Raw genomic sequence first — 60,948 nt, forward strand, 5'->3', positions numbered from 1 at the left:
AATCATTGGGATTTTCAGATCTCTGGTCAGACCGATCTAATCGAGTACATAAATCTCTGACGACACATTTGTTACATTGTGCAAAAATCCTCAAAGACATACCACAACTAGAATATATTTATTAGTGCATATGTTTTATTTAAAACCAGTGATGTCTTTTTCAGGCCATATTGTTGATTACCCCTTTAACAAAAGAACACTGCATTGATTCGCTTTGTCTGGTAAACGACGGGGAAGAATCAACCTAATTAATAATTCAGTAGTCTTGTTTCAGTACTAAGGAATTTGGTTTGGTATCAGCGGCAGATTGGCCATCTAACAATTCTGGCAAATGCCAAATAGGCTGGACCATTTTGGGGGGCTAGTCGAAATTGACACATATCATAATATACAGTACCAGTCAAAAGTTTGGACACACCTACTTATTCAAGGGTTTTTCATTATTTTTACTATTTTCTACATTGTAGAATAATAGTGAAGACATCAAAACTATGAAATAACACATATGGAATCATGTAGAAAGCAGAAAAGTGTTAAACAAATCAAAATATATGTTATATTTAAGATTCTTCAAAGTAGCCACCCTTTGCCTTAATGACAGCTTTGTGCACTCTTGGCATTCTCTCAACCAGCTTCATGAGGTAGTCACCTGGAATGCATTTCAATTGACAGGTGTGCCTTGTTAAAAGTTAATTTGTGGAATTTCTTTCCTTCTTAATGCGTTTGAGCCAATCAGTTGTGTTGTGACAATGTAGTGGCGGTATACATAAGATAGCCCTATTTGGTAAAAGACCATTTTATGGCAAGCTTTGCACACTCTTCGCATTCTCTCAACGAGCTTCACCTGGAATTATTTTCAACAGTCTTGTAGGAGTTCCCAGATATGTGTATTTATATTTATTATGGATCCCCATTACTTTTCCTGGGTTCCGGCAAAATTAAGGCAGTTATACAATTACAAAACATTCATTACAGAATTCACAACACACTAAGTGTATGCCCTCAGGCCCATGCTCCACTACCACATATCTGCAACAAAAAATCCATGTGTACGTGTGTATGTTATCATGTGTTTGTATGCATGTGTCTGTGCCTATGTTTGTGTTACTTCACAGTCCCGCTGTTCTGTGTTTTTTACATCTGATTCTACTGCTTGCATCAGTTACCTGATGTAGAATAGAGTTCCATGTAGTCATGGCTCATTGTAGTGCACTATGTGCACCTCCCATAGTCTGTTCTGGACTTGGGGACTGTGAAGAGACCTCTGTTTGAATGTCTTGTGGGGTATGCATGGGTGTCCGAGCTGTGTGCTAGTATTTTAAACAGACAACTTGGTACCTTCAGCTTGCCAACAACTCTTACAAAAACAAGTAATGAAGAAGTCAATCTCTCTTCCACGTTGAGCAATGAGAGATTGACATGCATGTCATTAATGTTAGCTCTCTGTGTACTTTTAAGGGCCAGCAGTGCTGCCATGTTCTGAGCCAACCGCAATTTTCCCAAGTCCCTCTTTGCACCTGACCACACGACTGAACAGTAGTCCAGGTGTGACAAAACCAGGACCTGTAGGACCTGCCTTGTTGATAGTGTTGTTAAGAAGGCAGACATTGCTTTATTATGGACATACTTCTCCCAATCTTAGCTACTGTTGTATCAATATGTTTTGACCATGACAGTTTACAATCCAGGGTTACTCTAAACAGTTTAGTCACCTCAACTTGCTCAATGTCTACATTATTCATTACGATATGTAGTTAAGATTTAGGGTTTAGTGAATGATGTGTCCCAAATACAATGCTTTTACTTTTGGAAATATTTAGGACTAACTTATTCCTTGCTACCCATTCCGGAACTAACTGCAGCTCTTTGTTAAGTGTTTTTGTCATTTCAGCTGCTGTAGTAGCTGACGTGTATAGTGTTGAGTCATCAGCATACATAGGCACACTGGCCTTACTCAAAGCCAGTGGCATGTCATTAAAGATTGAAAAAAGCAAGGGGCCTAAACAGCTACCCTGGGGAATTCCTGCTTCTACCTGGATTATGTTTGAGTGGCTTCCATTAAAGAACACCCTCTGTGTTCTGTTAGACAAGTAACTCTTTATCCACATTATAGCAGGGGGGTGTAATGCCATAACACATACGTTTTTACAGCTGCAGACTATGACCGATAATGTCAAAAGCGGCACTGAAGTCTAACAAGACAGCCCCCGCAATCATTTTATCATCAATTTCTCTCAGCCAATCATCAGTCATTTGTGTAAGTGCCATGCTTGTTGAGTGTCCTTCCCTATATGTGTGCTGAAAGCCTGTGTTGAGCACTTGTTGGCTTCTTTTCCTTCACTCTAAGGTCCATCTCATCCCAAACCATCTCAATTGGGTTGAGCTCTGGTGATTGTGGTGGCCAGGTCATCTGATGAAGCACTCCATCACTCTCCTTCTTGGTCAAATAGCCCGTACGCATCCTGGAGGTGTGTTGGGTCATTGTCCTGTTGAAAAACAAATGATAGTCACACTAAGCGCAAACCAGAATGCTGGTTAAGTGTGCCTTGAATTCTAAATAAATCACAGTGTCACCAGCAAAGCACCATCACACCTCCTCCTCCATGCTTCACGGTGGGAACCACACATGCAGAGATCATCCGTTCACCTACTCTGTGATATCTCACAAAAACATGGCGGTTGGAACAGAAAATCTCAAATTTGGACTCATTAGACCAAAGGACAGATTTCCACCGGTCTAATGTGCATTGTTCGTGTTTCTTGGCCCAAGCAAGTCTCTTATTATTATTAGTGTCCTTTAGTAGTGGTTTCTTTGCTGCAATTCGACCATGAAGGCCTGATTCACACAGTCTCCTCTGAACAGTTGATGTTAGATGTGTCTGTTACTTGAACTCTGTGAAGCATTTATTTGGGCTGCAATTTCTGGGGCTGGTAACTCTAATGAACTTATCCTCTGCAGCAGAGGTAACTCTGGGTCTTCCTTTCTTGTGGGTGTCCTCATGGGAGCCAGTTTCATCATAGCGCTTGATGGTTTTTGCAACAGCACTTGAAGAAACTTTCAAAGTTCTTGAAATGTTCTGCATTGACTGACCTTCATGCCTTAAAGTAATGATGGAATGTCATTCCTCTTTCCTTATTTGAGCTGTTCTTGCCATAATATAGTCTTGGTCTTTTACCAAACACCTGTTAATTGAAATGCATACCTTTTAATTGAAATGCGTTTCAGGTGACTACCTCATGAAGCTGGTTGAGAGAATGCCAAGAGTGTGCAAAGCTGTCATTAAGGCAAAGGGTGGCTACTTTGAAGAATCTCAAATATAAAATATATTTTGATTTGTTTTACACTTTTTTGCTTACTACATGATTCAATGTGTTATTTCATAGTTTTGATGTGTTCGCTTTTATTCTACAATGTAGAAAACAGTACAAATGAAGAAAAACCCTTGAATGAGTAGGTGTGTCCAAACTTTTGCCTGGTACTGTATATATATTATTATTTTTAATGAAAACATGACATGGCCGTCGGCCCATAGGCCTGTAAAGTAAAACATAATATCTGTTATAATCTATAATGAGCCTTGGCTGATCAGTGTGCAACGGCCTCCCCCTCCACCAAGATGGGGCAGCCCGATTTTCTGAGGCTGAGCTACAGTCATGTAAACTCACGTTCAAAATCAAACGCGGCATCAGCAAAGAGACCTGCTCCGACTCATCAGTTACGCAGCCAAGATCATGGATCTTAAAAAATGGAAAGGGTGCCTATAAACATAGAAATAGCACATTCTCTATTGTTACCTCAATCAAAAGTGTACTAAATTGGGCAGCTAAAACCATGATTTGGTCAAACAGTAAGTGCATTATTCTCATGATTCCTGTCATGAAAGTGTGCCCTGCCCCAGTTTCGCTGGGGCCTGCTTCTGTAATGAGCGAGCCACTCTCATCTCCCCCATGCGCTCAAGAGAAAAATGTGTTCTGATCGTAAATCATTTATGTCGTCTGATGATGAGGAATAGGAATCACCGGACCAACACGCAGCGTGGTAAGTGTTCATAGTAAATTTAATTAAATAAACTGAACACTGAATGACAAAAAAACAACAAAGAGAGTGAACGACACGAAACAGTCCTGTAAGGTGAAAAAACACAAAACAACTACCCACAAACACAGGTGGGAACAGGATACCTAAGTATGGTTCTCAATCAGAGACAACGATTGACAGCTGCCTCTGATTGGGAACCATACCAGGCCAAACACATAGAAAAAGACAACATAGAACAAAACATAGAATGCCCACCCCAACTCACGCCCTGACCAAACCAAAATAGAGACATAAAAAGGATCTCTAAGGTCAGAGCGTGACGATTTAAAAATGCAATTGTGGAAAAAACATAGCCTTGGAAGCATCGTCCACTTGCTGCTGTTGAAGAGGAGGGACTTAGCTTCATGTAGGTATTACACTGAACAAAAATATAAACAGAACATGTAAAGTGTTGGTCCCATATTTCATGAGCTGAAATGAAAAATCCCAGAAATGTTCCATATGCACAAAAAGCTTATTTCTCTCAAATTGTGCACACATTTGTTTACATCCCTGTTAGTGAGCATTTCTCCTTTGCCAAGATAATCATCCACCTGATAGGTGTGGAATATCAAGAAGCTCATTAAACATCATGATTGATTTGCACTTTTCGCACAAAAGTACGTTCATCTCCAGGAGACAGAACGCGTCTCCTTCCTGAGCGGTATGACGGCTGCGTGGTCCATGGTGTTTATACTTGCGTACTATTGTTTGTACAGATGGACGTGGTACCTTCAGGAGTTTGGAAATTGCCCCCGAGGATGAACCAGACTTGTGGAGGTCTGCAATTTATTTTCTGGGGTCTTGGCTGATTTCTTTTGATTTTCCCATGATGTCAAGCAAAGAGGCACTGAGTTTGAAGGTAGGCCTTGAAATACATCCACAGGTACACCTCCAATTGACTCAAATTATGTCAATTAGCCTATCAGAAACTTCTAAAGCCATGACATAATTTTCTGGAATTTTCCAAGCTGTTTAAATGCACAGTAAACTTAGTGTATGTAAACTTCTGACCCACTGGAATTGTGATACAGTGAATTATAAGTTAAATAATCTGTCTGTAAACAATTGTTGGAAAAATGACTTGTGTCATGCACAAAGTAGATGTCCTAACCGACTTGCAAAAACTCTAGTTTGTTAACAAGAAATTTGTGGAGTTGTTAAAAAACAAGTCTAAATACTCCAACCTAAGTGTGTGTAAACTTCCGATTTGTATGTAACTGTATATAAGAATGCTGTTCATTGACTACAGCTCAGCATTCAACACCATAATACCCTCCAAGCTCATCATTAAGCTTGAGGCACTGGGTCTCAACCCCGCCCTGTGAAATTGGGTCCTGGACTTCCTGACAGGCAGCCCCCAGGTGGTGAAGGTAGGAAACAACATCTCCACTTCGCTGATCCTCAACATTGGGGCCCCACAAGGGTGCGTGCTCAGCCCTCTCCTGTACTCCCTGTTCACCCATGACTGCGTGGCCATGCACACCTCCAACTCAATCATCAAGTTTGCAGACGACACAACAGTAGTAGGCTTGATTACCAATAACGATGAGACAGCCTATAGAGAGTAGGTGAGGGCAATCGGAGTGTGGTGTTAAGAAAACAACCTCTCACTCAACGTCAACAAAACTAAGGAGATGATTGTGGACTTCAGGAAACAGCAGAGGGAGCACCCCCCTATCTACATCGACGGGAAAGCATTGGAGAAGGTGGAAAATTTTATGTTCCTCTGCGTACACATCACGGACAAACTGAAATGGTTCACCCACACAGACAGTTTGGTGAAGAAGGCGCAACAGCGCCTCTTCAACCTCAGGAGGCTGATGGTATTTGGCTTGTCACCTAAAACCCTCACAAACTTTTACAGATGCACAATTGAAGGCAGCCTGTTGGGCTGTATCACCGGCTGGTACGGCAACTGCACCGCGCACAACCTGACCAAATTCACATAAAAATGTGAGCTGTAAATCTGTCATTCTCATTGAAAGCAAGTCTAAGAAGCAGTAGATATGTTATATGTGCGCTATTTCTATGCATTTTGTTTTACTTTCAGTTTTGTACACCATCTTCAAACATTTTAAAATACAATATTTTTGGTTATTGAAAATATATTTCACAGCGGTTTAGATGGTACAATGACTCTCTACATTGCTTGTTTTGTCACATAAACTAAAATTAGACGAACTCTTCAAATTTTTGCAACCAGGAAATGGCGGTGCGATTTCTGCATATTACACCTTTAACTCAATCTAATGTCCCACCGGCCTAAAAAATTTGTAAAATGTGCGTACTGTCTACATAAAAAAAAAATTCCACCACTATGCTAGAGTGGCTAATGTTTCTCCCGGATGTTGGACACCGCGTTCAGCCAATCAGGCTGCAGCAGTCTTTTTTCACCCCTGATCTGATAGTTTAAAAACAAAAGTGACGCTTAATGAACCAGCAGTTTTTAATGGAATGTATTGGATTTGTTGGCATGAACTAGTTGACAGTATAATTAATAGTCAAATAATGAATATCAATAAAATGTCTAATTAACATCTTGCCTGATGACTCAAACTGGAATCTTCTGCTGCTCTATCATTCGCTACATACTTCAGTCCGAGACGGCAGTCATGGAAGTAATTTATGGTGACGTCAAAATGAGGGGTGTTGTACAAAACAAAGTCATCAGCGATTGGATTATTTCTAACCAATCAGTTATAAACCCAATGACGAATTTTCAAAATGCTGCTTTACCTACGTGTGTTCTGGCTCTGGCCCAACCCATCGGTTTCTGGGACCAATTAGACCGGTTAGAATGTGTTTGCATTCTAGAAATTGTCGGGAAGATACCCTAGAACCAGACTCATTGCAGAGAAGAAACGAATGTACGTGGGCGTGGCGTAGCGTTTGGCCGAACCAGGGAGTTTGGGTAGCCAGGCAAATTAACATCTAAAATAGTCTTGAAATGGGAACAAGCTCAGTGCTTTGACTTTGAGATGTGTGTGTTGTGTTAGTTGTGCATTCACTAACTATTTTTTTAATCCCCTGTTTTATCCCACTACCAAGGGGCACAGACCATCCAACTGACTTGCATTGCCTTCTACCTGGATTCAACCCACCATCTCCAGTTATTTATTCAGTGGTACATGTGGCCCTGATTCAGTGGAACATGTGGCCCGTCTTCTCTCCTGAAAATGCCTCACCAAACCTGCTCTAAGCCTTCTTATCCATAATAAGGCACTACCAGTTGTGAGTATGTCTCTACAGCTTAAACCTCCAACACCATGTACATCCACAACAATTTTGTTATTGACTTGGCCAAAGCTTTGATACGGTAGACCAATCCATTCTTGTGTGCCGGCTAAGGTGTATTGGTGTCTCTGACGGGTCTTTGGCCTGGTTTGCTAACTACCTCTCTCAAAGAGTGCTGTGTACAAAGTCAGAAAATCCTAGGCCCCATGCTCTTCTCAATTTATATCAACAACATAGCTCAGGCAGTAGGAAGCTCTCTCATCCATTTATATGCAGATAATACAGTCTTATACTCAGCTGGCCCCTCCACGGATTTTGTGTTAAATGCTCTACAACAAAGCTTTCTTAGTGTCCAACAAGCTTTCTCTACCCTTAACCTTGTTCTGAACACCTCCAAAACAAAGGTCATGTGGTTCGGTAAGAAGAATGCCTCTCCCCACAGGTGTGAATACTACTTCTGAGGGTTTAGAGCTTGAGGTAGTCACCTCATACAAGTACTTGGGAGTATGGCTAGACGGTACACTGTCCTTCTCTCAGCACATATCAAAGCTGCAGGCTAAAGTTAAATCTAGACTTGGTTTCCTCTATCGTATTCGCTCCTCTTTCACCCCAGCTGCCAAACTAACCGTGATTCAGATGACCATCCTTCCCATGCTTGATTACAGAAACATCATTTATAGATCGGCAGGTAAGGGTGCTCTCGTGTGGCTAGATCTTCTTCACCATTCAGCCATCAGATTCTCCACCAATGCTCCTTACAGGACACATCACTGCACTCTATACTCCTCTGTAAACTGGTCATCTCTGTATACCCGTCGCAAGACCCACTGGTTGATGCTTATTTATAAAACCCTCTTAGGCCTCACTCCCCCTATCTGAGAGATCTACTGCAGCCCTCATCCTCCACATACAACACCCGTTCTGCCAGTCACATTCTGTTAATGGTCCCCAAAGCACACACATTCATGGGTCGATCCTCTTTTCAGTTCGCTGCAGCTAGCGACTGGAACGAGCTGCAACAAACACTCAAACTGGACAGTTTTATCTCAATCTCTTCATTCAAAGACTCAATCATGTACACTCTTACTGACAGTTGTGGCTGCTATGTGTGATGTATTATTGTCTCTACCTTCTTGCCCTTTGTGCTGTTGTCTGTGCCCAATAATGTGTGTACCATGTTTTGTGCTACTACCATGTTGTTGTTATGTTGTGTTGCTACCATGCTGTGTTGTCATGTGTTGCTGCCTTGCCATATTGTTGTCTTAGGTCTCTCTTTATGTAGTGTTGTGTTGTCTCTTTTGTCGTGATGTGTGTTTTGTCCTATATTTTTATATATTTTTTTTTTTAATCCTTGCCATCGTCCCCGCAGGAGGCCTTTTGTCTTCTGGTAGGTCGTCATTGTAAATAAGAATTTGTTCTTTACTGACTTTCTTCGTTAAATAAAAGTTCAATAAATACAATAAATAAAACATCAAGGATGTTGAGGTTGACATAGGAAAGTCGTCAAAGTTCCTGGGGGTCCCACCTGATACAATTGAGTCTGGCTCCAGCAGATACCTTCTCACTCCACAGACGCTGTGAGACATATAAGATAAGACAGGATGTCGAATGGTGCGTGGTTGGCGGTAACGCACCATTCCTCAACAGCACAGGTGCTGAAATTACATTCAGAATTAGAAGTTACAAGCTAGAGTGTCTGCTAGCTACATAGTGTGGAGTCCCAAGGATCCCGGATAGCACTGAACATTCGCAGACCACACGGCGTCAGCATGTAAAAATCTGCAACTGGATGCTTCTCACCTGATCTCGCCTCCCTTACATCTTTGAGGACATGTATGTCCATTGTTAGACCAGTCACTCGACCATCTTGTCAATACAATAGATAATATTTGCTTCCATCACCAGCAGACATGCCACAACTTGTTCTGCTGGCTGAAAAATACATTTCTCATCTGTCTCATTTCACCGTGCCCGCCAATGAAATGGCAGTGACTGGTAGCTAAATTTGATCACGCAACTGAAACTACATCCCCAGCCTCAATTGTAAAGTTGACACATTTACATTCGTTAACTTACTGACAATATTATATTCTACTGTTACAGTAGCTAGTAAATTGTGCTGAAAATGTCCACGTGTAGTGAGTGATGGTTAACGAGGACTTATTAAAAGTCAAAAGAGAGACTTAATATGTTATCCAAATTGATAATGTACCGCTTTATGTTAGTTGAACACCGGTAGCTGAGTGAGAAATTTGTTTATCAACCTTTTCAGTGTTGGACAGACATGGGGTAATGATGTTCCCATGATTTTCCACGCTAGTCATACAATTGGTTGGACAACAAAAACTTTGACCCGTTTAGTGGCAGTCGAGGGGTTGAAGCTGTCAGTTATATTAATTATACGGTGCACTTGAACTAAAATGTACGTAAGTAGTCTAACTCTACTGCAATCAACAAACGTATAAAGACATCTGTGTGATCACGCTTTCCATAGCCGATGTGAGCAAGACCTTTAAACAGGTCGCAGGGCCAGACGGATTACCAGGGCGTGTACTCCGAGCATGCAGAGACCAACTGGCAAGTGTCTTCACTGACATTTTCAACCTCTCCCTGACGGAGTCTGTAATACCTACATGTTTCAAGCAGACCACCATAGTCCTTGTGCCCAAGAATGCAAAGGTAACCTGCCTAAATGACTACTGCCCCATAGCACTCTTGGCTCACATCAACACCATCATCCCGGAAATCATTGACTACAGCGCAGCATTCAACACCATAGTGCCCTCAAAGCTCATCACTAAGCTAAGGACCCTGGGACTAAACACCTCCCTCTGCAACTGGATCCTAGACTTCCTGGCGGGACGCCCCCAGGTGGTAAGGGTAGGCAACAACACATCTGCCACGCTGATCCTCAACGCTGATCTTCAACACCTGGACCCCTCAGAGGTGCGTGCTTAGTCCCCTCCTGTACTTCCTGTTCACCCACAACTGCGTGGCCAAGCACGACTCCAACACCATCATTTAGTTTGCTGACAACACAACAGTGGTAGGCCTGATCACCGGCAATGATGAGAGAGCCTATAGGAAGGACGTCAGAGACCTGGCAGTGTGGTGCCAGGACAACAACCTCTTTCAATGTGAGCAAGACAAAGGAGATGATCGTGGACAACAGGAAAAGGAAGGCCGAACAGGCCCCCAACAGTGGAGCGGGTCGAGCGGGTCGAGAGTTTCAAGTTCCTTGGTGTCCACATCACCAACAAACTATCAACACACCAAGACAGTCGTGATGAGGGCACGACAACACCTTTTCCCCCTCACAAGACTGAAAAGATTTGGCATGGGTCACCAGATTCCCAAAAGGTTCTACAGCTGCACCATCGAGAGTATCCTGACCAGTTGCATCACCACCTGGTATGCCAACTGCTCGGCATCCGACCATAAGGCGCTACAGAGAGTAGTGCGTACGGCCCATTACATCACGGGGGCCAAGCTTCCTGCTATCCAGGACCTGTACACTAGGTGGTGTCAAAGGAAAGCCCAAAAAATTGTCAGTCACGTTGACTCGGTACCGGTACCCCCTGTATATAGCCTCATTATTGTTATGTCATCTTATTGTGTTACTTTTTAATACATTTTTTACTTTAGTTTATTTAGCTAATCTTTTCTTAACTCTATTTCTTGAACTGAATTGGTGGTTAAGGGCTTGTAAGTAAGCATTTCACGGTAAGGTCTACACCACCCTTCAAACTAACCCTACACTCATTAAAACCCACCACCACATTCCACTACTTTGACCCTATCTAGTCCTGCACCATGTCAATGGCCTGGGAAGATGGGACACCACCACTCAACACACCCTGTAACTCTTCTGAAGTCAAATCTCATATACCCAAATACTTCTCTGCAGCTGCCACCACAGCATATATTTTCTGTGATTTACATTCCATTTCTGTGGTACAGTTAATAACCATTGCTATGAACACTAAGAAGCCAACCTTACTGAAGCATATCAGTGGGGTTGGGTTAAATGCGGAAGACACATTTCAGTTGAAGGCATTCAGTTGTACAACTGACTAAGTATCCCCCTTTCCCTTCCCTATTACTCGTTGTCCTTTCCCTCTGTGCTGGCACAGATCTACTACTCACAGGAATCCTCTCAGGATCCCTCACCCATGACCCATTCTCCTCTACTTTCTTCACTGCCTCAGCATACAACACCTTCTGCACTACTCTGACTCTAGCCATCTCAACCTGCCTCTCTGGCACCGGACACTTCCGATCCCCAGCAACGTGGGCACCCCTATAGTTGACACACACAACTTTATCCACCGAAACTACACAATCCTCTAACACCAGGAATCTTCAACTTCAATTGCTCCACCTCCACACTTAACGCTACCCCAGAAATCACTCCTTTCAATGGTGCCCTGTTCCTAAGAGCAAAGCAAGAAACAGATCTTGACCCAAGTTGTGTGACACGGAGCACCTGCTCCCTCTGGTCAGAAGAAACACAAACAAATATCACAAGTCCACTACAGGTTACCTTCACTGATTCAACTGCACCCAACTCCTTTCTCAACCACCCCGAAACAACAAATGGATCGGCCAAAAGGCAAGGACCCACTTTCTCCAACGATTTCATTCCTACTGAACCAGATTCTTCTTTATCATGTCCATTGATGCCAGGCTCGGGTTCCGAGCTCTTCACCACACCTTCTACCTCACTTAACTTGCCCTCATTCACTTCCATTTCACCTCCAGAACTCGGTCTGGTGCACTGCTCACTCGACACCAGTGGTGGAAAATGACTCAATTGTAATACTTGAGTAAAAGTAAAGATACAGTAATAGAAAATGACTCAAGTAAAAGTGAAAGTCACCCAGTAAAATACTACTTCAGTAAAAGTCTAAGTATTTGGTTTTAAATATATTTAAGTTTCAAAAGTAAATGTTATTGCTAAAATATACTTAAGTATCAAAAGCAGTGGCCACACACAGAAAAATGACCCCCAAACTCAACTCTGTTCAACTTCCTTAGCGGCGGAAAACCTTCAGCTCTTCTTTCGTCTCTCTGAACGCTGGACCTCGTTCATTCTCACATAAACTGTGATTTTAAATCATGTATTGCAAAGAAATAGGCTTCAACTTATTTAAAACATGTAATTTAACATATTTCTGGGAATCTCATTATATTCCTTGTATTTTAACAGTAAAAAACAAGTCTAAAAGGACATGATTCAGTATCCAAAAGAAACAAGGTAATGCCCTGATAGTGATCTCAACTATGGGGTAAAACAGACAGGGTTGACTTAGATTGTTGACAACATGTACATTTTTATTTATTTATTTTTATTTTACCGTTATTTTAACAGGTAAGTTGACTGAGCACACGTTCTCAGTAAACTAGATTTTGTCTCCAAAGTTCACTGAAAACATAAATTAATTTGCATACAATGAGCACTTGCCTCAAATACATTGTTACAGTTGTTGGTAGGCTGGCTAGCGAATTTTTGCCATATTAGCATTGACATTAAATCAGTCCAAACACCTCAAAAGCAGACATGGTATCATGAACAGATGAAACTAGCTGAAAAAAGCCACTTACGATTCCACACATGGGAGTTTCTTTTAATTGTTGCTTGCTATCTGGCCATCCAGAATCACAAAAAGACATGCCTTCTGCCCCATTGAAGCGTGAGCATCCTTTTTGTGACGTTGTCAGCTAACCTAAAAACACCAAGCAGAGAGAATTCTCGCTAAGCGCGTCATTGGAGCATGTGTCGATATCAGTTTTCTACATTCAAATCTTACCTACATTAGAAATATTCCACAATACTGACAACATACCGTATCAGCTCCTAGAGAGACATTACCACCGATGACTGCAAATATTGAGGCGGCTTATTCTAATGCTTACTCTATAATAATGCACTAAATCAAAATTTGGCACAACATTGTGCATGTTAGGCTACACACCATGAAGTACACTGAGTGTACAAAACATTAAGGACACTGGCTCTTTCTATGGCAAGCTATGATCCCTTATTGATGTCACTTGTTAAATCCACTTCAATCAGTTTAGATGAAGGGGAGGAGACAGGTTAAAGAAGAGCATTTAATCCTTGAGATAATCAAGACGTGGATTGTGTATGTGTGCCATTCAGAGGGTGAATAGGCAACACAAAATATTTAAGTGCCTTTGAACAGGGTATGCTAGCAGGTGCCAGGCGCACCGGTTTGTGTCAAGAACTGCAACGCTGCTGGGTTTTTCACGCTCAACTTTTTCCCATGTGTATCAAGAATGGTCCAACACCCAAAGGACATCAAGCCAACTTGACACAACTGTGGGAAGCATTGGAGTCAACATGGGCCAGCATTCCTGTGGAACGCTTTTGACACCTTGTAGAGTCCATGCTCCCAGTGTTGCCATGTGTTTTCTAGGGAAATTGGGCTACTTTGTATTGGTCACGTGTTGCAGGTTTTTGGGCTATTTCTAAGTAGCACCGGGGCCTCCTTGGCATTTCTCGTAAAAAAAAATATATTTCACTGTGACCTGCTGCTGACTGTCAGGCAGTGAGTCAGGCTGTTGCTGAGTGAGTGAGTATTGGGTAGGGACGGAGAGGGGTGTGTGTGTGTGTGTGTGTTGAGAGAGCGCTACAGCTTTTGACTGAGTCAGGTGAGCGAGAGGCGAGGACACGTCATGACAACTTTTTACCAGGGTAGGCTATTTAGATTGTTATTATGCAGAAACCAATTTCCAACTATTTTGCCGTAAAATACATTAATATGCTAGAACTGATGCACATCAAGAAATAATGGGAAAAACGACTTTGGCCGCACTAGAGCCGACTTTTCTGGTAAGATGCCGGCATCACCCCAGAAGCGGCCTGATGCAATTTTAAATAAATGTATTCAAAATTACCCAATTTAGTCATTTTAAATATTACTATTATACATTTTATACATACAAATTATACCCATCAACACATTGTTTACATACTTGTATTTATTTATTTTTTACCCCCTTTTCGTCATATCCAAACAATTGTCTTGTCCCATCGCTGCAACTCCCATATGGCCTCTGGAGAGGTGAAGGTCAAGAGCCTTGCGTTGTCCGAAACACAACCCTGCCAAGCCGCACTGCTTCTTGACACAATGCACGCTTAACCCGGAAGCCAGCCGCACCAATGTGTCGGGGGAAACACTGTACACCTGGTGACCATGTCAGTGTGCATGCGCACGGCCTGCCACAGGAGTCGCTACAGTGCGATGAGACAAGGACATCCCGGCCTGCCAAACCCTCCCCTAACCAGGGCGATGCTGGGCCAATTGTGTGTCGCCTCATGGGTCTCTCGGTCGCAGCCGGCACGGGTATCGAGCCAGCGTCTGTAGCAACGCAGTTTGCACTGGGATGCAGTGTCTTAGACCGCTGCGCCACTCAGGAGGCCCCTGTAACGCTCGTCTTCCTCCTCTTCTGAGGAGGAGTAGTAGGAAGGATCGGAGGACCAATGCGCAGCGTGGTAAGTTTCCATATTTTAATAAAGCAAATAGAACACTGAACAAAACAACAAAGTGAAACGAATGAAAACGAAACAGTCCCGTATGGTTAGACACAGACACAGGAACATTTCCCACAACCCACAATGACAAACAGGCTACCTAAATATGGCTCCCAATCAGAGACAACGACTGACACCTGTCTCTGATTGAGATCCATATCAGGCCAAACACATAGAAACAGACAAACTAGACATACAACATAGAATGCCCACTCACATCACACCCTGACCAAACAAAACATAGAAACATACAAAGCAAACTATGGTCAGGGCGTGACAGCCCCATCCACAAAGTTTTCAATGCTTATCAATTGCCTTGCACAAAGTATCAAAATACTCAAATATTACTTAAACAGGACTCTTAAAGAATTTAATTTAAATTCAAATTTAATTTTTTGATCACAGAAACAATGAGAAAATATGGAAAAATAAATAAATATAAAGCAGCCAGTGTAATCATCTGCCAGAGAGTAGCCACAATCGGCCCGAGCCCCAAGTAATACATTTGGGCTAGATAACTCACACCGGAATCGGCCCGAGCTCAATCCTCGCATCCTAGCCATAACTAATAATGCCGAAGGCGGCCCAGACTCGGGCCACATGGCAGTCCCCCGACTCTCAGCTGGAAACGGCCCAGATCCATTGTGCTAGCTGGGCTACCTGGAGCTGGCAAACCAATTTCATAAATAGCTTATAACTATATAACTATAACTATTTCCCATGATGTCAAGCAAAGAGGCACTGAGTTTGAAGGTAGGCCTTGAAATACATCCACAGGTAAACCTCCAATTGACTCAAATGATGTCAATTAGCCTATCAGAAGCTTCTAAATCCATGACATCCTTTTCTGGAACTTAGTGTATGTAAACTTCTGACCCACTGGAATTGTGACACAGTGAATTACAAGTGAAATAATCTGTCTGTAAACAATTGTTGGGAAAATGACTTGTGTCATGCACAAAGTAGATGTCCTAACCGACTTGCCAAAACTCTAGTTTGTTAACTTCTTTGGGATAGGGGGCAGTATTTTCACATCCGGATGAAAAGCGTGCCCAGAGTAAACGTTGATGAAAGATACAAGTGTTATACATAGGATTAAAGATAAACTTCTCCTTAATGCAACCGCTGTGTCAGATTTCAAAAACGCTTTATGGCGAAAGCACACCATGCGATAATCTGAGTACAGCGCTCAGCCACAAAAACAAGCCATACAGATACCCGCCAAGTTGTGGAGTCAACAAAAGTCCGAAATAGCTTTATAAATATTCCCTTACCTTTGATGATTTTCATCGGAATGCACTCACAGGAATCCCAGTTCCACAATAAATGTTTGTTTTGTTCGATAAAGTCCATCTTTATGTCCAAATATCTCCTTTTTGTTTGCGCGTTTAGTTCACTAATCCAAATGCACAAAGCGCGGGCACTAAGTCCAGACGAAAAGGCAAAAAAGTTCCATTAATGTTCGTAGAAACATGTCAAACGATGTATATAATCAATCTTTAGGATGTTTTTATCATAAATCTTCAATAATATTCCAACCGGACAATTCCGTTGTCATTAGAAAGGAAAGGGAACGGAGCTCGCGCTCACGGCCACGCTCGATAAACAACTCATGGCTTTCAGCTGAGCCACTAACTCTGAGTGATCTTATTCTCTCCCCTTTCACAATAGAAGCCTGAAACAACTTTCTAAAGACTATTGACATCTAGTGGAAGCCTTAGGAAGTGCAATCTGACCCCATTTACACTGGATATTGGATAGGCAATCACTTGAAAAACTACAAACCTCAGATTTCCCACTTCCTGGTTGGATTTTTCTCAGCTTTTCGCCTGCCATATGAGTTCTGTTATACTCACAGACATCATTCAAATAGTTTTAGAAACGTTAGCGTGTTTTCTATTCAAATCTACTAATAATATGCATATCCTAGCTTCTGGGCCTGAGTAGCAGGCAGTTTACTCTGGGCACGCTTTTCATCCGGACGTGAAAATACTGCCCCCTATCCAAAAGAAGTTAACAAGAAATTTGTGGAGTGGTTGAAAAACAGCAGGTGTGATGTTCGGCTGTACCGATCCTGTGCAGGTGTTGTTACATGTGGTCTATCACTGTGAGAACGATCAGCTGTTCGTCCTGTCTCCCTGTAGCGCTGTCTTAGGCGTCTCACAGTACGGACATTGCAATTTATTGCCCTGGCCATATCTGCAGTCCTCATGCCTCCTTGCAGCATGCCTAAGGCACGTTCACGCAGATGAGCAGGGACCCTGGGCATCTTTCTTTTGGTGTTTTTCAGAGTCAGTAGAAAGGCCTCTTTAGTGTCCTAAGTTTTCATAACTGTGACCTTAATTGCCTACCGTCTGTAAGCTGTTAGTGTCTTAACGACCGTTCCACAGGTGCATGTTCATTAATTGTTTATGGATCATTGAACAAGCATGGGAAACAGTGTTTAAACCCTTAATTAACAATGAAGATCTGTGATGTTATTTGGATTTTTACTAATTATCTTTGAAAGACAGGGTACTGAAAAAGGGACGTTTCTTTTTTTGCTGAGTTTATTCAGAACCCTTGACTTTTTCCACATTATGTTACAGCCTTATTCTAAAATTGATTAAATTGGGGGGTTTTCTTCATCAATCTACACACAATACTCCATAATGACAAAGCAAAAACAGGTTTTTCGAAATCTTTGCCAATTAATATTTTAAAAAACAAGCTTGGCACACCTGTATTTGGGAAGTTCTCCCATTCTTCTTCTACAGATTCTCTCAAGCTCTGTCAGGTTGGATGGTAAGCATTACTGCAAAGCTATTTTCAGGTCTCTCTAGAGATGTTCCATCGAGTCCGGGCTCTGGCTGGACCACTCAAGGATATTCAAAGACTTGTCCTGAAGCCAATCCTGTGTTATCTTGGCTTTGTGCTTAAGGTTGTTGTCCTGTTGGAAGGTGAACCTTCGTCCCAGTCTGAGGTCCTGAGAGCTCTAGAGCAGGTTTTCATCAAGGATCTCTCTGTACTTTGCTCCATTCATCTTTCCCTCGATCCTGACTAGTCTCCCAGTCCCTTCCTCACAGCATAATGCTGCCAACACCATGCTTCACCGTAGGCATGGTGCCAGGTTTCCTCCAGATGTGACGCTTGGCGTTCAGGCCAGTGAGTTCGATCTTGGTTTCATCAGACCAGAGAATGTTGTTTCTCATGGTCAGAGTCCTGTAGGTGCCTTTTGGCAAACTCCAAGCGGGCTGTCATGTGCCTTTTACTGAGGAGTGGCTTCTGTCTGGCCACTCTACCAAAAAGGCCTGATTGGTGTAGTGCTGCAGAGATGGTTGTCCTTTTGGAAGGTTCTCCCATCTCCACAGAGGAACTCTGGAGCTCTGTTAGAGTGACCATCAGGTTCTTAGTCACCTCCCTGACCTAGGTCCTTCTCCCCGATTGATCAGTTTGGCCGAGCGGCCAGCTCTAGGAAGAGTCTTGGTGGTTCCAAACTTCTTCCATTTAAGAATGATGGAGGCCACTGTGTTCTTGGGGACCTTCAATGCTGCCGACATTTTTTGGTACCCTTCCCCAGATCTGTGCCTTGACACAATCCTGTCTCGGAGCTTTACGGACAATTCCTTTGACCTCATGGCTTGGTTTTTGCGCTAACATGCGCTGTCAGCTGCATGCACTGTCACCTTACATAGACAGGTGTGTGCCTTTCCAAACCATGTCCAATCAAATTAATTTACCACAGGTGGACTCAAACCAAGTCATAGAAACATCTCAAGGATGATCAATGGAAACAGGATGCACCTGAGCTCAATTTCGAATCTCATAGTAAACGGTCTGAATACTTAAGTAAATAAGGTATTTCAGTTTTTTAAATGTTATTATAAATTTGTTATTATGATGTATTTTGTGTACATTGATGAGGACATTTTATATTTAATCCATATTAGAATTAGGCTGTAACGTAACAAAATGTGGAAATAAATACAATATACATATATAATATATATGTACAGTACCAGTCAAAAGTTTGGACACACCTACTCATTCAAGGTTTTTTCTTTATTTTTACTATTTTCTACATTGTAGAATAATAGTGAAGACATCAAAACTATGAAATAACACATTTGGAATCATGTAGTATCCAAAAAAGTGTTCAAGATATATTTTATATTTGAGATTCTTCATAGTAGCCACCATTTGTGTTTATGACAGCTTTGCACACTCTTGGCATTCTCTCAACCAGCTTCATGAGGAATGCTTTTCCAACAGTCTTGAAGGAGTTCCCACATATGCTGAGCACTTGTTGACTGCTTTTCCTTCAGTCTGCGGTCCAACTCATCCCAAACCATCTCAATTGGGCTGAGGTCGGGTGATTGTGGAAGGCAGGTCATCTGATGCAACACTCCATCACTCTCCTTCTTGGTCAAATAGCCCTTACACAACCTGGAGGTGTGTTTTGGGTCATTGTCCTGTTGAAAAACAAATGATAGTCCCACTAAGCGCAACCAGATGGGATGGCGTATCGCTGCAGAATGCTGTGGTAACCAATCTGGTTAAGTGTGCCTTGAATTCTCAATAAATCGCAGACAGTGTCACCAGCAAGCACCCCCACACCATCACACCTTCTCCTCCATGCTTCATGGTGGGAACCACACATGCGGAGATCATCTGTTCACCTACTCTATGTCTCACAAAGACATGGCGGTTGGAACCAAAAATCTCAAATTTGGACTCATCAGACCAAAGGACAGATTTCCACTGGTCTAATGTCCATTGCTCATGTTTCTTGGCCCAAGCAAGTCTCTTCTTCTTTTTGGTGTTCTTTAGTAGTGGTTTCTTTACAGCAATTTGACCATGAAGGCCTGATTCACGCAGTCTCCTCTGAACAGTTGATGTTGAGATGTATCTGTTACTTGAACTCTGTGAAGCATTTATTTGGACTGCAATCTGAGGTGCAGTTAACTCTAATGAACTTGTCCTCTGCAGCAGAGGTAACTCGGTGTCTTCCTTTCCTGTGGTGGTCCTCATGAGAGACAGTTTCATCATAGCGCTTGATGGTTTTTGCGACTGCACTTAAAGAAACATGGAAAGTTCTTGAAATGTTCCATATTGACTGACCTTAATGTCTTAAAGTAATGACGGACGATCGTTTCTCTTTGCTTATTTGAGCTGTTCTTACCATAATTTGGTCTTTTACCAAATAAGGCTATCTTCTGTGTACCACCCCGACCTTGTCACAACACAACTGATTGGCTCAAACGCATTAAGAAGGAAAGAAATTCCACAAATTAACTTTGAACAAGACACACCTGTTAATTGAAATGCATTCCAGATGACTACCTTATGAAGCTGGTTGAGAGAATGCCAAGAGTGTGCAAAGCTGTCATAAACACAAAGGGTGGCTACTTTGAAGAATCTCAAATGTAAAATACATTTTGAATTGTTTAACACTTTTTTGGTTACTACACTACATGTGTTATTTCATAGTTTTGATGTCTTCACTATTATTCTACAATGTAGAAAATAGTAAAAAATAAAGAAAAACCCTTGAATGAGTAGGTGTGTCCAAACTTTTGACTGGTACTGTATATATTTATTTATTTACACATGACCTTTCCATATCTTCCGTGACCCAAATTTGGGTCAGTAGTAATCGCTGGATTAAAGCATTCTGTAGGCTGCTTTTCATGTTAGGATACTTTACGTAGGCCTACCCTCCCTACCATGCCTGGTGTCAGCAATCAAATTCAGAATGGAAACAATACCACAGACATACACAAGGACGTTGAATGTAAAATATGTAACATTGCATAACCAAGCAATAACCTGTAAGAGGCAAGACATGATAAACTCCACACACAAAAATATCAGGCACAATAGTGTGGAGGCAAACCACCACAACACCCATAGGGGGAGCCAAATGATCTGGAGGAGCAGAGATAGTAGAGACACTAGTGTCCAGATCACTCTAGGCAGAAAGAGACCATCATGCTGGGTAACCTTGAAGAGAAACAAAGGTAGGATTATGGAACAACCGAGACATACTTCCATTCTTTTGTTATTTTCGTTCTCTCTGAACCCAACACACACAGTGTAACACAACAACAGAAAAGGTGTTTTATAACACTGCTCTGGACTGAATGTGGTATGGTTGTAGATGGGGCCAAACCTGGTTCGGGAGGTCTGAAGGGTAGATTTCCAGCTGTGTCCGATAATCTTCGTCTGCGATCTTCCAAAGGGAGTACACTTTTACTGGGGAATGAGTAAGAAGAACAGTTTGAAGAGCACAGTAAGTAATGTGCTCATACATCTACATTATAATTGATCTATCTATCCATTTGTATATTTCCCCCAACTGTTTAAATACTATTCTTCGCTGTGGGGTGTATTGGAAACTATCATATCTTTGGTATTGGTTATTGTGTACTCACAGAGAGCAATAACTGTTAGGAGTATGATCATCAGCTGTAACCAGCTCACATATCCACCAGACGTCTGATAGGAAAGAGGGAGAAGTTCAGTAAACTACTGTTGGATACCAACATTTAAAAATCATTCATTGGAATTTCATACAAATAAAATAAACCTGACTTTCAAGGCAACTCTCTCTGTCATGGTAACTAGTCACATCACACCAGATATTCTTGAGTCCCATATATGAAGAAAGAGCAACCAAAGGTTTGGTGTCACCTCAGACCCGGACTCACCTCAGAGGCCCCTGTAACAGTATTACCCTCAGTCCTCTGTTGATGTTTGCGGAATGTGTTGGCAATGTTAGCCAGCCTATAGTTTCTGACGATATCACTGTTGTCTTTGAATTCTCTTCGACATTCAGGACAGCTGTAATTGTTGTGGCACCTCATGCTCTGGATGCAGGGCAGGCAGTAGCTGTGTCCACATGGGAACTGGTGGGGATCATTTAGTATCTCATAGCAGACGAGACAAGTCAACTCCGGCAGAACACTGTCCATTTTGACAGAGTCAAGTATCTAATCCAACACCCACTTTAACACTTCACACAGCAATTTGACAGAGAAAAGATTAACATAAAGAAGCAAGAGCAACTACTGCAAGCAGTCTTAAAAAACGAAAGCAAAAGGAAAGTTATTGAGTTATTTCCTGTGTGGGAGGGGCCTGTGTGCGCCTGTGTGTATGTGTGTGTGTGTGTGTGTGTTTAGGATTTAAGCAAAACGCAAGTATTATATAGCTAACTTTGTCCAATGAACGCTGCAAGGCTTAAGGCTTAATTTACAAAGCTTTAACAAGCATTACAATGTATTATTCTAGACATGATCAGAGGGAGAGAGAAAGCATAGCCTGAAAGGCCATGCCCCAAGAGTCCCTGGGGAGGAGGGAGACAGAAAGAGAGAGAGTATATCTCACCAGTCAGGAGCAAAATAGAAAGAGACAATTAATCTACGAGCCTTTTATAGGCATCTGACTTGTTTGGATTCAAAATCTGACTCGTTGACTAATGGCATTACTACTGAGTTAAACCTTCAGAGTCGATTGTGGCACCCGTGCTATCTGTTGTTTTGCATGGGCTGCATCTCAATCCACCGCAGCCGCCTATGTCGGCCTTCCACATCTGTGGTGGGAAGTGGCAGAGCTACAGCACTGCTTGTCAGACTAGGAGACATCACGAAAATCGGTCTTTTCACTAAAAAGTATGTAGCATCTGACCGGTTTGGCCTACAAAACTAATATAATTCTATGGAAAGATGAGACTCTCACGAACAAGATGATGTTCTCCATTTTGCTCTACTACCCCCACAAGCCCCACGGGACTTGTCGGTACCCCTGATGTGCCAACTTCTGTCTGTAGCGTCTGAACCGTTTGGGCTACAAACTACACTGAACTAAAATATAAACACAACATGGAAAGTGTTGGTCCCGTGTTTCATGAGCTGAAATAAAATATCTCCGAAATTTTTTATATGCACAAAAAGCTTATTTATGTCAAATTTTGTGCACAAATGTGTTTACATCCTTGTTGCACAGGTGCACCTTGTGCAGGGGACAATAAATAGCCAGTCTAAAATGTGCAGTTTTGTCACACAACACAATGCCACAGATGTCTCAGGTTGAGGGAGCGTGCAATTGTCATGCTGACAGCAAGAATGTCTACCAGAGCTGTTGCCAGAGAATTTAATGTTAATATCTCTACCATCGTTTTAGAGAATTTGGCAGTACGACCAACCAGCCTTACAATCGCAGACCACATGTAACCACTCCAGCCCAGGACCTCTACATCCAGCTTCTTCATCTGAGGAATAGTCTGAGATCAGCCACCCGGACAGCTGATGAAACTGGGATTGCTCAACCGAAACATTTCTGCACAAACTGTCAGAAACAGTCTCAGGGAAGCTCATCTGCGTGCTCGTCATCCTCACCAGGGTCTTGACCTGACTACAGTTCGGCGTCATAATCTACTTCAGTTGGCAAAAGTTCACCTTCAATGGCCACTGGCAACTGTACCAGGCAGATGGCATTGTGTGGGCGAGCGGTTTGCTGATGTCAACGTTGTGAACAGAGTGCCCCATGGTGGCGGTGGGGTTATGGTATGGACAGGCTTAAGCTACAAACAACAAACACAATTGCATTTTATCAATGGCAATTTGAATGCACAGAGATACAGGGATGAGATCCTGAGGCCCAATGTCGTGCCATTCATCCGCCGCCACCACCTCATGTTTCAGCACGATAATGCATGTCACAAGGAAATGTACACAACTCCTGGAAGCTGAAAAGGTCCCAATTCCTCCATGGCCTGCATACTCACCAGACATGTCACGGATTGAGCATGTTTGGGGCATTTTGAAAAAATGTCCTTCCTATATATTTATATTACCAAAATTATGTGGACACCTGCTCGTCAAACATCTCATTACAAAGTGTTATGCATTAATATGGAGTTGGTCCCCCCTTTGCTGCTACAACAGCCTCCACTCTTCTGGGAAAGGTTTCCACTAGATGTTGGAACATTGCTGCCGGGACTTGCTTCCATTCAGCCACAAGAGCATTAGTGAGGTTGGGCGCTGATGTTGGGCGAATAGGCCTGGCTCGCAGTCGATGTTCCAATTCATCCCAAAGGTGTTCGATGGGGTTGAGGTCAGGGCTCTGTGCAAGCCACAGAACCCTGACTAAGGGGCCTAGCCCAAGTTCTTTCACACCGATCTCGACAAACCATTTCTGTTTGGACTTCGCTTTGTGTACGGGGGCATTGTCATGTTGAAACAGGAAAGGGCCTTCCCCAAACTGTTGTCACAAAGTTGGAAGCACAGAATTGTCTAGAATATCATTGTATACAGCAGCGTTAAGATTTCCCTGCACTGGAACTAAGGGGCCTAGCCCAAACCATGAAAAACAGCCCCAGACCATTATTCCTCCTCCACCAAACATTACAGTTGGCACCATGCATTGAGGCAGGTAGCGTTCTTCTGGCATTCATCAAACCCAGATTTGTCTGTCGGACTGCCAAGCCTGACGCTTGGCATTGCGCATGGTGATCTTAGGCTTTGTGCGGCTGCTCGGCCATGGAAACCCATTTCATGAACCTATGTGCTTCAGCACTCGCCGGTCCCGTTCTGTGCTCTTGTGTGGCCTACCACTTTGCGGACAAGCCGTTGTTGCTCCTAGGTGTTTACACTTCACAATAACAGCACTTACAGTTGACGAGGGCAGCTCTAGCAGGGCAAAAATGTAATGAACTAACTTGTTGGAAAGGTGGCATCCTATGACGGTGCCATATTGAAAGTCACTGAGCTCTTCAGTAAGGCCATTCTACTGCCAATGTTTGTGTATGGAGATTACATGGCTGTGTGCTCGATTTTATACACCTGTCAGCAATGGGTGTGGCTGAAATAGCCGAATCCTCTCATTTGAAGGGGTGTCCATATACTGTTGTATATATAGTGTCTCCCCTTGATATAAGAGACACTTCAAAACATTATTCCTTATGATTCCAATTTTTTTACTTGCTGTTTTGCCATTAATTAACGTGTTATTCAATTACATTTTTTATATATTTTATTTTATACCTACAGGTGTCCTAAAATTCCAAATCAAATCGCTAAATGATACACGGTATGGTCATTTAAAAACAATTCCAAATGTTAGTTTAGTAGAACCCCCCTCGCAAAAGCTAGACGGCGTGGCTAGACGGTATGGCTAGTGTGGCTAGACGGTGCACTGTCCCTCTCTCAGCACATATCAAAGCTGTAGGCTAAAGTTAAATCTAGACTTGGTTTCCACTATCGAAATCGCTTCTCTTTCACCCAAGCTGCCAAACTAACCCTGATTCAGATGACCATCCTACCCATGCTAGATTACAGAGACATAATTTATAGATCGGCAGGTAAGGGTGCTCTCGGAGCGTCTAGACGTTCTTTACCATTCAGCCATCAGATTTGCCACCAATGCTCCTTATAGGACACATCACTGCACTCTATACTCCTCTGTAAACTGGTCATCTCTGTATACCCGTCGCAAGACCCTCTGGTTGATGCTTATTTATTAAACCCTCTTAGGACTCAGTCCTCCCTGTCTGAGATACCTACTGCAGCCCTCATCCTCCACATATAACACCCGTTCTGCCAATCACATTCTGTTAAAGGTCCCCAAAGCACACACATCCCTGGGTCGCTCCTCTTTTCAGTTCGCTGCAGCTAGCGACTGGAACGAGCTGCAACAAGCACTCAAACTGGACAGTTTTATCTCAATCTCTTCATTCAAAGACTCAATCATGGACACTCTTACTGACAGTGGTGGCTGCTTTGTGTGATGTACTCTACGTTTGTTTATGTGTAACTCTGTGTTGTTGTTTTTGTCACACTGCTTTGCTTTATCTTGGCCAGGTCGCAGTTGTAAATGAGAACTTGTTCTCAACTGGCCTACCTGGTTAAATAAAGGTTTAATAAAATAAAAAATAAATAAAAAGGCTTAGACTTTTCGGGGTTAACTTCCAATCAGATACAGTATCAGACCTACAGGATGTAAAGACAACAGGACCTCTGCTACCCAGACGTGTGACAAAATGGATGTTGGAGAGATCATGCAGCATTCCTGAGACAACACAAAGGAAAACCTTCCGTACAGTTGATAAGAGTCACTTCGGAGGTTGGGCCAGTTGTGCCAGTTCCAGGTCTAAAGTGCCAAAGGACGCCCTAGTACCTAGAGGTGTTACTTTCCACTCTGTAAATCACTGCACTGCTTCCTCATTCCCTAAGTCCAACCAGCCTTATACTGACCAAGGACTGAGGGAGAGAGAGGACGATAAGCTAAGTCAATGACTCACGCGGACAGATAAAACAACAACACTAAAAGTTCTGAGATAATTAGATCAAGTGGTGGACAGAGCCACAGGGATCTGGATCTACATGTATAGTGGTTTAAACTTAAGTCAAACTTAAAGTTTATGTGAACTGAACTGGATTAACCCAAACAGAGTTGAGCTAAGCAGGACCAGGACAAAGTGGAACCATGACAGCAACCACTAGACGGGTTTACAAGAGGAGGGAGACCATCACAGCCCTTCCTCTGTATTACTCAGGACAGCTGCTGAAGAAATACACTGGAGAGAAGGTAACGAACAGGAGAGAGAGAATGGGTGATAGGCCAATAAGGACTGGCAGAGAGAAAATGACAGACTGACCCTTACGAAAATAATAAAGTAAAAAAATTGATATATTTAACATCACGTAATACATGTATATGCAACTAGCATCTTTGCTCAAATGCATGTAATTTCCCAGAAATGCATGGCTATGACATCTAGTCTACCTGGTGGCCAAAGTGGTTCCTAATGCAGCTTCTTCAATTACTATTTTCGTATTGATCAATGGAGATTTGAATTTAAATGTTTTATTTAACCTATATTTAACTAGGCAAGTCAGTTATGAACAAAAATCTTATTTACAATGAGGCCTACCAGAAGGCAAAAGGCCTCCTGCGGGTACGAGGGCTTGGATTAAAAAGAAAAAAGAAATAAAAATATAGGACAAAACACACATCACGACAAGAGAGACACCACAACACTACATAAAGAGAGACCTAAGACAACAACATAGCATGGCAGCAACACATGAAAACACAGCATGGTAGCAACACAACACGACAACAACATGGTAGAAACACATGTCAGCAGCACAACATGGTAGCAGCACAAAAATAATGTACAAACATTATTGGGCACAGACAACAGCACAAAGGGCAAGAAGGTAGAGACAACAATACATCACACAAAGCAGCCACAACTGTCAGTAAGAGTGTCCTTGATTAAGTCTTTGAATGAAGAGATTGAGATAAAACTGTCCAGTTTGAGTGTTTGTTGCAGCTCGTTCCAGTTGCTAGCTGCAGCGAACTGAAAAGAGGAGCGACCCAGGGATGTGTGTGCTTTGGGGACCTTTAACATAATGTGACTGGCAGAACGGGTGTTGTATGTGGAGGATGAGGGCTGCAGTAGGTATCTCAGATAGGGGGGAATGAGGCCTAAGAGTATTTTATAAATAAGCATAAACCAGTGGAGATAATTGTTTTGCCAACCAAACAAAACTTTGGCAGTGATATAATTTAAATTGTCAATTTTGGGGGGGAGATTTCAACTAATTTAAACATTCTGTCATAAAGAGCACATGTTAAACTTCATTAAAAAAACATCTTGAGAGGGGAAAAAAATACTATAGTAAGTGCCTCTCTTCAGCTTAATGAAATAATGAAATCGGGCATTAGGCTGTTTATAAATTATATATAAAAATATTTTTTTATGGATTTTAACATGAACTGTACATTGTACAACACTTCAGAATAAAGTGCCTTCAGAAAGTATTCACACCAGTTGACTTTTTCCACATTTTTCTTTGTTACGAATTGGGATTAAAATGGATTTGATTGTATGTTTTTTCAACGATATACACAAAGTACTCTGTCAAAGTGGAAGAAAAAATGTATATTTTGAAAAAGATTAATTAAAAATAAAACACTAATATATGTTGATTAGATAAGTATTCAACCCCCTCGGTCAATACATGTAAGATTGCCTTTTGGCAGCGATTACAGTTGTGAGTCTTTTTGAGTAAGTCTCCAGAGCTTTGCACACCTGGATTGTACAATACTTGCCAATTATAATTTTTTACACTATTCAAGCTCTATCAAGATGGTTGTTGATCATTACTAGACAGTCATTTTCAAGTCTTTCCATAGATTTTCAAGCCGATTTAAGTACGAACTGTAACTAGGCCACACAGGAACATTCAATGTCGTCTTGGTAAGCAACTCCAGTGTATATTTGGCCCTGAATTTAACTTCTTGTCCTGCTGAAAGGTGAATTTGTCTCCCAGTGTTGGAAAGCAGACTGAACCAGGTTTTCCTCTCGAATTTTGCATGTGCTTAGCTCTATTCCGTTTCTTTTTATCAACAAAAAAAACTCCCTAGTCCTTGCCGATGACGAGCATATCCATAACATGATGCAGCCACTACCATCCTTGAAAATATGAAGACTGATACTCAGTGATGTGTTGTGTTGGATTTGCCCTAAACAACACTTTTTATTCAGGACAAAAAGTTAATTTCTTTGACAATTTTTGGGCAGTATTATTTTAGTGCCTTATTGCAAACAGGATGCATGTTTTGGAACATTTTGAGTCTATACAGACTTCCTCCTTTTCACTCTGTTAATTAGGTTAGTATTGTTGAGCCATCCTCAGTTTTCTCTTATCACAGCCATTAAACTCTGTAACTGTTTTAAAATCACCATTGGCCCAATGGTGAAATCACTGAGCGGTTTCCTTCCTCTCCGGCAACTGAGTTAGGAAGGACACCTGTATCTTTGTAGTGAAAGGGTGTATTGATACACCATCCAAAGTGTAATTAATAACTTCACCATGCTCAAAGGGATATTCAGTGTCTGTTTTTTTCTTTTACCCATCTACCAACAGGTGCCTTCTTCTTTGCGAAGCATTGGAAAACCTCCCTGGTCTTTGTGGTGAATCTCTGCTTGAAATTCACTACTCGGCTGATGTGTGGGGTACAGAGATGAGGCAATGATTAAAAAATATATATAATTGATATTATTGCACACAGAGTGAGTCCATGCAACTTATGTGACTTGTTAAGAACATTTTTACCTTTGGACGTATTTAGTCTTGCCATAACAAAGGAGTTAAATAGTTATTGTGGCAGGTAGCCTAGAGGTTTGAGCGTTGGGCCAGTAACCGAAAGAGTTGCTAGATCGAATCCCTGAGCTGACAAGGTATAAATCTGTCGTTCTGCCCCTGAACAAGGCAGTTAACCCACTGTTCCTAGGCTGTCATTGTAAACAATAATTTGTTCTTAACTGAAATGCCTAGTTACATTTTTTTAAATAAACTCAAAATATTTCAGCTTTAAATGTGTATAAATTTCAACAACAAAAAATATAAATTTGAATTCAGGCTGTAACACAACAAAGTGTGGAAAAGGTTAAGGGGTGCGAATACTTCTGAAGGCACTGTATTTCAAAGTGTAGGTCTAGGTTTTGTGCATCCAATGAGAGGTATGATACGGCTCTACAGTGTTGGGTTAGCAGTGTTATGGTGCGTTAGTAACCAAGTGAGAAGTGGGAATTTACCACATCTGGGAAAAATCCACTTGGACGGCCCTCCAACTGGTAATTACTAGTTAAATCAGCCATGAATCCTCATGACAGGGAGAATGGAAAGTTGTTCTGTATTACAGGGAGGGGCAATTGAATGCAAGTTTCACAAAAAATGTTAAACATTTCTAGCTTGTCTATCTATGCGTGACAGGGCATCCTGTTACACATCCTGAGTTTTATGCTCTACCTGCTCAGTTTTTCACCACAAAACACCAGAAAATGGCCTAAAAGAGTAGAACCAGCTCACCTGGTTTTACACTATGATTTGACTATTAGATGTTCAATGTTTCTTTTAAAATAAATGTTTAAAAAGGAATAGTTTCACCATATTAAAATGAGAGTTCAGTTCACATAACATAACAGGGTTGACCTTCAAATGAGGAACAGAAGTAAATGAATCATTAATCACATAATCTTTCATAAATAACTTTGTCAAAGTAACAAAATAACTAGGGCTTTACAATGATGGTGAAAACTTGGACACACCTACTCATTCAAGGGTTTTTCTTTATTTGTACTATTTTCTACATTGTGACTACATTAACACTATGAAATAACACATATGGAATCATGTAGTAACCAAAAAAGTGTTAAACAAATTAAAATATATTTTATCTTTGAGATTCTTCAAAGTAGCCACCCTTTGCCTTGATGACAGCTTTACACACTCTTGGCATTCTCTCAACCAGCTTCACCTGGAACGCTTTTGAAACAGTCTTGAAGGACTTCCCACATATGCTTTTTTTCACCTTTATTTAACCAGGTAGGCTAGTTGAGAACAAGTTCTCAATTACAACTGCGACCTGGCCAAGATAAAGCAAAGCAGTTCGACACATACAACAACACAGATTTACACATGGAATAAACAAACATACAGTCAATAATACAGTAGAAAAAGTCTATATACAGTGTGTGCAAATGAGGTAAGATAAGGGAGGTAAGGCAATAAATTTGCCATGGTGGCGAAGTATTTACAATATAGCAATTAAACACTGGAGTGACAGATGTGCAAAAGATGAATGTGCAAGTAGAGATACTGGGGTGTAAAGGAGCAAGATAAATAAATAAATACAGTATGGGGATGAGGTAGTTGGACGGGCTATTTACAGATGGGCTATGTACAGGTGCAGTGATCTGTGAGATGCTCTGACAGCTGGTGCTTAAAGTTAGTGAGGAAGATATGAGTCTCCAGCTTCAGTGATTTTTGCAGTTTGTTCCAGTCATTTGCAGCAGAGAACTGGAAGGAATGGCGGCCAAAGGAGTAATTGGCTTTGGGGGTGACCAGTGAAATATACCTGCTGGAGCGCGTGCTGCGGGTGGGTGCTGCTATGGTGACCAGTGAGCTGAGATAAGGCAGGGCTTTACCTAGCAAAGACCTGTAGATGACCTGGAGCCAGTGGATTTGGCGACGAGTATGAAGCGAGGGCCAGCCAACGAGAGAGTACAGGTCGCAGTGGTGGTTAGTATATGGGGCTTTGGTGACAAAACGGATGGCACTGTGATAGACTGCATCCAGTTTGTTGAGTAGAGTGTTGGAGGCTATTTTGTAAATGACATCGACGAAATCGAGAATCGGTAGGATGGTCAGTTTTACGAGGGTATGTTTGGCAGCATGAGTGAAGGATGCTTTGTTGCGAAATAGGAAGCCGATTTTAGATTTCATTTTGGATTGGAGATGCTTAATGTGAGTCTGGAAGGAGAGTTTACAGTCTAATCAGACACCTAGGTATTTGTAGTTGTTCACATATTCTATGTCAGAACTGTCCAGAGTAGTGATGCTGGACGGGCGGGCAGGTGCGGGCAGCGATCAGTTGAAGAGTATGCATTTAGTTTTACTTGCATTTAAGAGCAATTGGAGGCCACGGAAGGAGAGCTGTATGGCATTGAAGCTCATCTCGAGGTTAGTTAACACAGTATCCAAAGAAGGGACAGAAGTATACAGAATGGTGTCGTCTGCGTAGAGGTGGATCAGAGAATCACCAGCAGCAAGAGCGACATCATTGATGTATACAGAGAAGAGAGTCGGCCTGAGAATTGAACCCTGTGGCACCCGCATAGAGACTGCCAGAGGTCCGGACAACAGGCCCTCCGATTTGACACACTGAAGAGAGAGAAGTAGTTGGTGAACCAGGCGAGGCAGTCATTTGAGAAACCAAGGCTGTTGAGTCTGCCTATAAGAAGGTGGTGATTGACAGAGTCGAAAGCCTTGGCCAGGTCGATGAATACGGCTGCACAGTATTGTCTCTTATCAATGGCGGTTATGATATTGCTTAGGACCTTGAGCGTGGCTTAGGTACACCCATGACCAGCTCTGAAACCAGATTGCATAGCGGAGAAGGTACGGTGGGATTCGAAATGGTCGGTAATCTGTTTGTTAACTTGGCTTTCGAAGACCTTAGAAGGCAGTGTAGGATAGATATAGGTCTGTAGCAGTTTGGGTCTAGAGTGTCTCCCCCTTTGAAGAGCAGCTTTCCAATCTTTGGGAATCTCAGACGATACGAAAGAGAGGTTGAACAGGCTAGTAATAGGGGTTGCAACAATTTCGGCAGATAATTTTAGAAAGAGAGGGTCCAGATTGTCTAGCCCGGCTAATTTGTAGGGGTCCAGATATATATATATATTTTTACCCCCTTTTTCTCCCCAATTTCGTGGTATCCAATTGTTAGTAGTTACTGTCTTGTCTCATCGCTACAACTCCAGTATGGGCTCGGGAGAGACGAAGGTCGAGAGCCATGCGTCCTCCGAAACACAACCCAACCAAGCCGCACTGCTTCTTAACACAGCGCGCATCCAACCCGGAAGCCAGCCGCACCAATGTGTCGGAGGAAACACCGTACACCTAGCGACCTGGTCAGCGTGCACTGCGCCCGGCCCACCACAGGAGTCGCTAGTGTGCGATGAGACAAGGATATCCCAACCGGCCAAACCCTCCCTAACCCGGACGACGCTAGGCCAATTGTGCGTCACCCCATGGACCTCCCGGTCGCGGCCGGCTGCGACAGAGCCTGGGCTCGAACCCAGGGGTCCAGATTTTGCAGCTCTTTCAGAACATCCGCTATCTGGATTTGGGTGAAGGAAAAATGGGGGAGGCTTAAGCGAGTTGCTGTGGGGGGTGCAGGGCTGTTGACCGGGGTAGGGGTAACCAGGTGGAAAGCATGGCCAGCCGTTGAAAAATGCTTATTGAAATTCTCAATTACAGCGGATTTATTGGTGGTGACATTTTTTCCAAACCTCAGTGCAGTGGTTAGCTGGGAGGAGGTGCTCTTATTCTCCATGGACTTTACAGTGTCCTAGAACTTTTTTGAGTTTGTGCTAGAGGATGCAAATTTCTGTTTGAAAAAGCTAACCTTAGCTTTCCTAACTGCCTGTGTATATTGGTTCCTAACTTCCGAAAAGTTCAATATCACGGGGGCTATTCGATGCTAATGCAGTACGCCACAGGATGTTTTTGTGCTGGTCAAGGGCAGTCAGGTCTGGAGTGAACCAAGGGCTATATCTGTTCCTGGTTCTAATTTTTTTGAATGGGGCATGCTTATTTAAGATGGTGAGGAAGGCACTTTTAAAGAATAACCAGGCATCCTCTACTGATGGGATGAGGTTAATATCCTTCCAGGATACCCGGAAGGAAAGGCCTGCTCGCTGAAGTGTTTTAGGGAGCGATTGACAGTGCTGAGCACTTGTTAGCTGCTTTTCCTTCACTCTGCGGTCTAACTCATCCCAAATCATCTCAATTGGGTTGAGGTCGGGTGATTGTGGAAGGCAGGTCATCTGATGCAGCACCATCACTCTCCTTCTTGGTAAAATAGCCCTTACACAGCCTGGAGGTGTTTGTTGGGTCATTTTCCTGTTGAAAAACAAATGATAGTCCCACTAAGCGCAAACCAGATGCGATGGCGTATCGCCGCAGAATGCTATGGTAGCCATGCTGGTTAAGTGTGCCTTGAATTCTAAATAAATCACAGTGTCACCAGCAAAGCACCCCCACACCATCACACCTCCTCCTCCATGCTTCCCGGTGTGAACCACACATGCGGAGATCATCCATTCACCTACTCTGCGTCTCACAAAGACACAGTGGTTGGAACCAAAAATCTCAAATTTGGTCTCATCAGACCAAATGACAGATTTCCACCGGTCTAATGTCCATTGCTTGTGTTTCTTGGCCCAAGCAAGTCTCTTCTTATTATTGGTTTCCTTTAGTAGTGGTTTATTTTCAGCAATTCGACCATGAAGGCCTGATTCACTCACTCTTCTGAACAGTTGATGTTGAGATGTGTCTGTTACTTGAACACTGTGAAGCTGTATATAGACTATTTTTTTTCTATTGTGTTATTGACTGTACGCTTGTTTATTCCATGTGTAACTCTGTGTTGTTGTTTGTGTCGCACTGCTTTGCTTTATCTTGGCCAGGTCGCAGTTGTAAATGAGAACTTGTTCTCAACTATCTTACCTGGTTTAATAAAGGTGAAATTAAAAATAAATTAAAAACATTTATTTGGACTGCAATCTGAGTTGCAGTTAACTCTAATGAACTTATCCTCTGTAGCAGAGGTAACTCTGGGTCTTCCTTTCCTGTGGCAGTCCCCGTGAGAGTTTCATCATAGTGCTTGATGGTTTTTGCGACTACACTTGAATAAACTTTGAAAGTTCCTGAAATGTTCCTGATTGACTGACCTTCATGTCTTAAAGTAATGATGGACTGTCCTTTCTCTTTGATTATTTGAGCTGTTCTTGCCATAATATGGACTTGGTCTTTTACCAAATAGGGCTATCTTCTGTACACCACCCCTACCCTGTCACAACACAGCTGATTGGCTCAAACGCATAAAAGAAGGAAATCAATTCCACAAATGGACTTTTAACAAGACACACCTGTTAATTGAAATGCATTCCAGATGACTACCTTCTGAAGCTGGTTGAGAGAATGCCAAGAGCGTACAAAGCTGTCATAAACACAAAGCGTGGCTACTTTGAAGAATCTCAAATATAAAATATTTGTTTAACACTTTTTTTGGTTACATGATTCCATATGTGTTATTTCATAGTTTTGATGTCTTCACTATTATTCTACAATGTAGAAACTTTTGACTGGTAAAGTATACTTATCAAAGTAAATCAATTCATTTGGGCATGTTTCTGCAAGTGTAGAGCAATGGACTTCATGTTGAATATGGTTTGGACTTTTCCAGGAATTTAAGAACTTTTATGGGGAGCTCCGTGGATCTACAATCTTTCTGTACACAGACGAGATGCATGACACAGTAAGAGAATAGCTGCACTCATCTAATCTCTCGGTTGTATTGTATCAAGTGTTGGAATCTATCTATGGCTTGACTAATCAGATACGTAATTCCCTATCAGTACTCAGAGAAACTGGACCTTCAGATGTTGAAGTCGATGTCGATGGATTCTCCTTATCAAAACAACAGGTCGACCATCTACACTCTCACCCTGACCAATGAGGAAGTGCAGCTAAAGGTCATTTATGTTACATTCAGTCAAGTTATTGCCACTCCTAATCAGAATGTGTTACTGGCAAACAGCCATAAAGTGGTTGCACAATCCTGCAGATTTAAGAGACAGGTATCTGTTGATATCTGATCTAGGTGGATAACCCCAACACAGGAGAGGAGTGGAGAGGCTTCATCATGACTGTGGCCACTGTGAGTATGTAACACATACACACATAGGGATGTCAGGGTTAAATCCTCATTCTGACTCACTTTCCTGAGAGTTAAGTAAGAACAGAGAACTTGTAGATTAAACTAAAGAGCAAAGTAAATATAAACATGCAATTTCTTTGACAATGTGCCCTGTAGAAGGAGATCCCCAGTAAACTGCAGCTGCTCCCTGGTCAGATGCTGAGGCTGCAAGAGGTTCTGTCTGAGGAGAAGAAGAGACAGGCCCCATGTCCTACCCTGCCTTACACCACCTACCATATCCATCCCTCCTTATGCGACACATATGACGACGCCCTCTCTGGAACCCCCCCGTGAGTATTGCCATGTTTCTATTCATTATTTTGATACAAAATGTATTTTATCTCCTCTCACCCTCCTTTTCTTCTCCTCTCTCCAGCTGTTTCTTTCCTGTGTCTCGACAGAAGGCAGAGAAAATGTTGAAGGAGAACACAGAGTACGGCAGCATCATTCTCCGCCCCTCGACTGACAACACTAACTACGCCATCACCTTGAGACAGGACTACCCCAGGTCTTGAACTTAAACATCTCACCCCTGATCTTTAACCCAGAACTCCAACACCCTGTAACTTACAGGCCTCAAGTTTCTCCCCCCTTCACTAAACAAGCCTTTATTGAAAACAGCACCCAAGCCCTATCATACAAGTGTGTCTGGTTGAGGGAGTAGAGAGGAGACCGAGTACTCTTGAGATTTACCAGACTCTTTCTATCTTTCAGTGGCCCAGTGATGAAGAACTACAAAGTGCTTTCCATAGACACAGACTTCGTCATAGAACTCGATGCCCCGGTGAGTCCTGCTCCTGCAGCCTGATTCCTGTACTGAATGTCTGACACTCATCCCATCAGGATGGGCTCAAAACACAGCACTGATATGAGACGACACTCTGTATATGCTTAGTGTCTTGACAGCCCTTCAAGTTTGTCCGATATGAGGTAACATCCTAATGTCTGTCCGTTTCATCAGGTGACTGTCCCTTCCCTGGGGGCAGTGCTAGATCACTTCCTGAAAGCGACAGAGTTCCGTCTGCACCCATACCTGGTTCCCCAGCCCTACGACACCTGCATTGGTGAGAGAGCGTCACAACACGACAAATAAGTTGACTCACCACTGAAGGCTAAACTTATCCCCATAACAATCATATCATTACTCCTGTATCGTACAGGGTGTGTAACTTGTGACCTGTACCCATCAGATTTGCCACTCGCATTGCCCTGTTTTCCACCCAAACCGGTCCCCCGGGCGAGAGTGGCACCGATGATCCACACAAAGTCCCCGAAAGGGAGCACCCCTCCCTCCTTTCCCAAACTACCAATCAAAGCCACAGAGGCAGGAAACGAATATCAGGATGCAGATGAAGTATTAACTCCAGGTGTGTGGGTCACAATCAACTTCAAAGCATCAGTGTGTTTACAATAGACGTGGCTGCAGTCTCAGACTTGTAAGTTCTCTTCAGTCCGTCTCTACTCTCTGTTTTCGTCTCTCCAGACCCCAGACCTGAAGACCTGGATTAGGAGCTCCGCACAGCAGTACCGAAGGGGATGAAACAGACCTACACAGGGGAACAGTTCACACACTACACAAAAATCACACACACACAGAGCAACATTGTCACGAATGAACCCACTTGATCTATAGCATCTAGCAAGTTTTTATTTCTCAGTGGTTTTGTACCCAAATGTCACGTTGGCGAGGAAACATCCTGTCAATCAGCCTTGTAAAGATGTGTACACTATAGTAAATGCACCTTTTGTTTTTGAGCTCATGCTTGGCTCCAGTTAAAAATTAGCCAATGAGATGTAGATTTATATAATAAAATGGTGTATAAAGATGAACACTGGCCTAGATATCTGAATTGTCAGCTTCTGACCTTTGCACGCACACACATGGAAATAAAATACCACACAAATGCTTCAGGATCATTGAATACATTTATTTTCCAAGTCACACGCAGGAGTCAACCAGCATAATTGTGTTTCAACCATTATAATATATTTATCAATAATTATCTTATATATATATCAGTATTTTTTTAATCATATCATTATTATCAGTTTGTATCATAGGTGAAAGGTTAAAGGACTTATCACTCAATGACAGCTGGGTTGTGAAAAATAAATAAAAGTGTTCTCTCCATCCATTCAGGGCCTTAAAAGCACTCACAGCAGCACTGCTAGTTTTACCATCTCTCCCTTCCAGTAACCCTCATCTCTCAAAACAACCCTTCCCACTGGACAGGTGACAGCAAATACAGCAGGTGCCCACTGGTGAATGGAAAGTAGTTTCCACCAGATTGCTTTTACCCACCTTGAGGCCAGTACCATCTCTACCTCCCTCCCTGCAGTCTGGTCCCATACTCTCCTAATGCCCCATTATTAAGACATCATAAATGAAAACAATAAAATAATAATAATTTAACATTGCAGGATAAAAAAACAAAAACAATAAATTAACATGTTTGTTCCCCAATCAAGACACGTGGCTACTTCTCTAAAAGTGACAGCTGAAGGATCCTCTCCAGCTCATCCTCTTCCTCCTGCCTCGCCCTGTAACAGGAAACAGAATTAAGTCATTAGATCCCAGAAATTGGCAATCAAGCTCCCCAAATCCATCCATCCTTATAATCCCACTCTGCATGGCTGTGTTCAAATACTCTAGAACGGGTTCCTCTCCTCATCCCTTTCCCTGGTCAGAAAACAATGGATGATCAGAGAAAGAAACCCTACAAGAACTCATCCCTCTCACACCTGTCCATCTCTTCCTGTTCCCTGCACGAGAGTTCCATGGCGATGCGTAGCTGCTCGTCAAAGCTGTTTGCCCCGGGAAATGGCCCCGGCAAATGCGGCTCAGCCACTGAGCTGTAGGAGGGAGGAGAGTAGGCTCCGGGGTGCGACGGCGAGACTGACAGGGGAGGGGCAGGATCTGCAGGCTCTCCTTCCTCACCACCAGCCAATGAGATCGACAGGGAATCCTGGATAGCCCTATCAGAGAGAGGTAGCGGGATGACGGTTTAAAAGCTAATCCCAGAGAGTGAAAGCCTTATAATATATTTTCCGACATGAACAAGGTGAAAAGGAGATATGTATGGACACTTTTCTCACCTCTCCAGCTGAGAGTCGTCCTCATACAGGGGTGACTGTATTTGCCCAGAAACAGGACGACTGTTAGTCAGAGCCTCCCATATAGTCACCTACAGAGAGATAGATTTTACTGAACTTCCGTGGCAATCGTCATGAAAACCTAAAGCTGATAAATATTTAATTTGTGGATCAATGACTTCTATTAAAAGTAAACCATGATTATTTCCTGTCTCACCTGGTCGCTCTCTGTCCCTGCATCCAATAGGCTCTGCTGGATGGCAAACTGCAGCAAGTTATCGTCCTCGTCTCTCATTGGCTCGCTGCGGCCCGGACCAAGCGTGGTGTAGTCTGGGGGTGGTTCAAACACGGAGGGGTCCACCTCGCAGTTAAATGGACGCAGGGCCTGCCCTGGGAGCAGAGGGACAGGGAGACACGTTTCCACACACATTTTTTTCGAGCAACGTGCACCTTTTGGTAACACGATACCTCACCCATCCAGACTCCCAAATAGCAACATTCACAAGTGGGAAACAGAAGTTCTTGTTGTCTTCTCATTTGTTGTGAAAGCAAAAGAAGAGTCTTGTCTTCCCTAGCTAGCAAGTTGGCTAAACACTGCAAGATAGCTAGCCTTTTAGCTTCCCACATTGTTTCACATGTCAATCAGATTTATTATTAAATCAAATGCCCTGGCATAATATTCTTAAAACTTGCCGGTGTAACCTACAACATTATCGAAATTTCATATGCTGCTCCTATGTATTCACTCAGCTAAAAATAGAATGTCATGTTTTGGTGACAGAGAAAATATGTATTACTTCTAAACAAAATACATTCTAATTAAGGCTACAATGTTGTTTGGTTAATTGTCTGAACAGTTGCTGAGATTATATACACAACACTTCCCCCATGGCTACACAAGGAATGATACGGTGCGTTAAAAGCATTCAAGGGGCACAGGACTATGTCGAAAATCAGCTCGCACTACAAGGAGCTGCCCCATTTGGGGACGAAAAACGTCATTGCGACACTGCACTACACTCCGTAGGGTCCGTCTCCGTAGGGTATAAATAGCCCTTTAGTGTGTGTTGCGTGTGGTTACCAGCCTCGAGGGGCTCAGGTGTGTGTACAGTAACCGAGCTGACAGGCTCATCACAGCCACACAGGTTACTGAAGGTCACTCTGGCATTCAACACATGGAACAGAGGGATCTCTGAAAGAGAGAGCGAGAGAAAAGGGAGATCTTCAAACTCTTGTCACTTTGTTTAAGCTTAAATTGTAAAGCGTGTCCTTTTTCTTCTGATAGCACCTGCTCCTCTCCATGTCTTCTCTTTGGGACTCTGTTTCAGATCCTGCCTAGAAGGTAGGGACTAGGGGTCAGTTTGGGATTAAGCCTCACCTATTTTGACCGGGAAGCCGGGGGGCAGGCTCAGGGTGATGAAGTCACGTAGTTTGGCAAAATGGGCGTTGGAGATGGCCATGAGGTCAATGATGGGCGTGACCTGCTCAGCCAATGACAGAGGGTGAGCCTCACTCAACCACAGATGGGCCTTAAACCTAAAGAGAGAGAGAGAGCAAGAGAGAGAAAAATAGAGACACTTGCATTAAACATGGCGGTGATCTTGTGCTTCTCAAAGCTTGACTGTGCGTTGCTATGGTGATCCCGGTGCTCTGTTGCCATGGCAACAGCGGTACCTCTGGACTTTGCTGGTGAGCTCCACGGGACGTCCGATGTCTCGTTCATTGAGTTGGAACTCTGGGTCAAAGTATTCCTCAGCGGTGATGGCTGTGGGGTTATGGGGGCTGGCACACTGAGAAACATTACTCTGAGAGACATGGGAAGAGAGACACATCATTGACCACATCCAGTCAGTCAGTCCATCAAAGCATCTATCCACCACATATAATATGAGGTGGAGGTGTCTTTCTGAAACTCACCCCATTAGGAGCAGTATGCTGCTCAGCTATCCCCAGGAAGGACTGAAGAGGAGTCTTGGTGCCTGGGAGGACAGGAGGGATTGAACCATGCTCTGCCTGTACGTACACTATGACCAAATAAAACATAAGTGTTCTGTGTGTACCTTTGCTCTTTGACTTGTCCTGGTCCGACAGGTGCTCTGTTCTTGATCGAGTCACCAGCTCCACATTAGTGGCGCTGTACACCTGAAAACAAACCAAAGGAAAAAAAACATGATTCAGTAAATCAAAAATAAATAAATAATTTAAATGCCAAGAAACACTTTCTATTACAAACATTTTTCAAGTCCAATGGTGTCTCTGGGCTCACCTTTGCTTCGTAGCCACTGACTGCCTCACTCTTCTCAGAGCGCCAGCCCCAAATGCCAGACTTGTTCCTGTGCAGCAAAGAGCAGGAGAGCAGAATTAGAAGACAGACCAGGTAGGTGAGTATGTTGTGTGTGAAGTACCTACCTTTCGAAGGCGAAGTTGAGTGTGTTGAGGTGTGTGAAGACGATGTGTGTGTGGGTTACCTCTCGAAGGCGATGTTGCGTGTGTTGAGGTGTGTGGAGACGATAGGGGAGGTGAGTCTCTGGGCGGTGTTCTCCTGGGTGGGCAGCATGGCAGCCAGGAGAGACGGAGCGTCCCGCAGGGAGAGAGACAGAGGCTCTGTGTACACCACCTGCTTGTCATGGTCCACCTCCATCACCACAGCGCCATTCTCTATAGAAACACACACATTACCATGGAGACGACACACATTCACCATTCAACCACTCTATGGAAACCATACCATCAGTGTTATACCTTCGCCCTTAAAGATGTAGCTGCGACGGCCCTTGAGCCAGGTCATGTGCTCAAAGCCCAGCAGAGTGGTGTCAACCCGCAGACACGAGCCACTCTTCCACACGCGGTACACATCACTGGGACACACCTTGGAGACCAGGGGGACTGAGAGTTTGGGGGGGGGGGGGGGGGGTTAGCCACCGTAAACACTTCAGTGCATCACAGTGACAGTATAACTGGGGGCTGTTCATCTGGTGCTGAAACCCACCACAGTGAGCAGATATGAGCCCTTCACGATCACACACACTCACCCCAACTGGTGAACTCCCATTTCATCTCCACGTAAAAATCCCGGGCCTGAAAGAGGTGACACAGCATCGTGAGTTTCAGTTATGTGATTGACAGGTGTGCTACCTGTGTTTGATATATGGCTGAAGCGAAGACTGCAAAGCGTTACCTTACCCGTCTTAGCTTGCTGAGCAGTTCTGGGATGCCGGCCAGTCTCTCTGTGGCTCGCTTGAAGTCTCTATACTGCAGCACCAGCTGACAAAGCTCAGGGTCCCCTGTGCTCACTGCCTCCTGCAAAACTGGACATAGACATGCCATCAACCCACACACAGTGCCTATAGAATGTCTACACTCAATTGAACTTTTCTCACATTTTGTTGCGTTACAAAGTGGGAGTGAAATAGATTTAATTGTAATGTTTTGTCATTGACCTACACAAAATACTCCATAATAACAAAGTGAAAAAACATTTGACAAAATAATAAAAATGTTATAAAATAATTAGTTGCATAAGTATTCATCCACTTTGTTTTGGGAAGTTCAGAAGTCAAATTTGAAAAAATAAATAAAATGAGAGCCGCACACAGACGCAATAATGTAACAACGTTGACAGCCAAGCGGTCTTCATCAGCGTATAATGACAAACACGGTGGGTGACTCGTTTATATAGAGTTTGAAAGCCCTTGCTCCCTTTGGTCTCAAAGTAGAGTTTGATCTGAAGTCCTTCTTGTGATTGTGTTTTCGCTATCCATTGTTAATAATGTTTGTAGGCCTACGTATCCACATTGTATCTATGATCAGATTAATTCATGCTTCTTTATACATTCTATTTATATCTGTAAATCGACCAATGAAATCAAGCCACAGCTGGCCATGATTACACACACCTGTGTGTGTACTTTCAAACTCTATATCAATTAGTGACCCGCAATGTTTGTCATTATACCACGATGAAGACAGCTTGTCTATCGAAACATTATTAAATTATGTCTGAGCTCAGAGTGTGAGGCTCTCCTTTTCTTTTTCAAGTGTTCTACTCCGCTAGCCAGCACCTTGACTAACCAGGTGTGACTTTTTTCCGCCTCCAGATTGACCACAGAAGTCAAATTTGGTTTAACAAATCAGATAAATTATATGGAAATAATAAGAGTTGGCATGATTTTTGAATGACTACCCCTTCCTCTGTCGCCCATACATACAGTGCCTTCAGAAAGTTGTCACACCCCTAGACTTTTTCTACATTTTGTTGTTACAGCCTGAATTTAAAATTGACTACATTTAGATTGTGTGTCACTGGCCTAGACACCATAACCTATAATAACAGTGGAATTATGTTTTTAGTAACATCTAAATAATGAAAAGCTGAAATGTCTTGAATCAATAAGTATTCAACCCGTTTGTTATGGCACGCCTAAATAAGTTCAGGAGTAAAAATGTGCTAAAAAAGCCACATAAAAGTTACATGGACTCACTCAGTGCAATAATAGTGTTTAACATGATTTTTGAATGATTACCTCATCTCTTTACCCCACAAGTAAAATTATCTTTAAGTTCCTTCAGGCGAACAGTGAATTTCAAACACAGATTCAACCAAAGACCAGGGAGGTTTTCCAATGCCTCGCAAAGGGCACCTATTGATAAATGGGTAAAAAAACAGACATTGAATATCCCTTTGAGCATGGTGTAGTTATTAATTACACTTTGGACGATGTACACCCAGTCACTGCAAAGCTACAGGGGTCCTTCCTAACTCAGTTGCCGGAGAGGAAGGAAATCACTCAGGGATTTCACCATGAGGCCAATGGCGACTTTAAAACAGTTACAGCGTTGAATGGCTGTGACAGGAGAAAATTGAGGATGGATCAACAACATTGTAGTTACTCCACAATACTAAGCTAAATGACGGCATGAACGCAAACATAACAAATATTCCAAAACATGCATCCTGTTTGCAATAAGGCACGAAAGTAAAACTGCAAATTATGTAGCAAGGAAATTAACTTTATGTCTTGAATACAAAAGTGATATGTTTGGGGCAAATCCAACACAACGTTACTGAGTACCACTCTTCATATTTTCAAGCATGGTGGTGGCTGCATCATGTTATGGGTATGCTTGTCATCGGCATGGACTAGGGAGTTTTTTAGGATAGAAAGAAACGGAAGAGCTGAGCAGTCAAAATCCTAGAGGAAAACCTGGTTCAACTTCAGTCTGCTTTCCAACAGACACAGAGACAAATTCACCTTTCAGCAGGAAAATAACCTAAAACACAAGGCCAAATAGTGGTTAGAGCGTTGGGTCAGTAACCGAAAGGTTGCTGGATCGAATCCCCGAGCTGACAAGGTAAAAATCTGTCGTTCTGCCCGAGCAAGACAGTTAACTCACTGTTCCCTGGGAGCCGAAGACGTGGATGTCGATTAAGGCAGCCCCCCGCACCTCTCTGATTCAGAGGGGTTGGGTTAAATGCGGAAGACATATTTCAATTGTAGACATTCAGTTGTACAACTGACTAGGTAACCCCCTTTCCCTTACATACACTGTAGTTTCTTACCAAGACGACATTGAATGTTCCTGAGTGGGCGCGTTACACTTTTGACCTTAATTGTCTTAAAATCTATGGCAAGACTTGAAAATGGTATTGATCAACAACCAACTTGACAGAGCTTGAAGACATTTTTTAAGAATAATGTGCAAATATTGCACAATACAGTTGTGCAAAGCAATTATGAGATGTACCCAAGAAGACACCAAAGGTGTTTCTAACATGTATTGACTCAGGAGGTGAATACTAATCTAATCAAGGTATACAATGCATTTGGAAAGTTTTCAAATCTTTTTCCACATTTGTTACGTTACAGCCTTATTCTAAAATGGATAAAATAAAAATGTTTCCTCAATCTACACACAATACCTCATAATGACGTAGAAAAACAGGTTTAAATTTTTGCAAATGTATATAAATAAATAACATTTACATAAGTATTCAGACTCTTTACTCAGTTGACAGTTCATGTCAGCGCAAAAACCAAGCCATGAGGTCGAAGGAATTGTTCGTAGAGCTCCGAGACAGGATTGTGTTGAGACACAGATCTGCAGCATTGAAGGTCCCCAAGAACACAGTGTCCTCCATCATTCTTAAATGGAGGACGTTTTGGAACCACCAACACTCTTCCTAGAGCTGGCAGCCTGGCCAAACTGAGCAATCGGGGACAAGGGCCTAGGTCAGGGAGGTGACCAAGAACCCGATGGTCACTCTGACAGAGCTCCAGAGTTCCTCTGTGGAGATGGGAAAACCTTCCAGAAGGACGAAAATCCTGCAGCACTCCACCAATCAGACTTTTAAAGTAGTGGCCAGACGGAAGCCACTCCTCAGTAAAAGCCACATGACAGCCCGCTTGGAGTTTTCAAAAAGGCACCTAAGGGACTCTCAGACCATGAGAAACAAGTTTCTCTAGTCTGATGAAACCAAGATTGAACTCTTGGCCTGAATACCAAGCATCACGTCTGGAGGAAACCTGGAACCATCCCTACGTTGAGCCATGGTGGTGTTAGCATCATGGTGGTGTTAGCATCATGCTGTGCAATGTTTTTCAGCAGCAGGGATTGGGAGACTCATTGGGAGACTCGTCAGGATCGAGGGAAAGATGAACAGAGCAAAGTACAAAGTGATACTTGATATAAACAGGCTCCAGAGCGCACATGGACCTCAGACTGGGGCGAAGGTTCACCTTTCAACAGGACAAAGACCTTAAGCTCACAGCCAAGACAATGCAGAAGTGGCTTCGGGACAAGTCTCTGAATTTCCTTGAGTGGCCCAGCCAGAGCCTGGACTTGAACCTGATCGAACATCTCCGGAAAGACCTGAAAATAGCTGTGCAGCAACGCTCCCCATCAAACCTGACAGAGTTTAAGAGGATTTGCAGAGAAGTGGGAGAAACTCCACCATAACGATAAAGCTGGGTATTGTGTGTAGATTGATGAGGGGGGAAAAACTATTTAATCATTTTTAGAATAAGGCTGTAACATAACAAAATGTGGAAAAAGTCAAGGGGTCTGAATACTTTCCGAATGCTCCGTATTAGAGTTTTATTCTTCATTAAACCTAACATTAAAAAGAAAATCCAGAGTTTTTTGTGTAGGTAGAACCTTGACAAAAAAAAAATGAAAAATGCATTTGAATTCTACTTTGTAACTTATGAAAATGTTCAAGGGGGTGTGGACTTTCTACAGGAACTGTATCCTTCAAAAAATGTAAGCAATATGTTTTAGGAAACAGGTGATTTGTATTCTTCCCATACATTCCTCTGTGTATCCACTCACCAGTCCACCTCTGAGCGTTGCAGTGCGTTGGGTCTGCAGAGTGTCTGAGCAGCACACGGGTTGATTCCAGGTGGCCCAGACACACAGCCAGCTCTAGCGGGGTGCGCCCCCGCGGGTCTAAGCGATCCACATTCTCCTGTGGAAGAACAGCACTAGTGTGTCATGAAAGCTGGGGCGCGCCTTCTGAGCGGTGCAGTATGGGACGCAAAGCTGTCAAACTCAAAACGTGAACGGTTGAAAAGAGAGAAACGTATGTTGCTACCGCAGGTTGACCTACCTCGTTTTTTTGTAGTTGCCGTTCAAGCTCAAGGTATTGGTTATTCCAAACCAGAAAATGAAAAGGAAACGCCTCTTGAGCCATTGTTTATCAAATGTAGCTAGCAACTTGCTATACAGCTTTCACCGTTTCTCTTCCAGCAGCAGCAAAAGTGTTCTCTCTAAAGAGACGTGTGAGGACGCGTGCACAAAAAATTCCCGCAAGGTAGCAAGATTCTACTTTATAAAACGGGTAAATAGTTAGCAAAGTAATTAGCAATAGGCTAGGAGTAGGTGCCGATTAAAATACATAGCTAGTTAGCCCTCGTCTACCCATTAGCCAGGAAAGCGGCTAACTGGCTAAGAACATATGACAGCACTTATTTTCCATTCCATCTTGCTGGTTAGCTAGCTGGCTAACATTGCACGTCTAACCATGTCCATTTCTAGTCTAGCAATGCCGTTTGTTTGTAACAAACGGCATTTCTAGTCTAGCAATGCCGTTTGTTTGTAACAAACGACGGTATCATGTCCTGCTGATGTGCTAACTAGCAAACAACTCCCTATCACCACCCACTCGCTTTCGCGATGGTTCTTTTTCTGATCCTGTGCAGTCAAAATAATAGACCGAGATACGGCCTATTTCGAATACACATCCAGGTCACTCGAGTATATAATACGTCCGATGATAGCGATGTCAATTCGGATGCTGTCAATATACCTTGTCGGTGTTCATATTCCAATCACTAACATTCTGGAAACAACAAACCACTATTACACAGTCCGGTATTCTTAACAAAAACAGACTGCAGCAGCTGAGACAATATGCACACCCCAGTTTGCATTATTTATTTATATTCACGTCATTTTCAGCGTCGCTTTAGTTCCAGGTTATTGCTAGCAGCTGGAGTGGGTGAGGAAGGGCGCGTGATGCATGTTGCCATACAATCATTGAAGGGTACACAACTGTTCTATCCCCACTTCTAATGCCAGATGCCAAGTAGAGTTGTTGGGCAATGGTGAGAATCTCCAGCTGATGACCACGGGCTCTTTGCGCCCAATAAAAAAAATAGGTATTACATGTACACAGCGAATCACCTGACACGGTAACAAAAGCCTGCACAACCTGTAGATAACATCCCCAGGATCAGATTTGTAAAACACTGGGCTAAGACAAGTAGCCAAGTACCATATTACTCAAGTATTCTTTGCAGAACCTCATTTCACAATGGGTTAACTGATAACGGGACCACAAATGTGCACTCTCTCACAATCTCAGCACACAGCAGCCAAACAACCCAAAAAACACATACATCTGGAACAGTTAACCTTTCATTTTCTATTTTTAATTTATTTAATAACAAATTAAGTGAAAAAAGCTTCTGAAAATAATTACAATGCTACAGGATTTTTTTTTTGTCATCTAAAAGGAGGGAAACACATTTACACAAAAGTATATATTTATATTATTTTTTAGATGTGGCAGGGTGGGAAGGAAAGAAGGATCCCTCAGAAGCACTAGACCGAAGGGTAACAGGACAGAATAATGACAGCAAATATTACATTTATACACAGTCTTATCAAGTAAAAGTAAACTGTAAAGGGAACTCACATTTTATCCATGGGAAACAGAAAATGCATCAAAGTAGGCTGAGGGGTATTTCCTAGAATAGAGACGGTTGTCATAGATTGATATTTGTACAAAACAGAGTTTTGGGAGTGATAGCACCTGAATTCTAACGGTTGTTTGAGATCGCGCCATTTACCCTGTCTCTGCCCCTTCCACCCCATTTCATTCATACCCTGTCCTTATTTAGGAGTGGTCTGGTCACCATGTCGATTGCCCTCGCACCTTCCCCGAATCCCTTGTCTGCGCCCCTCTGTCTCAGGGTGGGGCGACCTGACCAGAGTACTCCTGGAGGAGTTAGTTAGTCCACAGCCAACACCTTTGGGTAAAGACAGCCTTAGAACTCCCAGGGTGAAGAGAAGAACCCCATCTGGGATGACTGACCCACCCCCACAATCGCCTGCCACCCTCACAAGAACCCGCCTAACCTCTCCCCTCCACATATCATGGAGTCCACTTCCCACCCCAACTTCATCATGCAGCGTAGGCGCCTAAACTCAAACTCCTGAGTCTCTTGTCTGGTTTAGTAAAAAAAATATATATATATACACACACACGCAACTGGAAAGAAATCCTGCTCCCACTAAGTGCGCAGTAACTAAGTGCTTTCCATTCCTGCTCCCTTCAGAGGCAGCAGGTGCTTTTAAGCCTCCCTGTCCTACAGTCTTTTCTCTTGTCACACAGATGTCCCCAACCTCTCCCTGTATCCCCTGTCCCAGACAGAGGAGGCGGGCTCTAGGATATCCTCTGGATCAGTTTGTCTTCAGATAGGCAGTAGAGGGTGTTGACAGACAGCTCAGAGATGAAGGTCTCGCAGGCTTTGCGGGACACACTCTTGCATTCCCGCAGGTCCAGCAGGGAGAGGCAGGAAAGCCGGCGGAGGTACCGCAGACACGAGTCTGTCAGCTTACTGCAGCCTGGGAGATAGAGAGACCGGGGCTCAACACTAACAACAACTCAATATCAAGTACTAGTCACAATCGTGTGTGTGCACACTGCTCCAAGTCTCAGCTGTGGCTGTGTATGCGCGAGTCCAAGTCTTACCCCCCAGGTTGAGCTCGGTGAGTGTGTTGCGTGTGGAGGAGCCCACAGCAGTGAGCAGGTTGATGGACTGGTCAGTGAGGCCTCCACAGTGGGACAGGTCCAGACGGGTCAGCAGGGGCATGTGTCTGATCACCAGCCTCAGAGTAGAATCACTGATCTCCAGCCCCGCCAGACGGAAAGACTGCATGTTCCTCAGCTGACTGCGGTTATCACAACCTAGAGAGAGATGGGGTACGGGTAGACAGGAATTAGGGCAGGAAGAGGGAGGGAGAGGCAGAGGAGAAAGAGAGGTGACAGGAGGAAGGCAGTGGAAGAGAGAACAAAATAGAAAATATGTCTGCTGTGGACTCCAGCGGGACACAGCTAATTCATTTGGTATGACAAGGGATTTATCCAAACAGTATTTAACTCAAAACAGAAAGCGGTGGAGGAAAGGGGCGGGATGTGTTGTCTCACCTGGTGGGTTGAGCAGGTTCCTGATCTGTCCGTCTTTGATCCCGTCGGCCCACCGAAGGTCCAGCGTGCGCAGGAGGGGGCAACCGGGTGAGCTAAGAGCCGAAATTGAAGACCAGGAACAGCCAGACAACATGAGATCCTTCAACCCTGAGCCGGAGAGAGAATAAGTTACATCTCCAGAGTGAGTAGTAGTCCAAGTGTGTGAGGACATGTTTGGTGGCTTGTGTGTGTATTGTGTGTACCAGGCAGGCGGTTGATGAGCCAGATGAGTTGTTTCTTGGAGATGGAGGTCCAGGAGAGGTCCAGGGTGACTGGTTGGCGTTTGATGATACCTGACAGAGCCTGAGGACTGATGGATTTAGACACGCTCAGATCGATCCGCATCCACAGCCTCTTATCCAAGCTCCTACACGAGAACACACACGTTTTAATTGGTTATCGAGCTCCTATACACTCTTGCGCATGCAGACACGTTCATAGTGTGTGTGTGTGTATAAAATGCATTCTAAATAGTTTTTCTCTCTTACCATTTGTGCCAGTTCTTGCAGACGGCCATGCAGACACAGAGCTCTGCACGAGTCAGGTAACGGAAGACAGATACCCAAACCTCCCTCTCACAGCCCGGCTCGTTCCCTCCATTGACCACCTCCCTCCCCCCATCCTGTATAGCCGACAGAGGGAGGCGTAGAGGAGGAACAGGAGAGGAGGAGGAAGCGCTGTTGTCTGTTCTCTCTGGTCTGCCTGGCCTCATTCTCCTCTCGTCTGGATGGGAGCCCCGTGTGTGTGTGCTGCTGCCCCGGGTGTGCGTGTGTGTGTCTGAATGCGAGGGTGCAGTGTAAGGGTCTGGGGCGTGGTTCCTGAGGGGTGGTCGGGCCAGGTTCTTGCGTTGGATGCAACTCTGGCCGGGAGGGGCAGGGCGGGGGGCGACTGCAGCCTCCAGTTTCGGGACAATGGCCCCCGGATCACGTTTGGCCCTCGACGGCTGTAGGGTTACTGTGAGATACGAGCCCTTCATGAGGTCGTCGCTAAGGTCCGACACTACGAGGACCGGTGGCTCCGTTTGCGCCTGTCCTCCTTCCCTCCCGTCTTCATCCATCTCTTCTTCTCCATTTTGGTTGGACTCCTCACTCTGTTCCTCTTCCTCATCTTCTTTGGCTGCTCCTCTTTCTCGTCTCTGTGGTCGGTTCTCCTTGTTCCGTCTGGCCCGCACGCCGTTCTCCCTCTCCTCATCACTACTACTACTACTACTGCTGCTGGTGCTGCCGCTGCTGCTACTACTGCTGCTATCACTCTCTTCCTCTGCTCCTCCATGTCTCTGTCCTCTTCTTCCTCTCCCTGCTGCTCCTCCTCTGAGCCGTACTCCTCTCCCACTCCCTCGCTCCCTGTGCCCCTCTCCCCTGCCTGCGGGGGCCAGGCTGAGGGAGGGTTGGGGGGGCTGGAGGCGAGCCCCTGTAGGGGAGCGGTAAGGGGAGCCTCTGAAGGACCCACGGCCCCGGGACAGTCTGCCAACAGGGGAGCGGAGGCGAGAGGACACCCCTCTCTGGAGGTGGGCTAGACCCTGGGAGCACAGGAGCTTAGGAGAACGCTCCAGAGACAACGTCTGCTTCTGTAGAGGATAATGGGTAAATGGGTTAAACAGTGCTTTGGTTTGAATAATCATGCACTGGTTTGGAGAATTACTGTGCTTTAAAATAGGACTGCATGTGCTTACCGATTGTAAGATTTTGCTGCGCTCCAGTTTGATCTGCAACAAAGAGTAGTAAGAGATTTAAGAGGAGATTACTTGGTGGTGAGGAATGTTTGTACGATAAGATTTAGAGCTTTAACACAGACCTCTAACCAAAATCCAAAATCACTCTAGCAACCCCCCCCTCTCACCCTCTTCCTGAGTCGTAGCTCCAGCGCTCCGGCTCTCTTCCTGTTTTGTTGTTGCTGCAGTAACAGCCGCTGAGAGGGAGGGGGCGCTCTCTGCTGGGACAGAGAGGACATCAGGGGGGGTCTGCCGCGTCGTCCCTTCCTCACCCCACCGCCTGCCTCCCCATCTCCTATCCCCTCTCGGTGGGCATTATTCGACGTAGAGAGAGAACCTGTAGACACCGTGCTGTCCTCATCACTGCTGGACGACTGAGAACGAGAGGGAGAGTGAGACGGGGCATCATCATGATCACTAAACGGGTATCAATACAGTAGATGAGTATTGTCTTATAGGGACATAGAGGAAGAGAGAGAGACACAGAGAGAGGGTCACAGACCGAGAAAGGGAGAGGAAGAGTTAGAGTACCTCCGATGAGCCTTCTTTGCCCTGGTAACATTTGGGACACTCCCAGCAGCTGGGCAGGTCCTTGTTGATCCTGCCCTCCCCAGGAACCTGAGAGAGAATTAACAACAGTTATAGCACCTGCCATACACACAGAGGACTGTTATATACAGCTATAACACCTCAATCATCAGTAAGGGCCATTTGAGTTTTGTGGGATACATACATTGTAAAGAAAATGTGAAATGGAAGTATGTTGCACAAGAAGGATTTTCAATGTGGATTGTAGTACAGCTATACATGTATCTGCTAGTGCGAGGCCTGGTCACCTTGATGCAGTCGGGGTGGGCGATCTGAGCACAGTTGGAGCATTCCATGAGGGTTGTGGAGGAGGGGCTTGTGTCTGAACACTCCTGCTTCCCCTGGCCCGCTCCACACAGAGCACACACCGCTGAGTTAGGCAAGCCAGGCTGGAGACGGGGAGAGACCAGGGTCAATATACTACACACACACCTCTCTCTGAGTAGGAAGGCACTGCACTGGCTACTCACAGCGAGACACTGCCTCATCATGCAGCCCTTCTTCATGCGCCCGGGTCCTCCGAACCGCCTCATATCTTTGCAGAAGTTGCATTCCCCGCACTCCTTCCTCTGGCAGGCTGCACAGTGTTTGCAGCGCACGCGCCTCCGTCTCAGAGCCGAGATAGAGGTGGGCTTGGCAGGGCGCGGGACCACGGCCTTGTGGGGCATGGCGAGACGAGGACGGTATACCGCTGAGGGGGGAGGGGGCTGGTACCACGAGGGCTGCAGAGGGGGAGAGGAGACCGGAAAGTTAGAAAGTTAGTCTGTCCCTGTGTTGTTGAGACCTTGACTCTGGTGAGTAAATGTATGACACCTGTATGTTAGGTGGATGTTTGAATGTGTGTATGAGAGGCATGTGCTCTCTGGCTCACCCTCTTGGGCCACTTGACGATGGGCTTTCCGGTGTAAGACAGCTTGGGGTCATCGTTGCAGTGTTCCTCCAGAAGAGCCTGAAAACAGCAGAACATTAGCCATATCAGGGTCATGTCTCACTGTATCACAACCGGCCATGATCGGGAGACCCATAGGATGGCGCACAATTGGCGCAGTGTCGTCCGGGTTAGGGGAGGGTTTGGCCGGGGTAGGCCGTCATTGTAAAATAAGAATTTATTCTTAACTGACTTGCCTAGTTAAATTTAAAAAACATGAAAGACTTGACTGAGCAGATTACAAATGGATACAGACAGCTGGATACTAATAGGTACCATTCCAATATCTACAGTAGCATAACATTTAGAATGAAGCTATTGGCCATGCACTGGAAGTGTATGCTAGTGTGGATATTGAAACGTAGCCATAGACTGATGTATATAGCTAGTGCAGCCATAGACACGTCCTGTGTAGCTCAGTTAGTAATGCATGGCTCTTGCGACCTCAGGATCGTGGGTTTGATTCCTGCTGGGGCTAACCATACATTTACATTTTACATTTAAGTCATTTAGCAGACGCTCTTATCCAGAGCGACTTACAAATTGGAAAGTTCATACATATTCATCCTGGTCCCCCCGTGGGGAATGAACCCACAACCCTGGCGTTGCAAGCGCCATGCTCTACCAACTGAGCCACACGGGACCACATACAATGTATGCACGCACTACTGAAAGTAGCTATAGATGAAAGCATCTACTAAATAATATATTATTATATTCTAGACTGGTGTATTGTACCCACCCGTATGTCATGGAGCAGAGCGGGGGCATTACGGATGCCTGCGGGGACACACTTTTTGTGGGCCGGCAGCTCCTCCAGCTTCCCCAGCAGGTTCCACAGCCCCTCCAGCTCCAGGGGAGTCAGGTTTACTCTCACCCCCGGCTTAGTGGCACCAGGAAGGGGGAAGGAATCGTCATCAGACTCTTCAATTTTGACCTTGGTCTCACTTTCCTCCTCCTTTTCTTCCTCATCATCGTCTCCCTCTTCCTTTTCCTCTGTGCCATTTTTCACGTGGCCGTTGAGTTTGTTCTCCGAGTCTTCACGGGTCAGACCTGACAGAAGGATAAACTCAGAGGAATTAATATTGAGAGAAAAGAGAAGGAGGGGAAACAAATGAGACAAAAAATATGAAATTGTGTACTCACCAACGCCAAGCGAGTGCTTCTGGAAGTCGGGGGTGAGGTGGGAGGTGTTGGTCAGGCAGTAGAGGTATCTTTCCAACACGTACCAGCACATCTCATAGTAGAAGGGGTATCGGAACTTAGCCGGGACCTGGAGAGGGGACAAGGACAGCAGTACACCTGAGATATTGGAAGTCAACAATTCCTTTTCCCCCTAATCAAGTAGTACTCATCCAAACTCATGGATCTGCAATACAGTAGTGCGTTACCATACGGTACAGTAGGGCGGTACGGTAGTGTGTTACAGTGTACAGTGTGCAGGGTACGGTACTCACTCGTGTGCGGTCCTCAATGTTGTAGATGTTGAGCTGCATGGGGATGTTGAAGCTGTGAAGGAAGTTTCCTCCAAACACCAGTGTGTCCTCGGGGGTGTACACAGCATGGATCCAGCCTAGACAGTTGGGGAGGTTAGATTATGTTTGTGTTGGAATGTCTGTGTCCGGGTGTGTCTGAGGGTACGTCTCAGTGTGCGTGTGTACATACCGGAGGGGATCATGAAGGTGTATCCCTGCTTCAGTTCTATCCTCTGACAGTCCTGGGCCTTGTCCCCCAGGAAAATGTCTCCCTGTTTCCCTGACAACACCCAGTTCTCATACAGCTCCAAGTTCTGGGGTGTGGGCGGGATAAGCCAGAACACCTACAGGAGGTCAGAGGTCAGGGTTGAAGAGTGGGATAGACAGAGATACAATAAAATAGTAAATTGGCATATGTCTTAAACCTTCATAACTCTAGAATGTGATAATGGCAGCCATCTTGGTCAGGGATAAATTACACTGCTCAAAACAATAAAGGGAACACTTAAACAACACAATGTAACTCCAAGTCAATCACACTTCTGTGAAATCAAACTGTCCACTTAGGAAGCAACACTGATTGACAATAAATTTCACATGCTGTTGTGCAAATGGAATAGACAACAGGTGGAAATTATAGGCAATTAGCAAGACACCCCCAATAAAGGAGTGGTTCTGCAGGTGGTGACCACAGACCACTTCTCAGTTCCTATGCTTCCTGGCTGATGTTTTGGTCACTTTTGAATGCTGGCGGTGCTTTCACTCTAGTGGTAGCATGAGACGGAGTCTACAACCCACACAAGTGGCTCAGGTAGTTCAGCTCATCCAGGATGGCACATCAATGCGAGCTGTGGCAAGAAGGTTTGCTGTGTCTGTCAGCGTAGTGTCCAGAGCATGGAGGCGCTACCAGGAGACAGGCCAGTACATCAGGAGATGTGGAGGAGGCCGTAAGGAGGGCAACAACCCAGCAGCAGGACCGCTACCTCCGCCTTTGTGCAAGGAGGAGCACAGCCAGAGCCCTGCAAAATGACCTCCAGCAGGCCACAAATGTGCATGTGTCTGCTCAAACGGTCAGAAACAGACTCCATGAGGGTGGTATGAGGGCCCGACGTCCACAGGTGGGGGTTGTGCTTACAGCCCAACACCGTGCAGGACGTTTGGCATTTGCCAGAGAACACCAAGATTGGCAAATTCGCCACTGGCGCCCTGTGCTCTTCACAGATGAAAGCAGGTTCACACTGAGCACATGTGACAGACGTGACAGAGTCTGGAGACGCCGTGGAGAACGTTCTGCTGCCTGCAACATCCTCCAGCATGACCGGTTTGGCGGTGGGTCAGTCATGGTGTGGGGTGGCATTTCTTTGGGGGGCCGCACAGCCCTCCATGTGCTCGCCAGAGGTAGCCTGACTGCCATTAGGTACCGAGATGAGATCCTCAGACCCCTTGTGAGACCATATGCTGGTGCGGTTGGCCCTGGGTTCCTCCTAATGCAAGACAATGCTAGACCTCATGTGGCTGGAGTGTGTCAGCAGTTCCTGCAAGAGGAAGGCATTGATGCTATGGACTGGCCCGCCCGTTCTCCAGACCTGAATCCAATTGAGCACATCATGTCTCGCTCCATCCACCAACGCCACGTTGCACCACAGACTGTCCAGGAGTTGGCGGATGCTTTAGTCCAGGTCTGGGAGGAGATCCCTCAGGAGACCATCCGCCACCTCATCAGGAGCATGCCCAGGCGTTGTAGGGAGGTCATACAGGCACGTGCAGGCCACACACACTACTGAGACTCATTTTGACTTGTTTTAAGGACATTACATCAAAGTTGGATCAGTCTATAGTGTGATTTTCCACTTTAATTTTGAGTGACTCCAAATCCAGACCTCCATGGGTTGATACATTTGATTTCCATTGATAATTTGTGTGTGATTTTGTTGTCAGCACATTCAACTATGTAAAGAAAAAAGTATTTAATAAGAACATTTCATTCATTCAGATCTAGGATGTGTTATTTTAGTGTTCCCTTTATTTTTTTGAGAAGTGTATGTTCTATTAAATTCTGTGGCGATTCAAATGTGACACATCAAGGCTCTAGTTCTCCTGGGTGTTGTCTCACCTTTCCCCCCCGCAGGATGTGGTACCAGACCGACGTACCGCCAAAGTCAACGTGGAAGTCTGTGAAGCAGCCCTGAACACTCATCAGACAGTACCTGAAAGACAGAGATAGAGGGAAGAAAATACATCTTTACATCCAACATCAAGCAGTGCTGAAACAATGTAATAAAGACATTATATTCAATCAACTCACGCTTCCACCCACAAAGACTGCATGGGGTAAAATGAATCAGTGTGGTTGAGTACATGAGGAAGGAAGGCCATGTAAAGGCACGGGACTCACTTCTGCACTTTGGGATACTGCATTTCTATTATGGAGTTGGTTGAGTCTCTCTGTCTCTCCTTTAGGTGCCTTGGCCACATGTTGTCCACCCAGTCTATCAAATCCACCTGGGGAGAAAAGGTCAGTAAAGACATACATCACTAACTGTCCAGGGCTCTGTGGAAGTGATAGCCCAGCGTTTACAATGGTCAGACTCCCAAGCTTCCCATGTGATAGTTTGGTGTTATGTGTGTATATCTTTCAAGCTGAGGTGTCTGACGAGGTTTTCTGGTTTGCGTGTGTGTCTTACCGAGGCGGGTCGTTTCACCAGGTTCTCCAGCTTGGTGTGACTGAACTCCAGGCTGATGACGTTATAGAGCTTATCTCGCTCCGAGGGCGGGGTCTCGTAGTACCGCCGCCATTGGGCCATGGACATCTCGATGCCCTTCTGAGTGGTCACATCCATAACGTCAACCATCCTCCGACTGCCTATAAGAGAGGGAGACAGGCAAAGGGCAGGGAATATTGTTCACAAGGGCTGCAGCACTGTTAAATCAGTTGAAATCAGCAACTGTGAGTTCATAGTTTGGACCTTACCTACAAACAGCTTGACATCACTCACACTGAAATCAGAGTCTGGCATCCTGAAAGAATGCGAGCGAGAGGGAGTGAGAGAGCGAAAGACAGAGAGGTTATTAAATACATCTGGAAAATCAGAGAGTGAACCAACTGTTATATTTCTATCCAGGCACAGATATGCAGTGAGGAAGGTCGGTTAGATAATTAGAAAGAAGCGTGACCTACTCTAAGCCGAGGCCGTCTTTTTTCTCAAAGACGATAGGGTCTCTCAGCCCCTCCCTCTGGATGTACTCGAATGTGAAGTCTGCAGAGAAACACATTATAGACAATGCAGGGTAGGCACACCAAGAGTAATAAAAAAAATGGAATACTCCATAATTAGGGCCATGATTTTTGCCAGATTAAAAAAATATATATACATTTTTCCAGGTCAAGATCATCACAACATAAGAGAAACATGGTTAATGCCTCTAAGGGATATCACAGCGTGGTTTGACCCGACCTTTTCCATCCATGTGTTTAACCAGGTAGGAGTTGAACCTGTCACTCTGCAGCTTCTCATCCAGGTCAAATGTCCTCTTCCCCTCAATCTCATCGTCCGAGATCCCGTCATCCTGGTAGCGCCGCCGCGTCCCCGTACGCTAGTGACACAATGCAAAAACTCAACTTGTTGTATCACTTTGAATTAGTTTTCTCCTGAGACCATGCATATGTAACAGTATTGCTTCCACTCAAGGAGCACAGTTGTTGCTCGACCACGAGATCATTTGCAGACCGTTCACTCTTCGGTCTGCATGGTCAATGCAGCAGATGCAACAATATGCAGGGTTTTTTCTGTATCAAAAAGGGGCTTAGGTGGTGGGCGAGGCAATGGGCCCAATCAGTCCAGCTGGACTTTAGAGAAAATTTTAGAGGACCCCATCTTGGCGGTGTAGAGAAATGTTTTAATACTTATGCAAATGTCCTTAAATTCTACAAATTTCTCCATGTAACTGAGAGAAATTGTTTCAGTTTTAAAGCGAATTTCCTGTATTCTACACATTTTGCCATAGAGCTGAGAGAAAATCTTGCAGTTTTTAAGCTAATATCCTGCAATTGTTAATATTCCGTCATTGAAGCTGAGAGAATTTAGCAGTTTTAAAGCTAATTTCCAGCAATTCTATGCATGTGGCCATGGCTAATGCCGTGTTATTTTGTTCAAACATAATAACAAAAACAATACTGCTAAATTAATTGTTTTGGGAAGTTTCGATTCTCCCCGACTGTCTAGCTTTTATTTAGGTGATTGTTCATTTCTCAAAGATATTATTTAAAAATATAAAATCCCTGATATGATGACAACATCGATGCTGCTTTCCACTCTGTACTTAATATAAATCCACAAACGTTCTATAATTACACTATTAGTTTGTGTATCTTTCTGTCTCCAAACAGATAGTTTACCTTTTCTTAGCAAGTTGTGACTAAAATAAATTGTGTTAGCCGCAAATGCTAGCTAGTTAATAAATGTATTGAGACAGTCAGAGCAAACATAGCTAGCTAATACACCCCGATACCAGTGCTGGTGTAGGCCTATATCAGCATGTTGTTTGTACGAGTAAGTGAAGAGAAAACATTTAATGTAGCCAAAGATTATAGGGTGCCACACCCCTGGTAAACACTTTGGTTCCTACCCTGTCACAATTACAGCTCCATAGAGATCCTGATAGTATTATAATTCTTAATCATACAAACGCCTCCCTGGCTTTTCATTTGTTGTCAAACACTGTATTCGAAGTGCCCACTGTTGCATTCTTACTATAGAATTAGAATAATCATTTTATTTATATGATTTCAACAGTTCACCCAAGTGTTTTGATTTAAATAGCAATATTTGGTTAAAAATAAGGCCTCATTTATTTTGTCCATATCATGCAGCCCTACATGGCAGTGGAAATGAACTCAAATTAGATCAACTTTTGGTTGAAGTTTGATTGAACAGCATAACACAATCAGAATGGTGAAAGCCCCATTGAAATCACTTACAATGTATGTGTTGCCAACCTAAGTAGGGTCATGCACAACTCCAAGCAAATTTTGAACTTTTATTATTCAAAAACATAACATAAAAAATTTGTAGCATATTGTGATATTTTTTGCCCATATCGCCCAGCCCTATATAGATTCATAACACAAAGAGTTGCAGATGAGTCATTCGGTTACTTAATGGTCCGCGTGGGCATCACAGGAGGGGCTTATCCTACTACGACCCCATTCCCCCTATGCTCTCATAGTTTGGCTAGACAGATGGGTCCAGCACAACACCCCCCCCCCAACTCTATCTCTACTCAAAACACCAAGCATGCTGTTTCCTACTCAGCTGGACTGATCCATTCTCATATCTTGATTTAACCACAGTTTGAAAGACATGGGACAACATTCCATTATTATCTATAATTCTATGGATTGTTTTTAATGACAGCAGAGAAAACAAAATCACACCCCTTAGAATGGCCTAATTGTTCTACAAAGGACAGCTGTGTCTGTGGGTTGTCACAACTGAATACATGTCCTTTGCTCTTGGGGTTTTATGCTGGGCATCTGGATAAGCACTTTGTGACAACTGCTGATGTAAAAAGGATTTATAAAATACATTTTACTGAATGATGTCCTTTGCCCTAAATTAGTCACTGCACGAGAACAAAAAAGTTAAACCTAATGTAAGGTACACGAGTAAGCATTTTCAAGTAGGACAACACTAGTGAATTTGAACCTACATTGAAGCTACTGACACACATTCAGTATTTCGTCATGCCAACAAATAAGCAACACTATCTATTGCTTGAGCTCGTTAACGATGCAAAAGTGGTTTTGAGTAAGGAAACTATCATTTTCTTATTGTACACATGCAAAATGGTGCAACTTGGCCAACTCCAGAAGTATATTGGTTAAGTTAGCATGCCTAAACGTATCTGGTAAAACGAACGTTAGCTACTTACCAAGCGCTTGCTGTAACGAGGGTTTTGGTCTTCCATAACCTAGGTATGCAATGAGACAGTTTTAGGAATATGAAGATAAAATACCGGTAAGAGTCCTGTCACTTGGATTTACAGTTTGCCAGATAATATAGGACCAATAATGATATAGTTCTATAGTTGGCGACAAGATTATAGAGGAATAGCGTAACTCCTAACTAGCTGGTTATCAGTTACTAACGTTCATTTGGATACGTTGCTAATATAGGCTAGCTAGGTTTTTGTATTTTACTAGGCAAGTCAGTTAAGAACAAATTCTTATTTACAATGACGGCCTACCGGGGACCAGTCGGTTAACTGCCTTGTTCAAGGGCAGAACGACATATTTTTACCTTGTCAGCTCGGGGATTCGATCCAGCAACCTTTAGGTAACTGGCCCAACGCACTAAGCTACCTGCCGCCCCGTAACCCTAGGAACAACCGATAACGTTGATAGCCAACTAACGTTATTCTTTTGCAAAAAAATGTTAATAACAAATTCGAATTTTATTTGCAACAAAACCAGTGAGTTAGATGGTTGTGCTTGGCTTATGGTACAGAACTGACCGACTTGCAGCAGACGCTGTTGTTAGCTGTCTGGCTAGCTAGACTAGAGTGAACCTTAGCTGCCAGAATGTTGCTAGCTAATTTTAACTAGCTAACTTTCGCGAATACATGTGTGTGTCTTGTGTCTGGTTGTCTCCTGTTCGAACGCAATAGCCGTGTTAGGCTACATTTATGTGGGGCATTTCTTAAAAATATGCACAATAGCTAGCGACTTCATTCACGGAACGTTAGCCCGCTAGCTAGCTACCGTTAGCTAGCCATGTAACTTACATTACCTAGCTTACTATTGGGGAAAATGCTATTATTTTCACTGTACCACTGAAATAACTCCTTGGATTGTTGTGGTCTATACGTTGTCCTGTAGAACGGCTTTTATGGGTTATCCTTGAAGTTGGTATCCATTTTATATCATTTTAGCTGTGTAGTTTGTTATCCATGTTATTGTGCGATAAGTTAAAGCGATCGCTTCGGGACGCCATTTTCAGCTGAGCACAAAACACACAGGGCGGATTCTATTCATCTGAGCGGCGGGGCACCGGTCTATGGCCGGTGACGTCAACGGGCAAAGCGGTGAGGGAGGAGCGCACTCTCAAATCGAACAGTAATCTACGCCGCTCGGTCATGTTGTCAACCAGGCAGCATTGTGCTTCGTTCAGAAACATACCACATCTCCTTTCCATTAAATATGTTAGAATGTTGTT

The 60,948-nt window shown here is 43.8% G+C and overlaps 5 protein-coding genes across 7 annotated transcripts in view; 1 reads left to right on the top strand and 4 right to left on the bottom strand.

The window, feature by feature from the left end:
- The window catches only part of LOC139574321 (E3 ubiquitin-protein ligase RNF38-like), a 7,917-nt gene extending 7,884 nt beyond the window's left edge, over positions 1-33 (bottom strand). The window contains exon 1 of one of the 2 annotated variants that reach the window (XM_071398792.1): positions 1-33. This exon is cut by the window's left edge and continues 171 nt beyond it. The gene's annotated coding sequence lies outside the window, so the exon portion shown is untranslated. The other variant, XM_071398793.1, reaches the window with a different exon arrangement.
- Positions 34-20,426: 20,393 nt separating this feature from the next.
- Positions 20,427-21,959, bottom strand: LOC139574322 (uncharacterized). The gene is made up of 4 exons (XM_071398794.1): positions 21,563-21,959; positions 21,287-21,350; positions 21,025-21,107; positions 20,427-20,855 (listed from the first exon to the last, which is right to left on the bottom strand). Exons 1-4 carry the CDS (start codon positions 21,824-21,826, stop codon positions 20,556-20,558), a joined length of 711 nt encoding a protein of 236 aa, XP_071254895.1. The 5' UTR covers positions 21,827-21,959; the 3' UTR covers positions 20,427-20,555.
- A 4,141-nt stretch (positions 21,960-26,100) lies between these two features.
- On the top strand, positions 26,101-37,019 carry LOC139574326 (signal-transducing adaptor protein 1-like). Of its 2 annotated transcripts, XM_071398797.1 has the most exons (10): positions 26,201-26,438; positions 34,677-34,748; positions 34,849-34,965; positions 35,094-35,150; positions 35,307-35,479; positions 35,566-35,697; positions 35,904-35,973; positions 36,151-36,253; positions 36,380-36,556; positions 36,673-37,019. In XM_071398797.1, the coding sequence occupies exons 1-10, from the start codon at positions 26,337-26,339 to the stop codon at positions 36,696-36,698; spliced, it is 1,029 nt and encodes a 342-aa protein (XP_071254898.1). In that variant the 5' UTR covers positions 26,201-26,336; the 3' UTR covers positions 36,699-37,019. The 2 variants fall into 2 exon arrangements, with proteins under 2 accessions (XP_071254899.1, XP_071254898.1); XM_071398798.1 differs by lacking the exon at positions 34,677-34,748 and having other exon boundaries at positions 26,101-26,438.
- A 77-nt stretch (positions 37,020-37,096) lies between these two features.
- Positions 37,097-46,667, bottom strand: LOC139574325 (ankyrin repeat domain-containing protein 13D-like). Its single transcript, XM_071398796.1, has 16 exons — positions 45,889-46,667; positions 45,612-45,747; positions 41,466-41,590; positions 41,315-41,360; positions 41,025-41,168; positions 40,751-40,940; positions 40,549-40,615; positions 40,343-40,424; positions 40,200-40,261; positions 39,957-40,087; positions 39,661-39,818; positions 39,364-39,474; positions 38,500-38,672; positions 38,286-38,374; positions 37,932-38,165; positions 37,097-37,730 (listed from the first exon to the last, which is right to left on the bottom strand). Exons 1-16 carry the CDS (start codon positions 45,970-45,972, stop codon positions 37,667-37,669), a joined length of 1,896 nt encoding a protein of 631 aa, XP_071254897.1. The 5' UTR covers positions 45,973-46,667; the 3' UTR covers positions 37,097-37,666.
- A 523-nt stretch (positions 46,668-47,190) lies between these two features.
- LOC139574323 (lysine-specific demethylase 2A-like) lies at positions 47,191-60,738 on the bottom strand. The gene is made up of 23 exons (XM_071398795.1): positions 60,564-60,738; positions 59,666-59,704; positions 57,190-57,328; positions 56,913-56,991; positions 56,706-56,752; positions 56,419-56,597; positions 56,130-56,236; positions 55,848-55,941; positions 53,925-54,078; positions 53,717-53,832; positions 53,406-53,532; positions 53,002-53,312; positions 52,203-52,280; positions 51,802-52,053; positions 51,580-51,720; positions 51,275-51,361; positions 50,872-51,117; positions 50,705-50,737; positions 49,521-50,599; positions 49,236-49,399; positions 48,994-49,140; positions 48,538-48,753; positions 47,191-48,410 (listed from the first exon to the last, which is right to left on the bottom strand). The coding sequence occupies exons 2-23, from the start codon at positions 59,699-59,701 to the stop codon at positions 48,229-48,231; spliced, it is 4,014 nt and encodes a 1,337-aa protein (XP_071254896.1). The 5' UTR covers positions 59,702-59,704; positions 60,564-60,738; the 3' UTR covers positions 47,191-48,228.
- Positions 60,739-60,948: the final 210 nt, after the last annotated feature.

The sequence above is a fragment of the Salvelinus alpinus genome, chromosome 4 (genome assembly GCF_045679555.1).
Source record: "Salvelinus alpinus chromosome 4, SLU_Salpinus.1, whole genome shotgun sequence".
NCBI lineage: Eukaryota > Metazoa > Chordata > Actinopteri > Salmoniformes > Salmonidae > Salvelinus > Salvelinus alpinus.

What these genes read in the sequence shown, in the direction of transcription:
- LOC139574322 (XM_071398794.1), bottom strand. Translation starts at nt 21,826, where the DNA reads ATGGACAGTGTTCTGCCGGAGTTGACTTGTCTCGTCTGCTATGAGATA. An exon ending in CTGTTACAGGGGCCTCTGAG is followed by an intron (nt 21,351 to 21,562) that starts GTGAGTCCGGGT and finishes CTTTCCTATCAG; the next exon opens with ACGTCTGGTGGATATGTGAG. An exon ending in CCTAACAGTTATTGCTCTCT is followed by an intron (nt 21,108 to 21,286) that starts GTGAGTACACAA and finishes CTCATTCCCCAG; the next exon opens with TAAAAGTGTACTCCCTTTGG.
- LOC139574326 (XM_071398797.1), top strand. Translation starts at nt 26,337, where the DNA reads ATGACAGCAACCACTAGACGGGTTTACAAGAGGAGGGAGACCATCACA. An exon ending in AGAAATACACTGGAGAGAAG is followed by an intron (nt 26,439 to 34,676) that starts GTAACGAACAGG and finishes GGACTTTTCCAG; the next exon opens with GAATTTAAGAACTTTTATGG. An exon ending in GCCCTACGACACCTGCATTG is followed by an intron (nt 36,254 to 36,379) that starts GTGAGAGAGCGT and finishes TGTACCCATCAG; the next exon opens with ATTTGCCACTCGCATTGCCC.
- LOC139574325 (XM_071398796.1), bottom strand. Translation starts at nt 45,972, where the DNA reads ATGGCTCAAGAGGCGTTTCCTTTTCATTTTCTGGTTTGGAATAACCAA. An exon ending in ATGGGAGTTCACCAGTTGGG is followed by an intron (nt 41,169 to 41,314) that starts GTGAGTGTGTGT and finishes CCAAACTCTCAG; the next exon opens with TCCCCCTGGTCTCCAAGGTG. An exon ending in CAGGGACAGAGAGCGACCAG is followed by an intron (nt 38,375 to 38,499) that starts GTGAGACAGGAA and finishes ATCTCTCTGTAG; the next exon opens with GTGACTATATGGGAGGCTCT.
- LOC139574323 (XM_071398795.1), bottom strand. Translation starts at nt 59,701, where the DNA reads ATGGAAGACCAAAACCCTCGTTACAGCAAGCGCTTG. An exon ending in CTCGTTACAGCAAGCGCTTG is followed by an intron (nt 57,329 to 59,665) that starts GTAAGTAGCTAA and finishes TTGTGTCACTAG; the next exon opens with CGTACGGGGACGCGGCGGCG. An exon ending in TGCAAGAACTGGCACAAATG is followed by an intron (nt 49,400 to 49,520) that starts GTAAGAGAGAAA and finishes GTTCTCGTGTAG; the next exon opens with GAGCTTGGATAAGAGGCTGT.